This window comes from Pipra filicauda, unplaced genomic scaffold (assembly GCF_003945595.2).
Source record: "Pipra filicauda isolate LSUMZ 115617 unplaced genomic scaffold, ASM394559v2 scaffold53_size3534045_pilon, whole genome shotgun sequence".
Lineage (NCBI taxonomy): Eukaryota > Metazoa > Chordata > Aves > Passeriformes > Pipridae > Pipra > Pipra filicauda.
In genome coordinates, this window is record NW_024104687.1 from 1,720,292 (window position 1) to 1,792,174 (window position 71,883).

The following is a 71,883-nucleotide window of genomic DNA, read 5'->3' on the forward strand; positions in this document are numbered from 1 at the left end:
CCGGCCGCATTCCTGTGTCACCTGCTCCAGGCGACCCTGCCTTGGCACGGGGGTCGGACTGGGAGATCTGCGGAGGTGCCTCCCAACCAACCCTAATTATGCTGTGATTCTGTAACCGGGGTGGGCAGGCTGGAACCACACACCCCAGACACCCCAGGCACCCCGCACCCCTCACACCCCTCGCACCCCTCACACCAACACCCCGGCCGGGACAGGGGGCGGTGGCTGCCCCGGAACGGCCGTTCCCGAGCCGCGGGGCCCCGGCGGAGGCCGGAGCGGCGGCGGAGCCGAGGCGGCGCTTCCTGCGGGGCGGTGCCGGGCAGGGGCCGCTCGGCAGCGGCAACCGGGGCTGGGGCCGCCCCGCCGGGCTCCGCTGGGGGCTCGGCGCTGCCGGGGCTCGCCATGCAGCGCTTCACCGTCAACATCAAGCTGCCGGCGCGGACCCTGACGGGCGCCCTCAGCGCGCCCAACCGGGGGGCTGCGGACTGGTGAGGGGCCGCGGGCGGGCGGGAGGGGGGTCCCGGTCCTTCGCCTCAGCCGCGGGTCGGGCTCGGCTCTGCCCCGGCACTGCCCCCGCCCGCTGTCCGCCGGCACAGGGGTGTCCGCGCAGCCCCGCGGCCCCCGCTGGCGGCCGGAGCGCGGGGATAACGATGGATCCCCGGAGAGGCCGCAGGCGGGAGCCCGGGGAGCTGCTGCTGTCCAGCGCTGTGCCAGAACAAAGCCATGGGCGAGCACGGCCCAGGCCTTTCCGGGTTCGGACTGAAAGAGAGGAGGTTTAGATTAGATATTAGGAAGAAATTCTTCCCTTTGAGGGTGGGGAGGCCCTGGCACAGGTTGCCCAGGGAGGTTGTGGATGCCCCATCTCTGGAAGTGTCCAAGGCCGGGGTTTGGAGTAACCTGGGTTAGAGGAAAGTGTCCCTGCCCATGGCAGAGGGTTGGAACGAGATGGTCTTCAAGGTGCCTTGTAACCCAAACCGCTCTGTGATTCCCTTCTCTGGGTGGAGATCTTGCCGGTGCGGTGAGCTCTAGAGATCAGAGCAGCTTCTTCTGGTTTCTCTTCCTGAACTGTGGAGATCAGAGCAGCTTCTGGTTTCTGTTCCTGTTGCCTTCGAGACTTGGTGTACAAAGCCAGTACCTGTACTCTTGTAATGATTTCTCTGAGCAGTGAGTTCTCTCAGCTGGGCTGTAACTCGTTGCCCCAACACTGCTGAACGCCAGGCAGCGACAATGAATGAGCTGGACCAAGGCATGGCTTAAAACTGTAGCGTTTAGGTTGGTCAGCTTGCAAAGCGGTGAACATCAAAGTGCTCAGAAGTGCTTAGTTTGAAACTTTTTCTGCTTTGACTGTTGCCAGTTGCCTGGTGTTCACCAAAGCTCGTAGGTGTCATTGGTTACCTGAAGGGAGCCTGCGGGAGAGCTGGAGAGGGACTTTGTACAAAAGCAGGTAGTGACAGGACAAGGGGGAGTGCCTTTAAACAGAAAGGAAGTAGGATTGGATTAGATATTAGAAGAAATTCTTCCCTGTGTGGTGGGGAGGCCCTGGCACAGGTTGCCCAGAGAAGCTGTGGCTGCCCCATCCCTGGAAGTGTCCAAGGCCAGGTTGGATGTGGCTTGGAGCAACCTGGGATAGAGGAAGGTGTCTGTGGCAAGGGGTGGAATGAGATGGTCTTCAGGGTCCCTTCCAGCCCAAACCATTCTCTGATTCTGTGATAAACTTCTGAAGTCACACAGGCCTCAGCAGATTTTCACTGTTAGTGTAATAAATGTTTACATGCTACTTTTTAGTCTCAGAATAAATGAATAAATAAAAGAAATGCAATTAATTATATGGTGGCAAATATATTTCTTACCTGTGTTCTTACATGTAAAATTTGGGAATGCTCTTCATGAATTCCTGTGCAATGTCTTAAATTTACAGAAGAGGGTTTTTACAGATGAGCACAGAGAAATGCTTTGTGGTGGCTGAGGGTTCTCTCAGCAAGTGGTTCAGCAGACATGCAATGGCATCTTATAGTGCTTTTATGTTAATAAAAGCTGATAAACATCAAATATTGTGTCCAGTAGCATACATTCAACTCGGCAAAAAAAAAGTCTCATACTTGATGTGCAGAGCTTTTGTTGTTTTTTTGCTTGTTGATGATGATTTGTGCTTTTCCAGGGGCTGGCAAGGTTTGATTGCATATGGATGTCATTCCCTTGTGCTGATAGTGGATGCCAATACTGCTCAGACTTTACAGGTTCTGGAAAGACACAAAGCTAGTGTTGTCAAGGTGAGATGTGCCTGTTTTAAGGTATATTACTCGATTCTGTTGAATATGTTATTTTTCTAAATCACTGTAAATACTTGACATGATACTGCACTCGATTTTCAGATAAAATGTGTTGTAAAATACCCATATTTTACAAGATCTCTGTTACAGCTGAGTCAAACCATACATGCTGAAATTTGAGCTGAGGTCGATGCTATATCTTTATAGGATATATAGAGGTCATTGAATATCTAGAAAAATCTCTTAGTGTTACAGAACACAGAAGTGTTTTTAGGAAAGCTTTTAACATGAGAGAATTTCAAATGGACATTACAAAATATCAAATGAAGCTCTTTGTTGATGCCCTTTCTGATCTCCCCTATGGTGGGAAGTGCACCATTTGTCTAGAAAGTTACTTTTTAGCTTTTTCTTCTGTTCCTACCTAGAGAACAGGAACAATAGCAGACAAAACTGAACATTTATTTTAGTGATATAAACTGGCTAAAATTTAAGTTCAAGTATAGGGCACCTGAACTTTCCTTTGAAGGTCCTTGACTTGAAATTGCAGAGTTTGAGTCAAGTGTGGAACAGGATGTATTTCTTTGATACATCATTTCTTTGATTGTGGACAATGACAGATTCAGTTGGGGTTTAGAGGAATGTTTGGCTGGCACATATAATGTTTAACAGTCCTTGGCACAAGTGCTGTTTTAGAAGGCAGTCAGTAATGTATGAAGAATAATAAGTTCTTAGATGGGGGATTTTAGTGGGGTTTTTTTGTAGTAAAAGGTTGAATGTGCCTTCTGCAAATCACACACTATTTTTTCCCACATGGAATTTTCTTTAATATCTATTTCCATATAGATACATTAGTACTATATCAGACATGGCCACTCTGGTATTTTAAAATTAAACACAATTATTTTGTCTTTAGGTTTGATAATTTACTGACTTCTGAGGTATCATGTTATGATGATTTCTTTCTGCACACTAAAGTAATTTAGTGTGCAGAAAAAGATTCGCCAGTTTTTTGGTGAATGGCTTTGAAATTTCAGGATATTCAGTAGTGGATATTGTTTATGTATCTTTATATGGTATAATGTATATTTTTGTGCTACGGAGTTCAGTCAAGTGAGCTTTTGAATAAGAATAAATGGACTGCTCAAATCCTGAGTGAAAATTTTGGGTAGGGCAAAACTGATACAGGTCCATACAAGGTCTTGGCCAAGAGTCATACAGATAATGACACTGTAGCTTTTAAAAATGACTGTAAAGTTCAGGAATTAGTTTTGCTTGATTAGAGAGAATTTTTAACTGACTGGCAAAAAAAGGAAGTTATAAGGGTTAGGTTTCAAAACAGATCCTTTATGTCATTTTTTGAGACTTAGATAATAAATTGCAGCACAGTTAGTTTTTTTTATCTGTGCATCTTAATGTGTTTTGGTTACATTCACTGGCATTGAGGAGTAACATCATTTCAGTAGGAAACCAAATGCTGAAGTCCATTAATTTTTAAGATAATTTTTCAAAACCGCTTCCTGAAGCTCTAGGAACAGAAACATGCTGTAAGAAAATGGCTAATTCATGAGGTGCAAGAATGAAAAGAAATTCCCTTCTACTTTAAGAAACAGGCATTATATAGGAAATTATTATGAGGTCATGATCACTGCAGATACCTTTACACCTGTAAGAAATTTTCTTCAATTCCTAATTTTTTTTAAGAGTTTATAAGTGCTAAGAGTGTGAATAAGCTGGAGTGGATCTGACAGAAGTCTGCAGTGTATGTCTGACAAACTCTTTGTAGCAGAGGCTCACACCAGCAAACTCAGTGTTCCAGGGATCTTCTCCTCAAGAACCTGTGCTTCAGTGCTGAAAAATGTCAAAACACAGCACATCTGTGATTTAAAAAGCAAAGAATAAACCAATTGGTTCATAATCCTTCTGCAGTGCATTTTACTGGTTTCCTTTAAATACTTCCTGGCTTTTGGTTGTCATAACTGTGTCTGGAATAGGTAATGGATTCACTGAGGGTTGATCTGTGTTAGTTGCCCATCTGTACAAAAGGTGTTTGTAGGAGACTGATGGCCTTGTACAGAGTGGATTATATCTGATTTTACCTTTAGAAAGAGCACTTGAAAGCGTGCTTCTGCAGAGGAAAATCTAATTACAAGAGAAAGGTTTTGATCTGTCACTAGAATGAGAGGATTGACATTACATTTGTATCCTTTTTGATGTATTAATAAACAGAGATAATAAGGCATTATAAATGAGATGAGGTAGACTGTGAACATTAAAAAAAGTCACCTCTGGTTCTTGTTTCTGACTAGATGCTGCTGTATTTTGAAGTCAGGGTAGACAGGCAGTGACCAATATCATAAGAAAATAATTTCTTTTAGCAGAGGGTCAGGTCCTGTGTTGGACCTTGTTGGAGCAGTGTGACTGCAGAGAGAAAAGAGATTTATGTTGTGAGAGCACCATGTGGGCTCTGGTTAGTAAAGATCTCCTTTTTGTTGCTCATAACTTGGTGACAACTCCTCCCTTGAGAAATAATGTCTTCCAGACTTGGAATTTGCTTTGAAGTAATAAATCTTTAACTGAGGAATAAATGGCTTTGTAGATTTTTACAATTACAGTAATTGCAGATATCCTCATGGGTGATTCCTTTTTGAACAGCAGGGAAGCAGGAATTGCAAAAATGAAATTTGTAGGTAGAGTCTCTCTAGAATTCTTTGTGTTTCAGGTAGAAACATGCTTTGAGTTTATAACTAGAAAAGTTCTGTGTTTGGCCTCCCCCTTTCACTGTCAGGTGATGTGACAGCACACAGGCAGCTGTAGTGGAATTTTTGGAGCAGGTAAGTTCCCATTAGCTTTGCATTAAGGTTTCTTTATTCTGTCAGTGTCTTCAGTCTCTCCTAGGGACAGAAGTTCACCTTAAAAGCAGGTAGCAAAACAACTCCATATTAAAAAGATAAGGGAGAAATCAGTGTTGCCTATGCCCTTTTAACCTGGGAAGACTTGTAGACAAAATATTTCAGATTTCAAGACACGGAGTTTTCACAGGTGTTGCCAACTTGCAAGCCCATGAAGCTTGAAATCCCAAACCAGAAAGTGGTGTGTGGAAATCAGTGGGCTGAAAAGGACTGAAGAGTTAGCAAATGTCAATAATAGCTTCTTTATTTATTTAGCTATGAGACAACACAGAGATGAAAGACTTAACCTTCCTTCCTCCCCAGTACCATAATATACCTATATTTGTCAGATTACAAAAATGACATGTTTTAGGGCGTATATAAAAATTGGATGATAATTTTTCCACTTCCATTTGTTTGGAAATCAGCGGGTACAGGTTTGTGGATGCCCACAGAACCATAAATATTGCCACTTAGTTTCCTCTAAATATTTGAGTAAACTGTTTATATACATAAGGTGTATGTTTGGGTTGCTGTAGTTACCTTCAGGAACAGGGATTGTTGATTTATGTAGTTGGAGAATATCAGCCATGCAGTCATGCAGCAAAGTTGGGACCTACCTTAAATTTGCATAAGTGCAGGAGGCTTAAAGGTATTTTACACAGGTGCTGTTGACATTAACCATTACAATGCTTTTTATTGAGCTCATTATTCTTTGCTTATCCATCTGAAAAATATGAAGTGTGTGTGTTGTATGGGTTTGTCTCCTTTGACCACTTTCCCTCCGTGTGTTCAGGTTAAGTGGGCTAAAGAAAATTACCATCACAACGTTGGCTCCCCGTATTCCTTACGTTTGGCTTCTGCTGATGCCACAGGGAAAATCATTGTGTGGGATGTGGCAACAGGAACAGCTCGCTGTGAAATACAGGAACATTCCAAACCAATTCAAGGTAACGAGAGTGGATGGGTTTTCTATGGAAGGTATTTTATGGAGCATTTTGTGTACAAATCCATCACCTGTGTTTTATAAACTGTTCTCTGTTCTGACAGTGAATTCTGCTGTTGGCATTGCCAGCCTTCTGTGTATTTGCTTGCTGTTTTTATGAGGAAATGTAAGATTTACTGTCTCTCAGAGGAATGCCGTGAGATTTAATTCATTATGGTGATGTTTTCCAAGACAAAAAGTTAGCATCCACTTTTATGGATGTTATTGATTGCAGTAATAACATTTACAGTGTCAAGTACATCTTCCTGCTTTTCAACTGGGGTTGTGGTGCAGTTTGAATTGCACCTGAGTGCTGCTGCCATCTGAGGGGGTGCAGTGCTTTAACAGCATTGCATTTATAGAAATTAAAGGTTTTGATTGGGCACATATATTTTGACAGTTATTTAGATAGCTCATTATGTAGCTACTTCTGAACAAATATATTAGTATGATAACACACATTTGCAATGTAAGCAGAGAGAGAAGGTTTTTTTGAGCCTTTCAACTATTTCAAAAACTTGTGATGATGCTTATGTGATACCTGGTGGTTTTTTTAAACTCCTATTATATGAAAGCCTGCTTATGAAAATAAGTTGTTTGGTTTTTGTTATTCTGGTTTTATAAATCCTGTGAAAGAAGATATAACATTGTAAGTCTGATAGTGAGTCACTGAAAATTTTTTCTATTGACTGCAGTTAATTTTATTAGTTTTATTACTTTTTTGTTTGTGTGTGCATTATGAGTTGGGTTTTATTTACTCCTGACACCGATTCACTGAATATTTGGTGGAGTTTGGGTGGAGAAATTTGGAGATTTGTCCATTTTTTCAAACCCAGTGAAGGCTTTCCAAGCTTCTGGGCAAGGAAAAAGGCTAATAAGCAACAGAATTAAAATTCTGGTTTGTCCTCAGTCACTGATTTGATTCAGCAATAACCTCTAACAAAAGCAGCTTCTTTTCCCTTCCTTTCCATGTGTTTCTGGGGCCTCTGACTTTCTCCAAGCTGTAGAAAGTGGTGCAAATACAGAGATTGAGCAGCAGAGTGATCTGGTTCTCTGGGTTATCTGCAAGAACTTTGTGGGATGACAGCTGGAGCCTCAGGAAAAAAGCCTCACGCTTTTCTCCTCACTGTCTCAGGGAGGTGAAAAGTGGTGCACAGTGTAATGCACTCTCCTTTTATTTGATGCAAACTTTGCATTCAGCTGAGAAGGAGTCAAACCTTTTGTTAACTTCCAGTGTAACACATTTGGACACACGTGGCTGCTTTTTTTTCCTCTTTTCTTCTCTGTGAAACCCAGGGAAAAGCACTTACCACTCTGAAAAAGTGTTTGAAGTGGAGAAGACATTTGTTTCCAGGTCCAATACTGATACCATCTCAAATATTAATTTTAGGTGGTGTTATGGCTCATGGTGTCTTCCCAGATATTAATTAGGATGGTGTATGGTTCTTTTAATTTGGACTCTGCAGTGGTTCTGTACAGTACAATGGGTTGTTTCAGATAGAAATTCAGTGGCTGGAAACATGTGACTTCTTCAGGTAGGACATGGATTTGTGCATGTGTGTAGACATGTGCAACCCAGTTTGTTGCTGATTGTTAAAAACATAAAGTCAGACTATAATTGGAACTTAGGTTTTAGAATTGTGAAACAGAAACATCTTGTTGCTAACAAGCCACTATTAATTCCATTAAAGATGAGGCATAGAAGAAGAGTAGTTTTAAAATAGAACAACTTTATTTTTTAAATGAATTTCACTGTTGTTCCTTCTTTTCTTTTGACAGACATGCAGTGGCTGTGGAATCAAGATGCTTCTAGAGATTTGCTGCTTGCAGTTCACCCTCCTAACTATATTGTACTGTGGAATGCAGACACAGGCACCAAACTTTGGAAGAAAAGTTATGCTGAAAACATCCTGTCTTTCTCATTTGACCCCTTTGATCCATCACACTTAGCTTGTAAGTTGATCTATATAAAATGGTGTGACCTGGTTACGTGTGACCAGGAAAAATGTTAAGCTAGAATGTTGATATTGAGATTAAATGTAGTGGATTGGAGAGAATAATGTCATAAATGCCATGAAGGAGTCTCAAAGCAAAGACAGGGAAGTCTTTGGCCAATGTGAAATGTAAAAAGTACAAAAGGATGGCTGCTGAGGGAGACTCCAATAAGTAGACCAAGAATAAATGTTATTTTCAACAGAAAGGATTTTTTTTTTAAGGAATACAGTGTGAGCATCAGCTTCAGAAGCAATTCAGATATCAGGGGGGATGGAGGGAAGATTTATTCATTTTAGCAGAAAGAAACTGAGAGAAATAAAAGAGTCACCATTGTCTTCTGAAATTCAGCTCCATCAGTCCTGATCTCTAATGAGACAGCAGGGTTTGAGGCTTTGTAATTTTGGGGGGGGTTTATCTGCAATACCATTCAGCCTTCTGTAGACATCTTAGTTATGCAACTGAGCCAAAACTTTATTCTGCAGCATAAATAACATGAGTTAATAATTCTTTGAGCCGTGCTCTGCATGAGAACAAAAAATGGTGTTACAGCCAATGTGCACACAACTCTTCTATTTACATTGTGAAGCTTAAAGAAAAACACTTTATGGGAGAGAATAACTGGGTTTCTGCCAGTAATACAGTATTTTTTTAATATAAACTTAATTTTGAAAGGTGAGTTTTGTGGATATTAATTAATTGTACTGTGCCATCTGCTGCTTTTTCAGTAGAACGTACTGGTGGTCTAGAATGATGAGTTTTCTCCCTGATAGAGTATTATTAAAGTTATTAGCATTTCTCCTCACTGAGATGTCATTAAACTGGAATGCCCCAATCAAATTGCACATTGAATTTTACTTTTTTATTTTTTTCTTGGTGCAGTGCTCACCAGTGAAGGAATAGTGTTCATCTCTGACTTCTCTCCTTCCAAAGCTCCTGCCAGCTCAGGGAAGAAAGTTTACATCTCTAGTCCCCATTCCAGTCCTTCTCACAACAAGCTGGCTGCTGCTACAGGGGCCAAAAAGGCCCTTGATAAAGTAAAAATCTTAATCAGTAATGAAAAACCCAGGTAGGTTGCAAATATTTCTTCTCAGATAATGTTTTGTGTACCTGCACATCTTATAGATATAATAGCCTATAAGGTAATTAGTTTAAAAATAGAAGATTCACTGGGGTAGGCAGATGTGAAGGTAATATTTAGGAATATAACACTGACATCCAGTTCAGCTCATAAAAACCACCATATTATCTCAGCATATTTTGTATAACTCAGATGACATAATTTTCTCCTTTTGCCGACAGACTTTTATGCAGGTGTAAATTCAGAAACAGCTTTCTTAGTGGAAAAAAAAAAGATGAAAATGAACTCCCATAATTCATTTTGATTGTGGATTGAGGAGTGATATAGCTAGAGAATAAAAATTATGCAGATACCTAAGAAGAGTTGTCATTCTAATGTTGTACATGATACTGCAGCAGGAGGCGTTTTCTGAATGATTAGTGCATAAATAAAAGTAGAATTTTATGATTTCATTCCTATTTGTGTATTTTCTGCCCTTCTAAAACTTAAGTTGTTGCATTTTGAGATTATATTTTTTTATTAGAAATTCTCTAGGCCACTTTCTTCCTTTTCTATTTTCTATTTGAGCATTAAAAATATTTCTCAAACCTCTGGCAAATGTGAGAACCCACTAATCAGGCTGTATCAGTTAGCAACTTATACTCTGTTATAATAGGGATTTTAAATTGCAAACTGAGGAGAAGACTTGACTGAGGAAGATTTTTATATGAAGTTAATGGGCATGATCTTGTCATTTTGTGTTCTATGATGCCTGATTTGCAAATATTGAGGCAATACATAGGCTGCTGCAGCCTTATTTGTGCTCTACATTAGCAGCAAACTAACAGATGCTTTCTCTTGATTGCATTTTAATTTAAATATGAATACTGGCAAAGGTATGACCAGCTTCTCTTTTCTCCCTCCTTTTCAATCCAAAATAGAAAGACTAGAATGAGAAAAAAAAAAAAGGAAGAAAAATTGCAGCAGCAATGATTTGTGGGGTTTTATATGAGTTTAAGGAAACTGAGGAAAGAGGAGCAGGAGATTGTCAGGAAAGTGCAGACAAAAGGGGACTCCGAGCCCCAAAGCAAGGAATGAGGTGCAGGAAGTGTGTGAAGAAGTTTAGTGTGTGGTGGAATGAGATTAAAAACAAACAAAACCCCTCAAAGGGATCATCCATTAAATGAGTTCAGAGGCTTTGAAAACTGAGCACAGGATGAGGATGATTTTCTTCACCATGACCCAAGTTCCTTGGATTCCACGTCCCTAAGGAACCCCTTTATCTTGCAGCTAATCTCCTGATCACCTTTCATAAAATGATGAACTTTCCTCTCTTTGCTACTTTCTCTGAATTTTGAACACTGGGATTCTTGCTACATTGGTTCAGTTCATTTCCAAATAAAGTAGTATGCATAACAATATAAAAATTGGAGTAAGCAATATGTTTAAGGGTAATTTCCCATGAATGTCAGTAAATGTCAGGGCAGCCAGCACTGTTCTTAAGTGAATTGCTTTGTATGTGAGGTGTGCAAGAATTACACTTGTTCCATTTGAATGAAATGCTATTTTTAAAATTACTCTCTAATCTTATTTAGACAAAAGCCAACAGGGTGTGTTTTTGGAGCTCAGTGATGCTCTGCACTGCTGTAACAGTTCAATGGAAACCTGCAGTTGCCTCGTGATCAAAACAGGGGTTACTTGAAACAAATGCAGCTGCAGGAGAAATCCTGCTGTTAATTTTATTTTGACACAACCTGATAAATGTTTGTGTCTGACATTTTACAGTGCTGAGTCTGTGACACTCAATGACTGTCTCCAGTTGTCATATTTGCCTTCCAAGAGAAACTACATGCTGTTATTGTACCCCAGAGAAATTCTGATTCTTGACCTGGAAGTGAATCAGACAGTGGGTGTGATTGCAATTGAGAGAACAGGCGTGCCTTTCATACAGGTAATGAAGATTTGATGGGGTTTTAATCATTGAAATAATTTATTAAGATCATAGATAAGTTGGTGATCCACTGAGAGTTGTTTGGTTAGTTCTAGAGAATGAAAATAAGTTAGTTCATGGGGGGAAAAACGTCCTCTGAACCAGCAAACAATTCAAACAAAACCTTACAATTAATTTTTCACATTAATTGACTTCCTCAGTCACAAGTCCTGTACCTAAAAAAAAAAATCATGGAAATGTTGCATTAATGGTAACATTTTTTATGACTCGCTCATACATCAGCAGTCAGTGTGTTGTATTTGCAAGTGCCCTTTGCAAAGGTTGAAATTTTGATAATGTGATATAATGTCTGTCTCTCTGTGTAGGTAATTCCTTGTTTCCAGAGGGATGGGTTGTTTTGCCTCCATGAAAATGGTTGCATAACTCTGAGGGTTCGCAGATCCAACTGCAGCATAACTGGAACTCCAAGTGAAGAGCCAGGTAAGTTTTGTGTCAAAAACGTCCTGAAATGCCTTTTAATGTCCTTTGACACCTTTTAATTAATAATTTAACACCAGTATTAACCATCATGCCTCATATGGTGAATTACAGCCCTTCTAGTGTTTTTCTCCCTGTGCATTGAATTTAAATTTAAATTTGTGCTGCTTTTTCCCAAAGTGGTTTTTGACTTCTCTGATGTTAAGTGCAAAATAGATTATATTAATATCCTGAAAATCCTTTTAGCACTAAATAATACTTTAATTATAAACTGGCTTAGCAGTCACAGATACAAGAATGTTATACATAAAAGATGAGTAGTGTGTTCTTTTTATCTTTAAGAATGGACATATTTTTCAGGCAAACACAAGGTTTTGGAAGTCATTTGATCAATTGGAAGAATTGATTTTAGAATTAAGATATGGGTTTTAGATTAATATCTAAATTATTAAACTTCTGTCTCTTTTATGAGATGTTACTAAGAACGGTCTTTTAAATATAATGAAGATTGGAAAAAAAGGGAAAATGTAGTTCTGTAAATGTAAATAAGTGATTTTTTTTGTGGTTGTTTTGGTTTGGGCAGTTTGCTAATTTCTAGTGAGCTACAATACTGGCTTCCAGGTCTGCCGGAAAAACCTGGAATTTTGGATTGTGGAGAGCAGATGCACTTTGTGCCCAGCTATTAAACAGTTATTTTTCAGGTTTGGCAAGATTCATTTGGAATAAGATATTTTAAAGACAAAGTTACATTTTGGAGAACTTTCCAGATCTGTGTTGTGTACAGCAAGATCAGTAGTTTTTGATTGCTTTTCCCAAACATGGATTTCAGTCAGAGAATTTCAAATGTGCCTCTGGTGATGGATCCCATCACATGTTTTTCACTCTGATTGTTTGTCCTCTGTGGGCCCATTGATGTTACAGATCCAGAGCCAGTTCAGGAGCTGGTTTATGATTTAAGAAGTCAGTGTGATGCCATCAGGGTGACCAAAACAGTGCGACCCTTCAGCATGGTGTGCTGCCCAGTGAATGAGAACTCTGCAGCTCTCATAGTCAGTGATGGCAGGGTGATGATCTGGGAATTAAAATCCAGTGTTTCTGGCAGAAATATTCGGAACAGGTAACGGGGTTTATTTTTTCTTACCGTGGTTTCAATCTGTTACATTTACTGTGATGTCCTTCAGTGGGTTTTTTTGGTATTGTGACACGTGGGAATGAAAGGAAGAGGAACAAAATGTGTCATCCAAAAAGATTAGTTCCCTTTCCTTGGGGAAGTGAAGGAACTGTATTTCCTCTTTTTCTTTAAGAGATAATTCCGTCCTAAGTGGTTGGAGTAAGAAAACAAAAGATAGAATGAATGTTCACATTATTTTAGGGGGACATCACCTGAGTCTTTAAAGAACTACATTTCCAGGAGGGGAAGGGTTTTCTGCTTTATTTGTGTGAATTTGACACTGAACAATATGAAGCTGCCCAGCAGGTGACTGGAATATGGCGGTATAAACAATGTTTTTGTGTACAAAGCCTCTAGAATTTTAGATTTTGAGCAGTCTCTACAAATACTGTGTGAAGGAATGTAGTTCTCTGAACATTCAATGTGTTAAGGTCGTTCTGCTGCAATAACCCTTGAAAGTACTGTTGAATATACATAAATAAATAAATAACTAAAATAAATAACTAACTGCCGTAAAATAAATAAATTTCTTAGTGCACTTTCAAATGTCAGTAGTACCAGATTTTCAACTTAGACCCTTTTGTTGCTCATCAGTGATTTAATATTTCTATTCTTGGTGTTCTCAAAAATACTGCTGGTTGGATTCCTTGTGCTGCATATCCAGGAAAGGTGTTTAGAATTCATATGTTCCTGGGTTTTACTTCCTGTGTCCTTAAGAGTAATTTCCAAAACATTGATCTTTGTCATAATTATATAACCCCCAAAAAATGTAATAACATTATGAGAGCCACTGAGCCTTGAGGATTGTGGATATAAAGCATATTTGTAATTGGCACAGAGTCTTTAATGCATTTTGAAGGAGTCTTCCTTCATTAGCTCTTGATCCTGCTGGATTTGATGGTCATCATGAAAATGTGAACACAAAGTATTTTGCAGTGAGATTTTAAAGAAAAACATTTTGGTTTCGTTCCTTTTACAGCAGTTCAAGTGCATCACCTTTGTATTCCCCAGTCTCCTTCTGTGGAATTCCTGTAGCACCATTCCAAAATAAACTTCCAGACCTCTCATTAGACAACATGATTGGTAAGAATTGCTCTCATTTATATGACAGGATTTTTTAAATGGTTGTGCATTTTAGCTTGAGAACTGCATTTGTTAGAAGTGTTTTCTGGGCAATTTAAATAGTAACTCTGAAATTAAAGAATTCCTGTTTGCTAAAGAAGTTATCAAATGAATCCATTTGAGGACCAATGCTTCAAGTTCATTTTCTCTGAGGAAAAGGAAAAGTGTTTTAAAATGGAATTTGGCCAAAACACTTTCATTTTTTTGATGTTAATCTCAAACGGATGAAGCCAATTTATGTGACACATCCCAGGTATTTGAAATCTACTTCAATATTGAGAAATTTCCCATTAAGATGCTTAGGTTTATGTTTTAAAACTAATTTCTGCTGGAAAAGTGACTCATGCTGCTCAGAGATACAAAGGTGCAGCTTTGGAGCTGCATTTGCTGAGAGGTGTCTGGATGAGCTGGTGTAGGTACCTTAACGCATTTTCACTTTATCTCATGTGTTTAAAGATGCCATTTAGGGCATGAATTTTTAAGTCCAGCCTGGAAAAGGCTCTGAGCAACCTGGTCTGGTGGAAGGTGTCTCTGTCCATGGCAGGGAGCTGGAATGAGATGAGCTTTGAAGTCCCTTCCAACCCAAACCATCCTGTGATTCCATGAATTTTTCTTGTACCTGCATTTCCTGTAGTCATTGACATCCCAGCTAACGTTGGTTTTGTTCCTTACAACATTTGGAGTTGTTCAGCTGACTGCAGAAGGTGCACAGCACTGGAATTACATCTTTTTTGGGCCTGTCTTTATTGCTGTGCCCGAGACAATTCACTGTATTTTGGGAGGTAGATTGCACTTTACTGTCTGGGCTTGAATTCTGGAAGAAGACTGGAATTATTGCACTTGCTTTCTTTTCTTACTTTTCTTTTATATCCTTCTTAGTGTTCGGAGAGAAAGTTAGTACTGGAGAATTAGTAGAAGTGCAGTCTTCCAAAAAGTTTCCTCACACAGAGCTAAACAGGAAGGAACGTGTTTGTGCCTTATTTGTAATATTTAATGATATAAATTTCTGTGTCTGATAACTTTCCATAACATCTCTGATTAAAACAATCCTAACAAGAGCTTTAATTTTTAAGCAGGGCAAGGTGCAGGTGCTGGAGAAGAGCAGTTAAGGAGCTCATTTCTGCAAGAAGTGCACCTGAAGTTCCTGCTGACTGGCCTCCTCTCAGGGCTCCCTCTGCCTCCGTTTGCCATCCGCATGTGCCCACCCCTTACAACAAAGAACATCAAACAGTATGAGCCAATCCTGGCTGTTGGTAAGTCCTTGAATAGCTTATTCATTGCTCTGAAGAGTAGATATTAAATGCAAATACAGTTGCTAATACAGAAGAGAAAAATCTGTCTTTTGATCCTTTGTAAGTAATTAAAGATATCGACCCTTTTTCAGCTGTGATAGTCCTTGGATTCTTCTTGCCTGCCTTGAGTTTCAGCAATGCTACCTGAAAAATTGCAATACAGTAGCAAGTTTGTATTTATCCTTTCATTTACTATGCTGCTGGTCTGTTGATACACTCAGCATTTTATATGCTGCTCTCACTTCGTTCTAAACTTCAAGAAATACGGATTTCTGCAGTCCCGCATTCCTGGAATAAGGAAATGAACTTTACAGAGACTTTATTTTTGTTCTGATTTGAATATCTAAAAATACACTTGAAGCATATTATTCTGTCTTATTCCAAATGTAGTTAAACTCACCTGGGTATTAGAATAGTTGCCAGTGAGCACCTGATTTATTAACTCTGAGTTGTCCCTGTTTAAATCTGATTTTTCTGGTGTGCTCTTTCAGACCATATCAGGGATCTCACAGTGCAGCCATGCAGGCTGCTGCCTCTGCTGTCAGCAGGCTGGAAGAGCAGACACAGAGATGCTGGAATGTAAAGATTGTAGTGCACTGTAGAATTAGACCTTGGGATTTGGGTTCTTCCAACATACTCTTAGAATATCTAAATATCAGTCCAAATCTGTGTCTGTCATAAGTCAGACTTGGGAGAGTCTTGTTATTCCTGATGTTGCCTGTGCTGTAGAGCCTTCCTAGATTCCTGGATAGGGTGGGGGAATTATTACAAAGATGAATGTTGGGCAGGAGCTTGCAAAGAGGATCTCACTCCAGTAATGAAAACACCATAACAATACATGTTTGTGTGTGTGCAATTCTCATAATACTGGTATTACTGAGCTAAAATACCACCTAGAATTGTGCTCTAAAACAGAGACAGGCTCTCATGACATGATGTGATGCTGCTAAAATTGGGTTTTTATAAGCTGTAATTCTTAAAACAAGTGAAATACAAAGATTAGGAAACAGGTAGCTATAAAGTGCATTTATAGCAAGGTCTTTCTTGACTCAAGGTACCTGAATTGCTGTTTAGGTATCCATTGTTGTATTTTGTGAAGTGATCTGAGTATAAAGAAGTGCCTAATAGAAAATTGTAACTTTCAGTGTTTCTGAAGGTTTTTAATGTAGTTGAAGCTAATAGCTACCAAGTTATTGATTTCTGATTTGGAAGAGGTCATTATTTCAGGAATGAGAAAGCAGAATTGCTGTAATGATTCAATAAAATCTGCCCATGATTCTCCCCTGGCATTATTGGTGGATAACAATTAATAAAATTCCTTGAGGCATTTACTCATCTCCAGGAATCAAAACAAACAGAAACACTCCTTTCCTCTGCAGCTGGGTGGGTATGTTGTGAAAATGCAAAAAGAGTGAGCAGATTTTCTCCAGGCTCTATAAATAGGTTCAAGAAAAGCCTTGATCCAAGTGGATATCACTGGATGGCTTTAATATTTGGGATTTTAGTGCTAGAAATCAAAGTGCCTTTTCTAAAATTGTAAAATGTAGTAGTTACAGGAATTTTTAAAAAAAGAGAGAGAGAAATAGCTGTAAACCCTGCATTTTCACTAAAGTATAGAAGAGAAGAATAAAATGTATATCTGTATTTTTTAAATCACTTTTTATAGGTACAAGTAATGGCTCTGTCCTGGTGTTTCACCTTACAAGTGGAGTCTTACACAAGGAGTTAAGCATCCACTCCTGTGAAGTCAAGTAAGATTTTCATTTTAATTCCTACTATAATCCTTCTAGGAAACAAATCCTAAACTCTCTGACTGGTGTTCCAGCAGCAGTGTGGGTGTCCTGCCTGGCTGTTCATGACACTCAAGGAAATCTCCTGTCCAGTCTTTACCCCAACAGTGTCTTTGCTGTGTATAAGCTGCAAAACACTGACAAAATTGGAATAAAAATGACATTGAAACAAGTACATGCTGCTGATCTAGGATGCATATCAGCTCCTTCCAGCCTCTTTAGTCACTGGAGTACAAAGAAGTCTTTTTAGGACGAGAAACCTTTTTTCAGTGTAACAGTCAGGACTCATGGATTGTGTCCTTTGAAATAATTCTGATTTGTGTCTCAGGGTTTATTTGCTTTGTCCCCCTGGGGCTGAAATAGCTGTTGAGACAGATCTAGTCCTGACTGAAGTCAAAATAATTGTACTGTTGAAAGATTTTAAAGACTGAATAGAGGAATCAGTATTTATCCATCCTAAGAAGGAACAGAGTAAGTTTTAAGGCTGTTGTACTGTGTGTTTGTGTACACGTTGTGCACACCATGGCAGAAGTTTCTGGATAACTAATGGCAAAGATATTAAAAATAGTGCTTACTGGATACATATTTCCCCAACAGGATACATATTTCCAGACAGAATTAAGCATGAAAAATGAAATATTTCTAGTACTGATATTAGTAAAAATTTATCTTAGAATTGTGTTATCTGGTTAAGGGCTGCATTTTACTGTGTACTCTCCAAAAGGTAAGAAAAATAGAGGTAACTGAGAATAGTTACTGAGAGTTCCTTAAGGAAACCTGCTTGGAATCTGCCACAAAAATTAGGTAAGTTTATTTATGTTTGTGGTGTGATTAGCTGGCACTGTAAGAAAAGAATTCCCCTTTCTGTTCTGAACCATTTGAATCTTTATGGTTTCATCCCATCAACTACTTATGAAAATATTTTCATTTTATTTTCTGTTCTGCAACACAGGAGGATAGTCCTTTCTTTATTAAAGTGATTATAGAATTCAAAATAAAAACTGCTACTGACATTTCACAGATTGAAAAAATTAAGATAGAGAGGAGGAAATAAATACACTTCTGAAAAAAAAAGCTTTGTGTATTATTAGAAGTATTGTTAGTTTGGGCCTTTCAATTTGTCAGAAGTTTGCAGTTTTTGAGAAACTTCAGGACCACATTGTCTTTCTAGCAACTGTCTTCAACAAGTGGTATTTTTAGAAGTAAAATAAAATGTTTGTGAATTCTATTTAACCATAAGCTGGTATCTGGGTAAGTCTTCTAAATATTTGTTCTAATTTCCTCAATCCCAGCCTTAATAGTCTGAATGACTTTCCACAGAATTTTTACAAGTTTAAGGGAATGCTTCAAGCAATGTAGTCTGAGGCACAGGGATTCTTTCTGATTTTAATTAATTTTCATGGAGTGCAACAGTTTTTCTTCCAGTGGGAATTCTTACTTTACCTGTAAAATGCAGATAGATTGGATAATGCCTCTGTATCTGAAAATATACCTTCAGGGAACATCATTATTTTAGTATGTAATTGAGAATACCCTGGAATTGTAACTCCAGGCCAGCAGAGTTTTCAGTGCTCTGTAGTTTGAGAATGTAATAAAAATAAGGCAATTGTCCTTTACAAACCAAGTGTGCTAAAGTAATGAGTTGTTTGGGTGTTAGCAATTAGAATTTTTTTGAGATTAAAGTGTTCTTTTGTAGAAGCTACATAGGTATTCACAGGCTGATTTTTTTGTTTTTATTTAAACTTTGAAATTCTGTGTTGTGATTAGGAGGAGGAAGAATTGTCTTTCTGTCCTTTAAAGATAGTTCATAGTTAGGAGTAACCTTGAATATTTATTTTATCCATGGTTATTGCTTGACTGTTTCACTGTTTATTTAGAGCTATGTAAGTAAATACTAGAGAGAATTCCAATAATTCTTATTATTGAAGGGAATTAGAAGAACCATGAAATACCAAAGTCTGATCCCCGTTCTCCATGGACCAGTCTAAGCTATTGTGGCAAAACAGGAGATGATAATCCATCTTCAATGCAGAGAATATATTTGGGACATGGAAATAAAATGCCTCCAGTGTTCTTCTGGTCCAGTGGCACATTTGCACCTCTCAGTGCTGCTTTTCCTTGTCCTGATAGAGAGATTGCTGTGACTGGAGCAGTGCTGCTCATTCTTTTGCACTGAAGCTCAGCAAGTTCAAGGCTGCAACAGCTTTTATTTTTAAATTTAAAATCTCACTGATTGTAACAGGGATGTTTATGGCCTGCAGGCAAAATGTGGGAAATATGGCATTACATCTAAGTTTTAGCAGTTGAATTGAAGTTGCTTCAACATTTGGATTTAAGCTGAGTGCCCTTTGGTAAACTGCTTTGCAAACATTCTACACCTCCTTAAAAAAAACTTTCCTTGAATAGAGAAATTAGAATGAAAAATATCTACTGTCACTTTGGTCCCATATATGGTTTTATTTCCAATTTTATCTTGCTCTTTTTCTTATAATCCTTAGATTTAAGTAGCAGCTGCCATGTCATAAAGTCACAGCAATCCATTCCCAACTAGAAAAATAATTTGTGTTTTTATCCCCTTCAGTACCCTCTGTAATTTGTTTGCATTGGAAACATTAATCAGAACAACTGAGTCCCACTTCTGAAGTAACTGAGACAAGCTGAATGTACAGAATCCCTGAATTTTATAATTTTAAAGAGTGGATTCAGTCTGAGCAACAGTTGACAGCTGTATGTAACCCTTAATTCTGGAGGGCAGAGATGTCTTTTTTGGGGAAATGGAGCTGTTTCAATAGGGAAGGCATTACTGGTGTCCTTCATTAGAGTTTAAACCACTGTCTTCACATTCTCAGTTTGCCTGTCTGACAGTGACAAAGATGATATTGTTTCAGGTGTGCAAACAGTTAGCCAAGCTAAGGTTTCCTCTTGCTGATGGGTGTCTGGGGTTTCTGTAGGTTTTTATTAGTACTGACAGATGGCCAGGCAGCAGCAGAGAAAAAGGATTTGCCCCGTTAAACCCAAGCTGATGAAAACTATAGAAAATGCTTCAGGTCTTTGAAGGAGAAGGGTGAATAACTACCAGCAGTAACAAGGCATTAGGAGTTCCTGGGCTTTTTCCAAAAAACATAGTGGAGCAGCAGATAAAAAATGGAAAGGTGTCAGAATTCCCATTTCTTCCATTTCAGAAAGCTTCCTGTATTTTTGACCCTTTGGAGACTTGCAATGTCACACGTTACCACAGTTGTAGATTCCTGTTCAGTCATTCCTGTAATGTTTCAATTAATCATCGAGTACTTCTCGTTTGGATTGAAATTATTGGTTGAACTTTCATAGGTCCTGCTGGGAAAAAGGCTGGGTCTTAAATTTTTAATTTTTCTTGAGGTCTTAGGGATAAAGCTTCCCATATTTTTAAAGCTTGGACTAAAATAATGAATACGGCCATAAATTATGTGTGCAAAATATTGTGGGAGTGCTTTTTGTTTCCACCCCTCTACACTACATTTGGGGAACTTCTACTTAATACAATGTGAATTGGATTTACTGGCATTAAATCATAAATACTGGTATTTATCTCCTTCATATTTCACATATATTCTTGCAAAGCACACCATGATTTTACAATTGAAGTAACAGAAGACTTGGTTGTCCTGGAAACATTTCTTAAATGATCTGTGTTTGAAGGATTTGAGGAAAACCTAAATCCTTTTATCCATGTTAAAATTAAGTTGGGCATATGTATGTGTTAAGAACAGTCTCAATTTTCTTTTAGATTAGTTCCTTGATTTATGTCAATATAATGTCAAGATGATAAAGCACTCAGCAGTTTTTGCAGGCACAAGGTGTGTGAGTGAAATGGGGATGGAGGATGATCTCCTTTTGGAACAGTACCACCTAGTGCCACTTTCTGTCCTCTTTGCTCTGGGCTATTATTCTAAGATATTGTGGATTCCGCAGTGTAACTTCACATCCTTGCAGCACTCTGAGGTAATTTTGTTGGGAGCTGCCTTGGAGTGAGCAAAAAGAATAAAAAAAATCACCAGGTTTTCGTTTTTTTAATGATAGCCTTTAAAATCTCTTCAGGGCCTTTCTATTTTTTATTATCTTTGTCTCTCCTCTCAGTGGACTGAAGGAATGAAGTCCTCCTGCCCTGCTATCCATATAAATATTTCTCTGTATGTTGGCCAATTTGAGTTGTCTGATAGTAACCACTGACTTAATCAGAGCAGTGCTTTTAGTCCCCTCTAGGGTTGACTCTGTGTGAGGGATTTCTGCAAAAGTTGACAGTGCTTTTAGCTGAAATTTTTGCTTTAACCAAAGAAGAACTAGTGTGGTCTGAAAAGAAAGCTGCTCTTTAATTTAATTCAGTAACTTTATATTTCCATCATACTTGTAAAACTCATACCTTATTATTATTATTATACTTAAATAGAATGTTTCCACAAAGTGCAGAAAATCACTTCTGTGCTGTTTGCTATGAAGAATATGCACGAAAAAAAAGATTAATTGTACTTCAGGTTATTTTCTGGCCATTGAAATATTTTGGCTGACGTGCTCCATGTACTCCCTTCTGATCCCAGGGGGATTGAGTGGATAAGCTTGACTGGATTCATTTCCTTTGCCACATCAACACCCAACAATCTGGGCCTGGTCAGGAATGAGCTGCAGCTGGTGGACCTCCCAACAGGTGAGGTGTTTCCTTTTTTTATTCTTCCTGTTGTCATGAAAAAATGAAACAGTAAAGAAGAGTTTTAACTGGTTTTGCTCTTCTGTCCTTGTGTTTTGTCTGGTGCTCCACAGACAGACCTGAACCAGCACGTTTGCAGAAACATCTGTGCCTTGGACTGATTAAAAAAAAATATGAATAAGTGTGTCAGGGGGTTTAGAAGGAGTCACAGAGCACCAGTGGTAGTGGTGGATTTTGTTCACAAAATGCATGTATTTCCAAATGTGTACTGTCAGAGTGTGCACCCACTGCTTCACGTGCACCTGAAATAGTGTTGAGCCATTTATTGTGCTTCCTGTTGGCAACAGATAATTTTTCCAGGTAGGTCAGGCCCATGGCCAGAATTTGACTGTGTGAATGTGTGTAAAATAAGTATTTCAGTGATAAAATCTGATACTTTCAGAAAGAACTGGTAAGGTTAAAAATAAATAACTTTTTAAAAGATACTGTTGATAGCAAAATGAACAGGTTGTGTGTGTTTTTCAACTATTCTGGCCTCATAATAGGTGACAAACATATTTGTGATTGAACTCAGTATTTGCACAATACTAGGAGGTGTAACTGGGGAAATTAGCCCAAAATAGGAAGCACTTCAATAATTTTAAGTTATTTTTGAATGTGAAAACCTGGAGCCACTTAATTTCTAATTGAAGAGCCTGAATCTTGTAATACATGGCTAATTCTGAATTACTTTATGTAGAATAAAGCAATTTTTTTTTTAGTGGGGTTTTTTAAGCTGATGGAGAAAACTCAATTGTTATATTTCCAGGATGCTGCACAAAGAGTTTATTCTTGTAACATGACATTATTTTAATTTTTTTTCCATATAATGTCTTTTGTTCATCTGTTTAAAACCAAACCCAAAAAGATACACATATTGTGATATTAATCTCATGTAAAATGGGATTTTGCCTGGGCACTCAGCTTGTAAATCAGTATTGAACATTTATAAACAGAAGTGAGACCTTAGCATGTGGTTTGCTTAAAAATGTTACATTTCTTCTTTAAAGCTTTCAAGGAAGGCATAGCAGTTTAACTGTTTGCTTGTTGCTTCTTTTATCACTTGTGTGGCCAGCCTTCTATTTTAGGGCTAAGAAAACTGTGCTGATTTGTGTTTACTTTACAAACACTAAGACAAAATTCACATTTACATTTCTGAACCAAAAAAATGAAAGAAAATTCCTCAAGTGCTTCATCACTAATGAGAAGGAGCTGAAAGATTTTCTGTAGCCTGGCCTCTGACATGAGAGCTCTAACCAGCATTCTTGATAACTAGATTTATTCATTATAATTAGTATATAGATTTATTCATTTAAATTAGTATAAATGACTTAGCTACAGGCAACCACAAGAGTAGCTAAAGTTGAAAAGCTTGAATTTTCCTTGAAAGCTGAGGAGAATGAAACCTGCAGAGGAGATGCTCTGGTACCCCTGTGTTTGTAGGTCATTATTCCTTTTAATGATATGTGTAACATCTGTAATTCTGCAACACTTTGTGCAAGTGGGTGAAGATTTTTTTGGGAGTAAGATTATAAATTCTTATGGGGATAAGATTATAAATTCTTAGGGTTTGTTCTTTTAGCTGGAAAGAAAGAGAAGGAAAACGTCGACAACGACAAGAACAATGTAAGAGACGTCAGGTTACTTGGGGATGTTCTGGCTTGGTTTATAAACTACTTCTGTTTGCAAACAGAATTGTTGATGAACTATTTCCATGTTTATATCTAGTTTGGTAACTGTTTCTCTTTTCCCTCTGCTGTGTTTGTGTTCCAGGCAGGAGCGTTGCCTTTCGTGGGGAGCGAGGCAATGACGAGCCGGCCATCGAAATGATAAAGGTGTCTCATCTGAAGTGAGTGCAGCAGCCCTGGGAGGTTTATATTTTTTATTCTGCTCCATGAGGATCCTCATGACACCATAGAGATTCTAGGAAAAAAAAGCACTTCAGGGTGAATAGAAAAATGTGCAACAGCATCAAGAGAAAAATACTTCACAATATTAATTCCGAGTGCAAAAGCTGTGAGTGTTTCTGTGGTTGACTCTGTAACTTCAGGATCCAATCACACTGCCAGATCAGTCTTTAATATTTTATTTCTTATAAAAATTGTGTTGACTAAACAGGCATTTTGATAATATTAGGGAGAATAAAAGTGCTGAACACTTTTTGTCGACTTTGATTTTGTTATGAGTTAATTCTCTTTTCTGTAACTTAAGCCTAACTTAAAACTAGGAAGTTTGGTATTAAAAATTGGATGATTTTTCAGGTTTATTAGTTTTTCTGATTATTTCACACCTTTATAATAATTGTTTACTGGAAAACCAGATGTGAGATATAGTTGTTTGAAAAGTCAGCTGATAAATGACCAAATTGTTTACTATCGAGTCCTCATTATTTTTAGCTCAGGCCTGTAACAGGAGACCCTGGTCTTCATAGTATCAAAAATAATAATAGTAGTACTCTGGGAGATTACTTCCCTTTCCTGTCTAAATGAAATTAAAGTGGTGTTGAATTTAATAAGGTGTTGTTTCTAAATCTTAGAAGTTTTTTTTTTTCTTTACAGTGGAGGAAAAAAATTAATGTCCTCTAGCTTGCATAGGAATATTTTCAGAAGTATGTGTACATTTCAGAGAATTTGGAAGAGTTCAAACACGTAATGGTCTTATTAACACATTAAAAATTAAGAGCAGTCACGGGCTTAGATGAAGAGAGCAGAGAGTGCTGAGTGAGAACAAGAAAGAATAGAGATAATTCATTTGAATAGAGGTAATTGCAGTGGCAGAAAGTACATATTCTGCACAGCCTCTCTATTTTCAAGTTAAATGTGAAAAGTGGTAGATTAAAGGTGTTATACTTGTGTAACTCCACAGATGAACAGTCTGAAGACATAACTGACAAGTGGAAGGTGGTTTAATGTTCATTTATTCCTGGATTAGGAAGAGGCCTCATGGCCGAATCAGAGGTGCTGCTGCTTTCTCTGAACTGCTTCCCTGGTCTCCTTCACAGTAACTGAGCAGAACCACCTGACAGAAATTTGTGTATTAGCTTTGAGGAGGACTCTTTTTCAGACATTCTTTAACTCTTCAGTAGCTCAAGGGAATCACAAGCTTCAGAGGGGGATTTGAGCTGAATTAGTTTACTCTGTTTCCTCTTGGTTTTTGAGGGTTTCCAGAGTGCTGATATGAACAATACGTGTGCAGTAAAGTGCTCAAACTAAAATGGAATGATTACTTTTGCTGTAGTAAATTCTCATTTGTTTTAGGCAGTATCTGGCTGTGGTATTTAAAGACAAACCACTGGAGATCTGGGATGTCAGAACCTGCACTCTGCTCCGAGAAATGTCTAAAAACTTCCCCACAGCAACTGCTTTGGTAAGGAATAAATTCTGTTACTGCTTATCAAGTGTGGTAAGTTGAGATAGTATAAAAATCTTTGAAAAATTTTGTGGCAAAATGTTACTGTATCTGTATCATATATATATATAAAGTGCTTTACCATTTCATCTGTCACCATTTTCATCTCTCATCATAAAGAGGCAAAAGGGAGGCACTGGTGAAAAACCTGGTCTGTCCCTCGGGTGGTGGAGGGAGGGATCATAGAAAACAAATTGTTATAAATCTGCAGTAAGTTCAGGGAATAAACATTTGTCTTTTCTGTTTTCCTGGACAATTTTTCACAGGAATGGTCACCTTCCCATAACCTAAAAAGCCTGAGGAAGAAGCAGTTGGCAGCCCGGGAGGCCATGGCCCGACAGACGGTGGCATCAGACACCGAAGTGACCAGCGTGGAATCCTCTGTCATCAGGTCTCTCTCTCTCTGATCTGATGCTCTTCTACAGCACTGGTTGTTTTTCCACCCTGAGAAAAACTGTTTCTGTTCCCTGGGCCAGGGAACAGAATATTTTTGAACTGATTCTTGAGTATGTAACAGGCAAAACAACTTTTTGGTCCTCCCTTCAGATTTTAGATGTGGGACTTTGATGTGCTTTGAAGTTGCTCTCAGGTGTGTCTGTAGCCCCTTGGTTACCTGGTTCTTGAAGTAAAACTGTTATTTGACTCCAGACATTTTCACTCTTGCTTCTAGATAATTTGCTTTAAGGGATATATGGGATTTTTTTGTGCTGCCTGTCTGCACTAAATAGAATTTGCCTTGCAATTCTCATCTCGAGAAAGAAATAATTATGTCTCATTGTGTTCCTTTTAAAGCTTGTTGCAGGAAGCTGAAAGTAAATCGGAGCTGAGCCAGAACATTTCTGCCAGAGAGCACTTTGTGTTTACAGGTGCTGATGGGCAGGTTTATCACCTCACAGTAGAAGGGAACTCAGTAAAAGACAGTGCAAGAATTCCTCCTGATGTGAGTCCAAATTTTCTGTATCATTGATGCTTTAATTTTTTTCTTAGCTATGAGTGCTCGAAAAAAAAATCAAGGATATGCCTTGTAGCAGCAAGTGATCACTAATGCAGTAATTTGAAATCTGAAATACAAATTCCAACTTCAAAACTGTAACAATTCTGTTTTCACAATCCTATCATTTTTTTGTTGAAAATATTATTGAAATAAATGATTTTTTTTTTTTTTTTACAAGTTGAAATCTTCACAGGTCCTGACTTGCTTTCTGAATAAATTACTTACTGAATATATTTTTAAGAATTTTAGTAAAACATGTACAAAATGTTGAATAACAGAGGCAGTTATTGAAACATGATTCTGTTCTGTTAAGGGATTTTGTTTCATAAGGAGGACTTAAAACTGTGAGTTTTAAGTTTGTTCTTTTCCCAGTTACTCTGAAGAATTCTTTCTCTTTTAAATTGTTCTGGAAGGCTTTGATGCTTAGAAATAGGTGTTCTGTTATTTTTGTTTCCTTCTTTAATATATGCTACTGTTGTGATTTATGAGGTGCTTCCTTGCAACAAGAGACAGAGAAGTGATTTCTGTTGCTCTAATCCCAAAATTTTTTACAAGGAAATCTCTTTTGAAGCATTTTGAAGCAAATATGACTGACTTGATAAATGTTTATATTTGATAGAACTGTTTCTGTTTTAACTGAGTAGAATTTGGACTTTTGTGTCATATATTTTTATTTAAATGCTGAAACCAATGTTGAAGTGTTTATTCATATGTCTGTCTCTATTAACCACAAGATTTTGTTCTGCTTCTTAAATATTTTCAGGGAAGTATGGGTAGCATTACATGTATTGCTTGGAAAGGGGATATACTGGTTCTTGGAGATGTTGATGGAAACTTAAACTTCTGGGATTTGAAAGCCAGAGTGTCCAGGTATGAATGCAAATCAAGTCTGTCAAACATGATGTAATGAGTGTTAGAATTTGGGCTTCTTTCATCCTTCCTCATTTTTGTTCTTCACTGCAGGAGGTGTTTGAGGGGAAAATTTCAAGCATTTTGAAATAAAAATTCAGAAAATTCCCACTGTGTTACAGTTCTCTGCATTCCAGCTTTTGTGTTTTCAGAAGAAGTAACATTTAATGAAAGTTTTAAAACCAGCTAGGTATCTTTTTTTACATTAAGTATTGTAGTATTTATTTCAAACATTTAATCATCTTAGTTTTAATAATCTGTGTAGCTATTTGTGTGTGCACATACAGGTAGAGAGGTTGTTCTCCTCCTCAGCCTGTGCAATATCAGGACCTGCAGAGTTCATGGGAAGGATTTAGTTGCCCACAATATGAGGTGGAGAGTGATTGATGCTAATATTACACTTCCCTTTTCTCAGGGGGATCCCCACACACAGGAGTTGGGTGAAGAAAATCCGATTTGCCCCAGGGAAAGGAAATCAAAAACTTCTTGCCATGTACAACGATGGGGCAGAAATTTGGGATTCCAAAGAGGTGGGTGCCTGGGGGTTTGATTTGCACTTATTTTCAAAGCACACCTCTTACTTCTGAAAATCAGGGATTAAGTTTTACAGAGTCATGATTTCTTGCTGACAGTTGTATGATGAAGTCCTACAGCTTTTCTCAGAAGACTTTTACTTCCTATAAAACATTTTTAAGCTGCCATCAATGAAAAGTACCTTTCACTCATAAAGCTGACAATGTGTCTGAGTTCCTCTTTGTCACTCTCTTGGAATGGGTTTGAGGCAGACCTTGAAAATTTAATGGGGAGTCCCCAGTTTTAGAATTTAATCTGTGGACAAGTGGTTACTTTTACTACAGGTCTCTTAAATTCTGTGCATAGGCAAGAATAGATTTAATTTGTTAGGGAATACCAGAAAACCAGACATTTTGTTCATTGACATTGTCTAGCTTCTCACCTTACTCTGAAATTCTGTAGTTATGTTCCCAAATCTTTTGGGGTTTGCTTCATAGGTCTTTCAGGGGATGATAGTACCATGGGGAAGGAAAGATAATTGTAGTGTTTTAAGTGAGCCCCCTGGACTAAGTTCAGGTTATGAGGATGTGAAACAGGAATTTTATTTTTTTTTCTTCTTGCTATGTGATGAGCACCAGCTGCAAACTCAGGTACTTAATTAGTGCAGTGTAGAAATCTGTTGGTGATAAGAGTTGGACAGCAGATATGAACAACTGCTGTGAATTACCTAAGCAGAGTAGAATATTATCCCATGAGTCTCTCCTTGAAGCACATTTGAATAGTTTTTTTGCCATAAGATATTTCTCCCTCTTTTTTTTCTAGGCCAAACGAGTTTCCTACATGAAAGCATTTTAAACTAAAATCACGTTTTCAACTGATTTCAACTGAAAACCTTTCAGAAATCTGTAGTACTATTTTATGATCTCAGTCCTATTATAGATGTAATCATCTCCTTAGGACTTCAGCTTTTGCCTACAACCAGTCCTAATTCTCTCACTCATGAAAATAATGGTGTCCTAGAGCTGTTGTACCTTACATCTCTCTAACTCCTTGCTTTGCTCTACAACAGGTGAAAGGAAACAGCAGAATGTTGATTGCAGTGGAATTCTTGCTACTGTTTCCTTACATTAACAATTGTCATGTCCTGTGATGCTACAGAAGGGTTACAAAATGTCCAACTACTGACCAGTTAAAAGCACAATTTAATTTTTGTTTTCTTCTTTTGTTTGTGGACAATGAACCATCCCATTCCCATAAAGTTCTGTTAATACTGTGTCTAAATGTATTTCTAGACAGGTTCAGCATTTACCAAAAAGTTGTATGTTAATGAAGAGCGTGAGTTAATTAATGAGAACCTCACTCTGGCCTTGATGCACATGTGCTGGATCAGGGGGCTGGAATTAAAGAGGGAATGTAGATTCCCACCAGTTCACCATGGAAATTTTAGGTCAGAAAAGATAACAAAAAGGCAGCTGTACAGCTGTGCTCAAAAGGATCTTTTCTCTCACCTCTAAATTGGGAAAAGTATTGTTTCAGGGCAACCACGTGACCTACTGCAAGGTTTCTAAATTCCCTGCTCTCCAGAAAGGGCCGTTATTAAAATGATTTACAACTAACTTCACCTTTTAATGTGAATTTTGAGCTGTGCCTCGTGGGTGTGTGACACAGCCTTAGACTGGGTGATGGAGAGCCTACTAAAAATGACAAATAACTTCCCCAGGTACAAATGGTGAGCAGTTTAAGGAGTGGAAGGAACGTGAATTTCCGGATCCTGGATGTGGACTGGTGCACGTCTGACAAGGTGGTCCTGGCATCAGATGATGGATGTATCCGAGTCCTGGACTTGTCCATGAAACCCTCCTGCTTCAGGATGGATGAACAGGACCTCATAGGTATGGTGATTTCATTTTGCTCTCAGCTGGTAGGTAAAATGCACTTGTAATTTGTAATAAAAACGTTCAGCATTTCTGTTAGAACAAAAAATTATCACATGTAGAGATTTTGATGCCTCTCTAGTGGTTTTCGAAGATACAGATAAATGTTTTAGGCTTAGGTCATGTGAGTTGTTTAAAAAAACATCCATACTTTTGACTATCTGAATTAGAATGAATAATAAAAGCTTTTTGTGCAGAAAATCTGGAAAGGTGACTTAAAAAACATTGGTACATCACTTAATTATCAGTACCTACATCACTGACATTCATGACATGATTCTGAAACGTTTGTAATGTGTGAAAATGTCTTTTCTGAATTTTTTTCAGGTATCAAAGGCAGTTTGTAGACTGAGTCATTGCATTTCTCACATTGCTCTTTTACTTTTTTGCCATATATTTAAGAAGGGAAATTAAATATTTAACTAGTTAACTAAGCTACATTTTTTTTTTATTACTAATGTTCCAAATAACTGCTTTTGTTGTTGTCCTTTGAGTCGATCCTACCTTTACTCATAGAATTTCCTTAAAACATTAGATTCCCTTAATGTAGATTCTAAGACATATTTGGAAAATTGTGATGTGGGGAGCTGTGGTGTGGAATGCTTGAGAGAACATGTAATTTATCACAGCTATTTTTGCTATCAAATGAATGTCCTGTAATATTAAGTTGTAAAGATTAATGTTGTAAAACCAAGCACACTTCAGTTAGGATGTGGCAGCTGTAAGGTTGCCTGTGATTTAGCTGTCCTGCCTCTACACTCTGGTGATCTTTTAATTACAGAATCACATTTACTGGATTCCTACACCATTCAGTGCATACAAAGTGCAGAGAATTTCTGAATATTTAATAATGTAGCTGGTTGGTGCTTGTTTTACTCCTCAGTCAAACTCCTTACCCAAACCTTGTACTGAATACAGAGTTACTGACTTTTAAATTTGTGCGACAGCAGTTAATCCTATAATTTTCATCTTATTTCTCTGCTAAGACAGACAGGTATTAAACTTCCCAACATCCTTAGAAACCAGAGGGGCAAAGCAAAACTAACCATGCATTTGGGTACAGCTTTCCTTGTTTTCCAGCTTGCCCCTGTAATAGCAATAATCATTGTATACAACTCTACTTCATGCCACTGTAATGTATTCCAGGAGTCTGTGGCTAAATCCAATATGGAATGTCCTGAAATTCTCATTAGAGGACGGTTGATAACCCTGTTCTTTCTATGAAATGTTTTTGCCTGAGTGTAGAGATAAGCTTTTGTATCTAGTAACCTGGGCTATGAAAAGACTGTTATTTATGATTTTCTTCTGCTGGCAAACAAGGTGGGACATTTTCTGTTTCCCGAACACAGTGTTATTGCACATTAACCACTCCAAAATGAATCTTTTCCTTTTGTTTCAGAACCTGCCTGGTGTCCCTATCTGCTTGTTCCAAGGGCTTCATTAGCTTTAAAAGCATTCCTGTTGCATCAGCCATGGGATGAGAAATATTCTCTGGATATAATGGATGTGTAAGAAGAAATACTTGTCTTATTATTTTTTAAATCCTACATACTTTATTGGTCTTTCTGTGCAAATAACTGTCAGGTATATAAGTTTTCTCAATCTTCAGGACAGTCAAAAAGATAATAGGTTCAATATTTATTGCTAAAAGTAATAAATAGAAAAGGCTTTAAGGTCAATTATTTTATTTATTTTGGCTTTCAGTAGCACTTGAAAACTGCCTCAGTAGCTATAGAAAACTGCTCTCTGCTTTAAGGTACTGGCAATATTTTTAGGTCATTTACAGGTTATTTTAATACTGGTGTGTTCTCTTTGTTCTAGAAGTTAATATAGTGGTCAGAGTTGGTTCCTGAAGTGTAACTGGAATTGATACTCTGATAATCTGATAGACCTGTCTGTACATCTTCACAGGAACACATTTTGTATCCTGTATTGTGTTTGGGTACTGCTTGTGGGCACAGAATGGTGCTCCAGGCAATGTCATTTTCATTAATTTTAAGGTTAATGAATAAAAAAAAAATGGGAAAAGAAAGATTGGCACTGGCTCTGAGATTGAGAGAAAGCAAAACCAGTCTTGCATTACTGTTTTGGAACTAGGAACCAAAGAATCTTTCATGAGTGGCTTACCATAAAAATGTGAAAGATTGTTTCCTTATATGTTCTTGTGTTTTTTCTACTACTTCCATTTCAGATAATTCTGTCATTTTGGTAATATAAGAAACCTTTTTCTTTTTTTTTACTTTGTTTTTTAATCCAGAGATTATCCAGAGAATGAAAATATTAAAAACCTTCTTCAAGAGCAGTTGAATTCATTGTCCAAGTAAGAATTTTCCTATTATTACTTGAGTAATGTCCAGAATTCTGAAAAGGCAAAAAACCTGAAGTTTGTGGCAATTCACAGCTTTAAGAAGAAAGAATGCTTTTTGCCTCTCTAAAGATGAGCTTGAGTCATGACAGCTTTTATTTTAAACAAAGTTAATTTTTATATAACTCTTAAAATTGGTGCTTTAAAGATGCTGATTAGTGTCAATATATATTTGGAACTGACCAGTGAGGATTTGGAATTTTTTAAACAGTACTTCCCAGGGATTGTGTGGTTCTTTGATGTTGGTCCAGGCACTGCTACTTAAATACTTCAGGGTTTGTTAGGATATTTAATTCTTCTCTGAGGAAGAAAAGACAAACAATTCTAAAAATCCTTTATTGAAGATATATTTCAGAATAATGTTCATGCACATTGCTCTACTTGCACAGCAAACAGATTTTGACATTCCATTTAAACCATGAAAATTGTAGTTAAAGCTTCCTTTAGTAGGAGAGAAAAGGTAACAGCATATTTCTACCCAGTCTGAAACATATGTAGGAAACCTAAATTCATGCATATGTATCCTTTATGAATTATTAGTAATTGAATTAATACTGGAATTGGTAGAATTACTGCAGACTAATTTATAGCTTTTTATACATCCTTGTGGTGTTTCCCTTTATTGCAAGGACAGGGAGTTCCTCATGGACTCACTGGACTTTGCTCCTTGACATCAGTTGTATCTCAAATTATATATAACTGTTTTCATAGATTTTAATTCAGAAAGGAAGTTGAGGTTTGATTTTTTTCAGTTTGTATGTGATATAACCTGTTTGTGTTGAAACCAACCAGCCAAAAAAACTTGCACAGCATTTTATTGATTATTTATGGCCTTCTCTTTTGCAGTGACATAAAGAAACTTCTGCTTGATCCAGATTTCACTCTCTTGCAAAGATGTCTCCTGGTTGCCAGGTAGTAGAGATTCAGATAATTTTACCAAATGTTTCCTGGTAAAATCTTGATGCTCTTAATGCATATGAATGAGCTAAATTTTAGATACTCAACCAGTTCTTTAACTCCTAAACTGCTTTGTCACCCATGGATTAGAGTGTTTTTAGGACCAAGAATGGAGATTTTACCTTTCTGAAACATAATTTTAATTGCTTAATGGATACAGAGAACTTCCCTCAGTCTTGGTACTTTTACAAATGGAGTTTTGCCAACTGTGTTACATTTAGTTGTGGAAAGCCCAAAAATGTCAATCAGAACTTTCACAATAGATTATATGCAAACAGAGGAAGGCCTGGTTTTTATTTCAAATGTGTTTGTTCCCTGTGGTTCTTCTGCCTAAACTGAACTAATTTTAGTCTGTCTGTATTCAAAGATGTTTTTCAAACTTAGTAACTTTTGGTTGAAAGAGGATACTGGTGATTAGGTATAAAATAATAATAAATATCAATTTCCACATATTTCTGTGCTGAACATTCCCTGAGTTTAATTGCTGTTCTGACTTTCCTTATTCTTCTCTTGTAGTTTGTCCCATTAATGCAAAGTACTTGTGATCTCCACAAGAATGCATTGGTTTTGTAAAAAATTAGATGTGTCGTATTTTTATGTGACATATGAAAAAATACAAACCTATTTGACATCCTGATTTGTGTCTTCTCAGGCTGTATGGGGATGAATCTGAGCTGCATTTCTGGACTATTGCTGCCCACTATTTGCACAGCCTGTGCCAGGGAAAACCTGAGAAACCAAGAGACACAGCAGTCCCTCAGGAACAGCTGGTTAATCCTTTGGATATCTGCTATGACATACTGTGTGAAAATTCCTACTTCCAGGTATTTCAAAGAGTTCAAAAACAAATTTATTAAGAATGTCATCAGCACAATAAACACTCAGCGTTGTAACCCTCTTATCCTAGAGCATTTCCTGGACGTATTTCAGTTTTTTTAGTGACATACCACTCTAGATTAAGTCATTCCCTGTTACTTAAAACCAGGAGGTGTTCCAAAAACTCTCAAAATACTTACATGTCTTTTAAATGCTTTTTTTATTTCTTACAGTAGACTTACATTTAAAATATTTTTCCTCCTTCATCCAGAAATTCCAACTGGAAAGAGTAAATCTCCAGGAAGTGAAGAGATCAACGTATGATCATACCAGGAAATGTGCTGATCAACTTCTCCTCTTGGGCCAGGTTTGTGGGTAATATTTGAATTTTTTCTTCTTCTTCTTCTTCCCCTATCTGTTTAAATGTTCCTCTTCCTTTTATAACTCTACAAAAGTAAACAAGGAAATAAATGGCTATAAATAAAAATTAATTCCAAATATTAATTTACAGTATATTCATGATGGGTTTTAAGTGCTACCCTTACTGTGGATGCTTTATTGAAATAGAATCTTAATTATTGCTACACCAGTAGATATTTTTATAGCCTGGTTTAGAATAACTTTCATTTGCTCCAATGTCTTAAAAAGGATAAAAATCAAAAGACTTTTAAACAGAAGTGAATATGTTGTGGTCAAAGTTCTATTTTTTCTCTTGCCAGACTGACAGAGCAGTGCAACTGTTGTTAGAAACCAGTTCAGAGAATGCACATTATTACTGTGATTCACTCAAAGCTTGTTTGGTCACAACTGTCACCTCATCAGGTCCCTCTCAAAGCACCATTAAACTGGTAGCTACCAACATGATAGCCAATGGAAAGCTTGCAGGTAAGATATCACTTTCTATTTGCTTATAAACTAGTAATTCTGATCATTATTAAGGTTGCCAATAGAAACAGGGGAGCAGAGAATCTTATTGTAGTAGATCTATATGCTGCATATGTTACAGCTTGTGCTACCTTTTTGAGTTAACACAAGTTAACCCCAAAATAATCAGTAACTCAGTTATAAAGTTCAACTGGTTTTGATTCATTTTCATTGGAAAAGTTACTTCTGGGGTAAATCTTGTGGCAGTTGTTTGCAGAAAAGAGGCTGAGCACATCAAGGTGTGTATTTTCCACTTTTCCAGTTAAAGCATTGATTAAAATTTGGTGTCCTGTTACAAAGATGAAATATGGACTTGATTTCCTTTTTGGTTCAGACCTTGTTTCAAAACAAGAGTTGTTCACCATATAACAATTGACTGAAGTGCTCAAAGACATGCAGAGAAAGTACAAATGTCTGTACTTGTCTGGAAAAATACTTTCCACTCAGTAGACAAGTAACACTTCACTGTCAGTATTGTGGACAACATTGTAAATTAAGTAAATGCATTTCATGGCTAATCCTTTATTTTAATTTAAAGACCGTTATCTCTTTATGATGAGAAATCCTGTGAACCCCTTGTGATTTTTATTTAGAGCAAATATAAATGAGAGCTTTGCGTGGGAAAAGATCTGATAGCTGACACCCAGAAATTAGGAGTTTTCAACATCTTTGTGTGCTGAGAAGGAAACAGAGATGCTTTTTTTAGGGGGATGAATGACCTGATCACACTTTTTTTCCTCTAACTTACTCTCTGGAGTGGTTTTTGTTCTCCAGAGGGTGTCCAGCTGCTGTGTCTCATCGACAAGGCTGCTGACGCCTGTCGCTACCTGCAGACCTACGGCGAGTGGAATCGTGCAGCTTGGCTGGCAAAGGTGTGTCATTCCCCAGCTTCCAGTTTGCCAAACTACCTCCTCAGCATATGGATGAAGGCTGATGAGGGTGCTGAAGTGCTCCAGAGTTAAATAACTGAAAAGTTAAATCGGTTTGAAATATCATCATCAGTTCTTCCCATGTCTTAAGCGCCAACAAGCCAATCCATTGAATCAGCTTTGGCAGGTTCTTCAGCTTTTGACTCCACAAAAAGGACCTAAAAAGGTCCTAAAAAGGGTTGGAATACTCAATTTTCTAATTTTTGAGCAATGGTTTCTGAAGTTGCACATAGCTGCAGCAGTACAAAGTTTGTAATGATCTACAAATCCACCTCTGGAAGTCAGTAACTAGGCAGTGGATTTGTGCTGAGCTCCATGTGATGTGTGCTCATTTCAAACTTAGCACACTCATCAATTTGCATCACCACCTGTTTTGTTTTGCAGACATAATTACAGTAAGACTGCCTAGACACAGCATTACCTCCCCACGTTATAATGGGCAGGAGTCAGTAAGGATTTTTCATTGTCTCTGATGAAGTTTCTGTTATGTTTCCTGAAGAAAGCGTGGCAAATTTTGAAGAAAGCGTTCAGATTTTCTAAATGAGTGAATCCTGCTTTTAAGAAAAATAAAGGTGTTTTGTCCTTAAGTCTGCAATAAGGGGTGAAGATTTCTAACTTCTTCATACTTGGGACTTTAAAAAGCTTGGGGTAAAAATAATGTTAATCACATGTAAAAATTCAGTGACTCGAGGGGAGTACTTTTATACCTAGATATTTCTCAACTTCCTTTATGTTGTATTAATTCAAGGGATAGGTGTACTTTTTATTAATAACTGATAGTTTCAGCAGCTTTTCCTTCTGACACCTTGGCTTTCCCATCTCCCCAAGGTGCGTTTGAACTCAGAGGAATGTGCCGACGTGCTGAAGCGGTGGGTGGATCACCTTTGCTCTCCACAAGTCAACCAGAAGTCCAAGGCCATTCTTGTCCTCCTGTCCCTTGGATGCTTTACCAGAGTGGCAGAGATGTTGCACAGGTAAAGATGACACAGCACAACCTGTATTTAATTTTGTCCAGAATCAGACAAGATGTAGTGACTCAGACGTCAAGGGGGGCTCTGCAGTTCCTGACATTTGTTTCTCCTTCAGCATGATTTTCTGGAATTAACTTCAACCTCTACAGTGCATCATTTCTGTAGGCTGCAACTGATACATTTTTAAATTTACTGCTTTAAGATTGCAAGCACCCACTGACCAAGCAGCAAGGATTTGTAGTAACTGTGATTTTTTCTGAGTAACTTGAGCCTTGATCTTTCAAACTGCATCAAGTGCAAGTTATTTGAGTGCAAGGGAAGATGTAAGAAAGTTGCACTCTGTGCAAGTGTTTTGGTGCAATGTCCTGGAATACTTTCCTGGTTTGTATCCTAACAAATGATTCTCTCTTTTTTTTCCCATTTCTCAGCATGAGGTACTTTGACAGAGCAGCTTTATTTGTAGAAGCTTGTCTGAAGTACGGGGCATTTGAAGTTAATGATGATACAAATATCCTTTATTTGAAATCCTGTCTGCATCTGTGTGGTCATATACAGTGAGTATGTGTGAGCCAATGTTAGATGAACTAGTCTACCCAGAAATAGGAGTTCCAGCTTTTATTTTCCAGGTTGTGCAGCTTGAGGGAAGTATAAAGAAACAAGTAAAAAGGTGTAATTTCCATTATTACCTTGTCTGATGGTCTGTGGGGTCTGAGGTCTGGAATACAAACTAAAACTGAAAAAAATACAGTGATAGGAGAGGAAAGAGGGGATGATAAAATGTTCTTGGAAATAATTGCTGCAGCCTGTATAGTGCAATCAGTGGTTCGGTTACCTTTTCAACATTTTATGTCAGGAAAAAAAAAACCCTTTACTGAAACCCTTTGTACACCATCATATTGTTTCAGTGATTGACATCCTTTCTGAAGGAGTCAGTTCTGAGACAGTGCAAACAAAGAAATTAAAGGTCACTATCAATGAGCTGAAAATGCAATAAGTATCATAAAAGGTGTCTGAAGAACTGCTCACTAAAATCTGCACATCTGACCTGGTGTTCTGGAAACACTGAGCAGTGTCTGAAATTTTTGTCTGTGTGCAATAAATAATAATGCATAATAATATTACATATGTGAGACCTGATCCTGGTTTGTGGAGTCATCACTGATGTCAGCTTGTAAATAAAAAAAACCACTAATAAGTCATGTAGATAACTCAGAGTCTAATTAACAAAGAAATCCTATAATCTGACCTTAATTTACTTTTTAGTTTCTATTCTAAGTTATGCCATTGTGTCATGGTAGGTATTTATGCATATCTGAAATGTATCTGTTGTAGTTTATATCACTCTACACATTGCTTGATAATCATTCAACAGTAGGATTTAAAGCAACTTTGTTCTCTTTATTTGTGCTGAAAAATATTGGATTAACAGAATTGACAGGCATTTCACACCGGGAGAGCAAAGGAGTAAGAAGGAAGAAAAAGGATTCTGAGTTTTTTCATTGTGCTGTTAATTTGTGTTTTCCTTAATGCTTCATTTACATAAATTGATCCATGCTGTGTATGCAGATTATGCCAGAAGCTTGAAGCTGCTGGGCTTCAAACAGGGAGCTGTTCTCTTTGCCTCCAAAGCAGGAGAAGCTGGGAAAGAGTTACTGACTGAACTCAAACAACCCAAGGAGGAGGTGACACAGGAGTAAGAATTTCATGTTTATCAGCTGATCTGGGTTGTCACACTGAGTTTCCACTGTGTGAAAATACATCTTTCTCTTGGATCACTCTAACAGCTGATTTGTGTGATTTGAGCCAATACTGTTAAATGTGTTCGAAGTCAGAATTAAGAACTGTGGTATTGTTTCTTTTTGATAGAATTGTCTCCACTTTCACAAGAGGGGAAAGAAGCCTGTGATAAAATTATACAAGAATATTTCAACTTTTTCAACTGTAGCAGGAATCAGATTTTAAAGTGTGCTGAAAGAGTTGCATACCTGTGTAAAAGTCCAGTCCATTTACTTCTAAAAATCAAACCTTTATAGTACTTCAGTACTGTTGTATTTATATGTATAAATGATTGAGCCTGTATAATATAAAATTATAAATATATTTAAAAATAAACACAGATCACAAAGCACACAGTTCTTCCCTGGAACATTGTGTTTTCTCAGTCCAGTTTTTCAGTTTAAAATTCCTGTTATTTTAGATCAGTTCACTGTAATGTCATTTCATAACTGTCTGGAGTGGAATCTGTAACAGGTTCACTTACAAATGTTACTCTCCTGACATTCCAAAAATCCATGAAATGTCCTTTTTTTCAATTAAGGTGTTCTGTTTCATGTCATTTTTAAGTGTGCACTCCCTGCACAGCTTGGGAACTAAATTCTGCCTTGTGTTGCCTGGCTCATGGGATCAAAGGCTGGGAGAAATATCCCAGGAGCAGCAGGGTGGGCTCCTGCAGGACAGGCAGGACACTGCTGCTGCTGGCCCAGTCACTGTTTTGTTTGTTATTTGAATGTGTGATGAACAATATAGTCCAAAAAGCCAAAATTCTGGCTTTTTCATTAGATCCTTCTAACCCTAAGGATGCCACCAAAATCATATTCTCCCATTTGTGTGCCAGCATTTCAGTATTTAAGTACTTGCTTGCATGATTGTTTCTTGTGTCAGATGTATCTTTTCTGTGTGTTACTGATGAGGAATTTTACAGCTGGGGAGCTGTAAAAGTGACATTGCCCTTGCAAATTGAAGACTGTGGCGTGGGAAAAATAGTCTGGGCTAAAAAATTAAGTTCTTCCTTTTCCCACCTTTTTGGAGCTACTGAAGTTTAATATGTTGTAGTGAAAAAAATCCTGTAAAATGTCTCTCCTTTGAATGTAATTGGTGGCTTGTCTACTTATCTAATCCAAACTACTTTGGATTCTCCTTATGTTTGAGTATTTGTGGATATGTGCTCTACACTTCTTCCTGGAGGAGCTTCAGCTTTGGGACATCTCTAACTGCACAAACTTTTTGGTTCAAATCTAAAATAACGTTTCCAATAAAACTGGAAAGGTTGGACTTGTCAATAATCTTGTGGAATATAAATTGAAAATGTGAGTTTCATCATTCTGAGTAGAAAAGTGAGAGTTATAATTGCAATGTATCTTCTTTTTTCCTGCCACATCCTTACATAGATTATAAAATTCTTTGTTCAGTGTATGGTGAACTGTGTTATATAGTTACTGTAGCTTGGGAAAATAAGTACACAAGAAAATTTGCCTTAAGTATTAACTGGTGAGAAACAGAATTAAGTAAAATTTGACTGTCATTACCAGTGGCCTAAATTCTGTCTCACATTGACTACTCCAACACTCCTCAATCCTTGCTCTTATTTTTCCCAGCAGTACTCATGGACAGGGTTACTCCAGAGTTACTGTGAGCACACACAGGCTTGTTCTGTGACAGATCACGTTCAATTGTTTGTCAGTGAGTCTCTGGAATAAATCTGCTTTAATATACACTTGGATTTGTAATTAATGTTTTTAAAGAAACACATTTCAAAGGCCTTTTAACACTGATTGTTGCTATAAAGTGTGCAGGCTGCAGAATACTGTGTGACATCCCCTTGATGATGAAAATGGAGTGTAAAAGTGATTGAAAAGTTTATTTAGATAATGTTGCAGTCTCACTACAATAATAAAAAGATTTTTAAAATCTCTGTGTGTCTTGATTTAACACAACACCATCATCTGCTGCCCTGGGATTGAATGTTGATTGTGTAACTGTTGTCATTGTGCCTTCAGGACAGGAACAATGCTCAGGGCTGGGTTTAACAGGGGAAGTGATTATCCTTTGTACAACTGAGTCACATTTTCCATATTAGTACTAATGAAACATTGTGTTTGTGTAGTATTAATTCCCAAACTTAACTAGCAAACATTAACTTTGTGTGGGTTAAATTAGAGCAGGACGTGGGCTGCACATCCTGATTTTTGAAAAGCACGGAAATAAGTGAAAGAAAACCCCTCCCTTTCTGTTTTTATGCTGCCCCATAAAGAGTCTTAGAAAGGAAGGCAAGTTGAGGTTTTATTTCAGTCTTGAAAATCTTAGGTGAGTGATTATGATTATGTGATATTAGCTTTATTTCCATGCTATTTGTTGAAATTGTTGGTCCCCTTTCATAGGTTAAAATTCCCCTTCCACATTTCTGTTTTCTCCTTCCCTGTGACTGCACCAGCAGAACGTGGGATCCAGGATGATGGGAGAGGAGCAGCACCTGAGCAGGGAAAGCCAGGGTTGTCTGTCAGACAAACTCAGCAGATGGTAAAGGCAAAGTTGTCAAATACTTATTTATTGGCCCAACTTAATGGTTTTCTTTTTGAGAATCACATCCCCAAGTTGAAAATACCTTTTTTTCCCGTGTCATTGTCACCGCTACTTCATTGAGCAAATGCTCCTGCAGGTCAGTGCAGTTCCCACTGACAAACTCCCTTTCAGTGGCTGCTTTCCAGAGGGTTATGGAGTGATAATATTCTGCATTGTTCAAACCAGATGCCAACAGGTGTTTTTAAAAAAGAAAGGCAGTGTTATTACTTTTCACCCCCGTGTGGCAGGAGATTAATAGAGTTATATTACACTTGCCTGGCTCCTATTTCACTTGCTGTAACTAATAAAAAGCTATAGGCAACAAATCTCAGTTGCAAGAAGAAGAAGAAGGTCATCTTTGTGCTTTTTTTTTTGTGAGTGGTCACTTTTTTCAAACACTTGTTTCGTATTATGGCCCTCGTGAGTCAGTCTTTTTTTTACTCTGAGCCTGCTTTTTGAATCCAACCACAGATTCATGAATAATAGTGTATTTAGGTGACCCTTTGGAAATTATCACAGCCCCTGGTTTGGATGATCCTCTCAGACACAGGGTGTGACTCTTGGGGATGATGCTGTGCAGGGCCAGGAGTTGGACTTGATGATCCTTGTGAGTCCTTTCCAACCTGGCACATTCTGTGATTCTGGGATATTTTTTCCAGCATTGTTTGTGAATGATTTTTTACAACAGCTTGTGAGAGTCAGAGACTGTTACTCAGAAAAAAACCCATGCCCAGTGTAATTGTTCGCAGGTCAGAGTTCCTTGGTGGTCTGATATAAAATATTCATAATTCCCTCTTGGTGAATCATAGTATTATTTAGGTTGGGAAAGCCCTCTAAGACCATCGAGTCCAACTGTTCCCCCAGCACTGCCAAGGCCACCCCTAACCCCTGTCCCCAAGTGCCACATCCACACAGGTTTTAAATCCCTCCAGGGATGGGGACTCCACCACTGCCCTGGGCAGCTGTGCCAGGGCTGGACAACCCTTTCACTGAAGAAATATTCCCTACTATCCAAGCTAAACCTCTCCTATCCCAGTTTGAGGCCATTTCCTCTCATCCTGGGAGAAGACCCTGACCCCACCTGGCTACATCCTCCTGTCAGGGAGTCTCTGAGCCCTCTCAGCTACATCAGAGTTTTGTACAACTGAGACAGATTTATATTTTTTTAATCTGCCAGATAATAGCAATCATCAAATACTCATGTTCTCCTTCTCAAAGTTTCTACACCTGCCACTTTTATACACACATTTCTTTTCCTCTTTTTGGTTTCTGTCTCTGGTGATACTTTATACCAGCACTAAATTCACCTGGTGTTTTATGTACCTTGTAGAACTGGCATGTATTCTTTATATCCAAGCTATGTCAGAAAGTTTTGGTGATAGTTTCCATAGAATGCATCTTCTCCAGGCTCTGTATCCCATCTGGATTTACTATGCAATTCTCTTCTATTGCTTCAGCTCTAGCACTTTCTTGTGTTAGGGAAAACTAGCAAGATTGCTGCTGCAGGTGTCATTTTCCAAGACCAGCTTTTGTTCTTCTTGTCTCCTAAATGAATTTTTCCTGATGTTTGGTAACCAGCTCCTCTTATTTTTGCAGAATAGAATTGCCTTGGGACCAAGGGAACATGTATTGAAGCAATGGACCCAATGTTTGGAGAACAACTGGAGATCCTTGGGGTGGAAAATATGGTAATAATAATAATAATAATAATAATAATAATAATAATAATAATAATAATAATTGTCCTCTTTAATAGAATTTCATTTGCCTTAGAAAGTCCTTGCAAAGTAGCTATTCCAAATGAATTTCTGGGGGATAAGAGCATCCTGGGCACTAGTATACAGCCATTAATACAACAGTTTGGATTCTTGTTGCACAAGAATTCCACTTCTTTTCCTGCCAGATAAAGTGTCTTTGTAACCAGAGAATCATGAGTGTTGAAAGCCATATGAACATAAGCTCATATTTTAAGAATAATTTGATCTTTCTTCATAATCAGAAGGACTTCTGAGTTATTTTTGGCCTGTGTTGACTGAGAACAAAATCAGAAAGCCTTTTCTTTGCCTCTCAGGAGGACCAGGCAGGGGTTTTCTAATTAAAGAGGTCCTGGCTGGAGAGGTTTGTGGCTGGAGAGAGGAGACTTGGCTGGACTGTTCTGGCTGGAAGGGTTTCCACCTGCAGCCAAAGCCACGTGCTGAAGGAAGGTTTCTCTGAGCCAAGATCATCCCTGTCATTACTCTGCAGCTTCTTCTAAACAAGTTAAGGTAAGCCAGTTCTCCTCTCAGATATCAGCAGTATTAGTTATTTTTTACCCTTGACTCATAGGAGAATTCCCCCAAATGCCTTTTCTGCTCTTAATTCTTCGAATTACCTGGCACATTTTGCAGCTTTTTTGCTGTCCCTAATGTCTTTTTTTGAATAAGGGAGTGTGTACTGTCCACCTCTCAGCTAGGACCTCTGTAGTTGCACAGGCACAGGGCTCCTCCAGCCCCTCTGGAGCTTGATCCATGTGGGATGTGCTCTCCTGCCCTCCTTCACCTCCCTCACACCCACACTCCTCTCCAACATCCCCACTCACGTGGTGCTGGTGCCTGTGTGGCAGAGTCATCAGCAGCAGGAAATCAATAAAAGGGAAAAGACAATCCCAAAACACACACACACAAAACCCAAACCAAAATCCAACCCAACCAACCAAACAACAGCACCAACAAAAATACCCAAAGTGCAAATTGCAAATATCTGAGTCTTTTCTATCCTGCCATGTTCTAGTTCAGTAATTTCTTGCCCCTGAAATTTTAACTGGTACCTCCAAGTCATGGCAGTATTGTATCTTCATATCTGCTTGCTTGCATGCCATCCTTCCCTGGCACAACTGATTGGTTTGGAGTACTTGTTTGCTTGTTTCTTAGTTCCTGACAGACCAGAAATTCTCTTTCCACAGTCTGAGAGGATTGATTTGCAAATTATCAGTGTCGGGTTTTTTTGCTTTTTCTCTGTTGCACAACAAAATATTGCAAAATACTATACAAATAACACCTGCAAAATACTATACAAATAATACCTGCAAAATACTATACAAATAATGCCTGCAAAATACTATACAAACCAGCTACATTTGGGAAAAGAAGGCAAGCATAGCCATTTTTCCAAACTGAAACAAAGTGGAGTATTTTCTTTCTCCTTTACCCCTAGAAAAATAGTTCTGAAATGCTTATCAAGGCACAGAGACTTTTCTTTCTGACTGTTTCTTCCAGTTCTACTCTGTGGTTTACCTCAGCATCTGCTTTCTTTTTCCACTGCAAAGCTAAGCCTGGCTTTGATTAAAAGGCAGCTGAAAGGCAGATTAATGCATTGCAAGGAAAAGCAGCTTTGCTAATAGGAAAAGAGAGCAGGAAGGTAATTTGTCAGAGATCACCTGGTCCTGGATGTGATGTTTTCTGGTAGCAGCTTTTTCTCCCTGTAGGACTAAGCCAACGTGTGGGGAGTTTATTATTATTCTATGCCACAACCATCTCATCAAAAAGCCAAGACACATTCTTTGAACTGAACTGAAATCATCTGTTTATCCTTTCTGACTGCTTTGCAGGCAAATTCCTCAGCCACAAGAGTGTTTGCAAAGTGTGTTTTTCCCGTTCCACTACATTTTCATGTTTGATGGGCTTTTGAAGTGTTTGTGTTTCTGTGAAATTCCAGTGCTTTGTGGGGATATCTGGTGTGACTTCAGGAACATAAGTCCTGTGAGGAGCAGCTGAGGGAGCTGAGGTTGTTCTGTCTGGAGAAAAGAAGGCTCAGGGGAGACCTTGTGACCCTCTGCAACTCCCTGAGAGGGGGTTGTGGCCAAGTGGGGTTTGGGCTCTTCTCCCAGGTAACAAGTGATAGGACAAGGGAAAACAGCCTCACGTTGCACCAGGGAAGGTACAGGTTGGATAGCAGGAAAAATTTCTTCACTGGAAGAGTCTCCTCAGTGAAGTGGTGGAGTCACCATCCCTGGAAGGCTTCAAAAAAACAAGTGGATGTGGCCCTTCACAATATGGTTTAGTGGGCATGGTGGTGTCAGGTCGAAGGGTGGACTTGATCTTGGAAGTATTTTCTCAACCTTAATGATTCCATGATTATTTAATTTATTACCATTATTATTATTATTATTGATATAATTATTATTGTTATTAATGTTATTGTTTTATCATTATTTCCCCCTTACTGCCCTCAGTAATCTGTCACGAGCAGCTTCCCTCTACAGCTTCAGCTTTCCCTTATCCTAAGACTGCTTCCCCATCCCCTCTGGCTTTAAACTCACCATTAACAGCCCTAATAACGTGTTATTCCATTAAAATCCTGGAAGGAGAGTTTCCAGCTCCTGCAGGAGAGGGCAGCAGAGATCAGCAAATGGAGAGGTTTGGGGCCACTTGCACAGGGAAACAAACTGAACCAAGGGCTCGAGTTTTTCCTTTCCTTCTATTCAGTCCTTAAGGAGTGGAAGCTTCCAGGCTCCAGCCAAGCAGAAACAAGCAGATATAGATTTTAGTGGCAGCTGTAAATAGCTGCAGACTGTTGGGAGAGGAAAGAAGGGCATTGAGGTTGTCCAGTTTTCTTATAAGTACTAGTTCAGGTCATTATTAAACACAACCACTTGAAATCTGTTCTGATTTAGCAAGTAAGAAATGCTTGAAAATGCATTAATAAGTATGAGTTAAAACATTATTTTGCATCTAATGCCTGAAGGGTAGGGTTTGCTTTTTTTTACTTGGTGGCTTGTTGTGGTCAAGTCTTGTTCAGTTTATTTTTATGCTGAAGGATTTCCTCTTAATTATTTACAGTAAAGGGGAGATTTTCTTCCTAGAAAGTACTGAGAGAAGATTTAATGCACACACAGAAATTTCAAAGTGTGTCCTATGTTCAAGCAGCAGAAGTGAACTGTTCCTGCAGTTACCTGGAGGATCAGAGGATGGTTGTGCCCATAATCCCCAGTAACTTGCTGGCAGCTTTTCAGTGATCACAGGACCTTGTTCTTTGTGTTTATGTGTAGGAAGAAGAAATGAGCAGAGAAAATTTATGACAGGAGTAGATCTCTCTGATGGTTTTCAAACACACATCCCTCAGCACTTGCTGGTATGGCTGTTCCTGGTGAGCAGCAAATTGTTTGTGAATTTTAGTATGATTTTAGCGTATTTAAGTAAACTAAAAAGCGCTGGGAGCACAACTGGCCAGAGGCACTGGTGTTGGGACAACAGATATGCTGGAATAATCTTTTATTATTGTTATTAAAGCTTCTAACTCTTGATTGACACATGAAACTCTCCTATCAGCTTCACAGCATCCCCTCTGAGGGGATACCAAACTGAACAATTTCTTTTTCAGTGTATATTTGTCATGGTGCTTAAAGCCCTACTTGAGATAATTCTGAGCCCAGAGCAGTTTCAGTTTAGCAGGAAGAAATCTCTGCATTTTCAGCTGGAAAACAAACACAGAAAAAGGTTGTTTGATGTTTAAGGTCCCTTCTAACCCAAACCATTTTATGATTCTGTGATCCTCCCACCTCTCCTGAACTTCCTAATTTCCTTACTCTTTCTGTATTGCAGGCTCATGAATTATATGGGTTTGTGGACCAGGAAGGTATGTTTGTACCTTGAACATCACTGACATCATTTCTCAAAAAAAGAGCACAGCTTGTCAGGAAGAAGATGCACCAAAAAACCCCTGAGGACACACATTGTGCAGTATCTTTACAAAAGAAGGGTTTGTGACAAACAGGAAGGTGAATATTGGCTGATGCTTTCTTCAGATACAGGTGATGTATTTTATGAAGCAAATAATTTTATTTTAAAGCACAGGCCTGCTCATGCTCACAGCCTGAATCTAGGGATTTAATAAGTGATTATATATATAAGGAGATCATAGTCCTTATTGAATTGGCCCCCTCCCAGTTTGTATTTGGCTCTGGGCTCCTGTTTGGTGTCTGCCCCAGGGCTGGGGGGTGGCAGGGGGCAGTGCTGGGAGTTCTGGGCTTCTGTGGCTGTTGGCTGGAGCTGCCCCAAAAGGTGCCCCCGTGCCCATGGGTTTGGGGGCTGCTTTGTCTCAGCTCCTGGGGGCTGTTCTCACTTTGGGCTTGTTTTCCCAGGAGTCTGAGCAGGTAGAAAGGTGCTCTGGGTGATGAGGGTTACTGAGCCTTGAAGGCAGCTCAGCCTGACAGCAGCTGCACCCCAGGACAGGGATAAATTGCTTACATAAATAAAGATGATGCAAGCACTGGCAATGCCAGGGGAGCTCCCTCCCAAAAGCAATTCTGGGTTCACTAATGCAGCCTTTGCTCAGCTCTCCTGTTCCAAGAGGTCTGAGAGGTGATTTTCCCTCTCCCAAAAGCAAAGTTGGGCCACAGGGCAGGGCTACACCAGTTTCCCTGCTCTGTGCTTATAGGTCTGGCTTTCTGAGGTTTTGTTGTTTATCCTCATGTGAATCAGGAATATCTGTTCTGAAAGTGTCCATTTAATTTTCTTTTTGAAGTATCTCTCGTGGTTTCCTGCTCTGTTGGTGGGCACTTCTAAAGAGGCCTTTGTGGTAGATTTATTCACAGGTAAGCAAAAATGTCACTGTTCATCCTTGAGTGCTGGAAAGGCCAGAATGCTCATGATTAAAAATCAGTTCCTGACACTTCCACAGAACCAATTAAACCAAACTGGAACACCATATCTAATGCTGGATGCATGGAACTGCTTGAGCACTGTGTCTGATGCATGGACATGCTGGGACAGTGGCAGAGGAACCTGAAGCAATTTTCTCTAAGGCTTTAAGTAACTTTTGTCTGTTTTTCTGCAACCCTCATCTTCATGGATATCCATGGAATCATGGAATCCCAGAATGGATTGGGTTTGGCTTGGGAGGGACCTTAAAGATCATTGAGTTCCAGCCCCCTGCCATGGGCAGGGACACCTTCCCCTATCCCAGATTGCTCCAAGCCCCGTCCAACCTGGCCTTGGACACTTCCAGGGATGGGACATGCTGGTAGTCCAATGTCCTGTCTCTTTAGGTGGGTTTCAGAAAGGTTCTATGCAGGTAAGATGTGTGAAATTTTTTTGTTACAATGTGCAGTGCAGCTACGTAGTGCTTTGCATTAAAATCAAAGGAATGACTACCAAATTCTGGATTTACCCATATACCTTGGGATCACATTCTGAATACTGAGAATCAGAAAAATGGGGGGGGAGGAATCATCTATATTGTCTATATGGTCGGTATTTTTTTGTCTTAGTATTTTTCAGAGTAACTAAATGTAACTTTCAGAGAACTACCCCTCCGTATATCAAATATTTATGTGACTTCTAAAGTATAAAATTAGACTTGATGACAAAAAAAAAAAAAAAGGAAAAAAACCCACCAAATTTTTTTTATTTCTCTTTTTCAACAGTTACATACAGAGGGGTAGTTCTCTAAAAGTTACATTTAGTTACTCTGAAAAATACTCTACTAAGGCAAGGAAAACCTGACAATATAGATGATTTTTTTCCCCATTTTTCTGACTCTCAGTATTCAGAATGTGTGATTTCAGTTTTAATCACCTTATTGCTGACAAGTGTCTCAACTGCTTTTCGAGATCCACTTGGTTGCTATTGATTTTTTTTTTTTTACTCACTGTTTTCTTATGAATAAGAGGAACTGGCTTTCTCCTGGCAGATCTTCCCCAGCCTTTTCCTCTTTCAGTCCCTTAGAAATGATAACATGTTTTCACAGAGGAATGACTTACACTGAAAGGCTCGATTCCCTCCAAAATCTTTCCTTCTTTTCATGCCTCTGTAGGATTTCAGCCTTGCCAGCTCTTCTCTCAAGTTCCATGCTGCTTATGTATGTCACTGTTGAAGACAGTTTTCTTGTCACTGTCTATGTGGCAGAGGGTTTTTATGGCAGCAATTATCTCAGAATGAATACTTTGTTGGGATTAATGATTTCAATTAATGTCCTTTTGGTTTGGTTTTTTTTTGGGGGGGGTTGTTTGTTTGTTTTAAGTTTCTGTGTGCAAATCGTGGGCTGCTGTTTAATTTTGTCTTCCAAACTTTTAATTATTTGAAGTTTTGCTCTTTTCTCTTCTACTAACAGTGTCACAGGTTCCCTGTGGGAGCCCAGGTCAGGATTCAGTAACAAAACCAAGTGAAGAGTTAATTGCTTGGGCTCTATCCCATCCTATTGTCTGTCCTCTGACCTCATAGTTAAAATCCTTAAAATGACATAGCTGATGGGAACAGTTGCATTCACACGAGGTGAATAATCTCCAAGAGAGCTTTTCAAATTCTCTGTGATGCATCTTTAGGATGTGACTGAGCAGAGCTTTCCAATTGCACACCAGCTGAGGGTCTGCCCAAAGATTCCTTGTGTACCACGCCTTCCCTAAATTCATCCAAGTTATTCAAAGAGAATCAAATGGCAATGGATGTAAAAAAAAAAAAAAAAGTCAGCAAAGAGAAGTCATATTTCCTTTGAAAGTTTGTAGAAAAGGGTTGGATTCTTTTCTGTGAGTTTGGCAGGTTCTGATTCAGCTCTGGCAGGAATTATTCAGGGAAAAAAGATGGATTCTCTGTGAGAGAGAGAGAAAATACACATAATTCCCAGGGAGTCTTGACAGTCTGTGCAATTATCCCGATTTCTGACATCTCTGGACAGTGGGAGAGGATAAAAATGAAGTTCATATTTGATATACATGAATTCTTAAGGCAGAAAAGCCAGCTTGTCTCCCGAGATGCCATGTGATGTGCCCCACGGTCTCTGGTAAGGCAGGAGGTCAGCTCTTAGATGTCCTCTCCAGATTTAGAGCCTCATTTAAAATTTCAACTTCTGCTAAAAATCCATGTGCTGTATTTCCAGACTGAATTGGCCCAAATTCAGCTTTTAGCCACTCGCCATGAAGGCAGGCTGGGGGTGTTCTGTGTGCCAAAGCCAGGGGGGAGCTGCTGGGTGCCAGCCAGGTCCAGCCCCTGGGCCAGGGGGATTGAGTGGGACAGTGCCTGGCACTGCCAGGGTCCCCCAGCTCCCTGGCAGAGGGAGCTCTTTCCCTGCTGCCACATCATGTGGGCACAGCAGGATGGACCCACACCCCAGGGTTGTCACTGCTGTCCCCCCTGCACACACAGTTTAATCATTTTACAATATCAGGCAAGTTACCTGCCCAAAGTAGAAAAAAACCCAGACATGGATATGCTAAAAATATTTCCCATGCTGCTGATGGATAAAGAGTGATCACTAACGTGTCTTTGGCCACACATTTCAGTGGAATTTCTATACAGAAATAGCAGCTTCATCTCTTATTTTTAATGGGTATCAGTGGTTATAATACAGCTCAATTCAGTTGCTGACTCAGTATCTCACAAGAGACCTTTGCAATGTCCGGTTATATATAATATATATATATATGTCATGCAATAGGGCAACCAGGTCACCAGACTGTGAGCTAGCACTGGGCCAGCAGGTTAAGGTAGAGAGCACAAGGCATTGGCCAATACTGCTCTCATCATCTCCAAAAAAGTTCTCTCTCAAGTGGTTTATTCCCGCTCCAAATCGGAGGAAGCCAAAAAGGGAGTGCTGACTTGAGGGCATCCACAGTGTGTATTTATTAAAAAGAAGCTTTCAAGAGAGGAATGTGTGAGCTAATGCAGTCCTAGGGCAACAGTAACTCGTGCTTCAACAAGTTGGGTGCATTTTTGTGTCTGTGGCTGATTACTTGCCCCTACTTGTCAGTGCTAGTGATCTCCTGCTAAATGAATGTTCAGCTCTTAGTGGTCAAGAGACAACAACTGCCAGGCTGTCAGAGAATAGGTTTCCTCACACCTCTGGGCCAGTGAGGTGACGTGTAAACACATTTATTTAGCACAGGGTTGATTGGTGTCCAAGCACGTGACAGAAAAAAATCAAAAATTAGAGCAAAAACAAGACACACTTCAAATAACAAAAGCCCAAGCCATCAGAGCATGTTATAATGTCCTTGTCATTTAACATCTTGAATCAAAAATTGCTAAGAGAGATTTTTGAATCTATATCAGAGATGTTTTATTTTTAAGGAAACTAAGGTACACATGTGCTGGGAACAGCACAGATTGATTGTCCAAGGGCAGAAGGTTAAGTGACTGGCATCTCATGATCTCTTACACTCTGGTTTTATGTCTGCAAAATATATTTTCACTGCCTGCATAAATTACACTCTCCAGTTTATCTTAAGAGACGTTGCCTTTTGAGTTTCAATTGGCATCCAGGTATTCCAGCCACTAACTCCTCCACACAGATCACACATCTGAAGTATTAAAAGCTTTTGTTAAGAGGGGAAAAAAAAGTATGTTCCTGAGCTATTGGAAAGTTGAGGAGGTGACAAAACATTTCCTGCTTCTATAAATGTCACGTTTGAAAATTAAGTGTGTCATCACAATGGTCACTTGGAAGCTGCAGCTGGCAGCTCTCACTTTGGGGAGGAGAATGGTTGTGTCTTTGACAGTAGTGAAGCAGCAGTGGATGTGTGAGATGGCTGGCAGTGTTCATAAAGATGTGATTCTCTCTAAACTGAACTTTTAATTTAGTGTCAACAGCTTTCTGAAGAAAATATTAAGGCACAAATGAAAATATTTCTGGAGAAAGCTTGATTTGGGGGGGGCAGAAGGAGTACAAGGGAGGGAGGGAGAATGGTTTCTTAGCTCTGCAGGGTAATTCTGGCTGGGAGGGACCTTAGTAGAGCTCTAGTCCAACCTTCTGCTCGAGAGGGTCAGCTCTGGGATCACACCAGGTTGTGCAGGGCTTCCTGGTCTGGTCTTGGAAACCTCAAAGGATGGAGACTTGCAGGCTCTTGGGGCAACCTGCTCCACTGGCCCCACGAGGGAAGGATTTCTGCCAGCATGTGAAGCCACTCGAGTCTGGGTATTTGAAATCACGAGACAATGTGACCAGTAGTGGCCTTTGAGACAATTCCCTTCCCGTGAAAAGACAGGAATGTACACCTTTGGTTTTTGGGGGCAGAACTTTGTCAGTAGAGCACACTGTTTTGGGAGAGTATTTATCCCACCTGTCCCAGTGGAGCTACTCCAGCTGATGTGGGAGGTAAAGAAAGCAGGGTTCTGTTGGTTGGACCCCTGTAGGAAGGCAGCAGACAGGAATTCTTGCCAGTGTTTTCCTTTGCAGTGTTTCACGTGGTGTCTCACCTGGGAGGGGGGCTACTGCCTGTTGGATGGAGCCCAGCAGGTAGGGCAGGGACAAAGAGGAGCTGGCTCATGGTGCCAGATGGAGCTTTCACAGTCTGGTCCCTGTCTAGACTCAAGGAGCTTTCTGAGGGGTGTCAGGTGCCTTCAGGACCACAGAGCAGCTGATCAGGGTGTTAGAGGCTCTAAGCCTGGGCTTTCCATGAGCTACCAGCTGGGAGTTTTGGGGCTGGGTCCTGGAGCCCACAGGGCACGACAGAGGAGAGGTTCCCTCTTTGTTTCACCTCCCTGTGCTACAAAGATGCAGCAAAGGATGGAAACTGTGCCCAGGTTTCAACTTTAAACCCTGAGAACAGCTGAAGAGCAGGTCCAGAGGAGAGCAACAAGGCTGATGAAGGGACTGGAGCACAAGTGCTGTGAGGAGAGGCTGAGGGAGCTGGGGGGGCTCAGCCTGGAGAAGAGGAGGCTCAGGGGAGACCTCCTCACTCTCTGCAACTCCCTGACAGGAGGGGGGAGCCGGGGGGGGTTGGTCTCTTTGCCCATCAGCAAGACAAGAGGGCTGGGTCTTCAGCTGTGCCAGGGGAGGGTTAGGTTGGATTTAGGAAGAATTTCTTTGCAGAGAGGGTGCTCAGCCATTGGAATGGGCTGCCCAGGGAGGGGGTGGATTCTCCATCCCTGGAGGTTTTTAGGATGAGACTGGATGTGGCATCAGTGCCATGGGCTGGGAACCACGGCAGGGTTGGATCAAGGGTTGGACTGGATGATCTCGGAGGTCCCTTCCAACCCAGCTGATTCTGTGATTCTATGAAAGTTGTGATCTGGAGCAGCAGCCTGTAGAGCTCAAGTCTTTGGCACACAGGGTGTTCCAGCACCACTCCTCACACACTCCATTTAAGTATCTGTTGAACCATTTGGGTGACCAAAGCCAAGAACTCTGCATATTGTATAACCACATCTCCTGTTGATACCTGTTAAAATACGTGTCTGTGTTATTAATACTGGATATCTGGAAGTAATTTGAGCTGTGTTGATAAGTCCCCTGGGGTTTTCTTTTTTTCCTTTATTTATGCTTCTCTTAGAATTCAGTTTAACAGACTGTATACAAATATCAATGTTTATTTGTCCGTGGGAATGTAGGAGGGAGAAGTTTTGAGTTTATTTACTTGCTGTTACTGACATCTTTGGGGTCTTTAGAAGTAGCATCTATGTATCCAAAATAATATTTTCTTTTTAATACCTAACAGTGATTAGATTTTATGGCTCTCTAATAAATTATTTGAGGAGGTATTCTGAATATAAAGTGTTGCAATGTGATGGCTTATTTTTATGCTCTTCTCTATGCATAGTATATAATGACTTTTATTATTTATTACAAAAAACCTGATTGTTATTATTTATTACACAAAACACGATTTCTTTTTTCAAACACTTTAAGAAAGACTATTGAAAAAGCTAAATATTTACCAGGGGTAAAAGCTGGATTTATGATGGATACTGATGTTTTGAAACCTGTTTTTCATACGAAATGCTATTGTAAATGGAAAATTTTAATTTTAAATCATTAAAGGGAATAACATCAGCCTCTAAAAATGCGTATTCAACTGAGTGGTCTTTGCCTTCACAGACCAGTTAATATGGGTGAGACCTCTCATATGACTGAAGGTTGCAAGACTGGATCCAGAGTAAATACTTGATTTAGTGGGAGAATATTCTGAGTACTTTGAAATGTTATTCAAGATATCCTAAAGTATATTTATAATTTACTGGAAATGTTTGCTGTTCTCAGCTTATTTTTCTTTCTCTACTGGTAGTATTTGAAGCATACTTACCCTAGCTTGTAATAACCCACTGTATAACAGATATTTTCCACTTCCTTTGAACACTGTCAGGTGAAGTAACCATAGGTTAGAGTATATTCTTTAAAAAAAAAAATCAAAACAACCCCCAAATTTTTCAATGTCTTTCATCATCAAGAGAAGGCTAAGGTCTCAAGACAAAATGTAAAATAAAAAATACTGAAGTTTAGTCTGAGCCATGAAATGGCTTCTAATATGTTTCTGACTGTATTTCCAAGAAGTCATTTTGAAGACTCTTGAAGGCAATATTTAGGGGGAAATTTAGATACTTAAAATGGCATATCCCTGAAAATAAGACACCTGTACCAAGAAAGGGATTGGATAGCATGTTCCTGTCTATTGTGCCTTTGCTCAGGTTCTGAAAATTAACTGTCCAGGCTGTCTCCATGGAGCTCTTCCCTCCTCCTGGGATGGCACTGTGTCTCCTAAAGCTGTGGCCAGTGTCACCAACACTCACCTTTTCCATGGCTGACTCATCATCACTGCACCAGGTGAGAGGGAGGTGAGCCAGGCTTTCTTTCATGCACACTTCCATGCTCTCCCAGAATTGTGCAGGTCCCTCCAGGCTCTTGGCTTTTCTGTGCTGAGGTTTCATCCATCTCTCCTGTGGAAGGTGAATTATTGTGCAGCCAGGAACACAAACCTCCTGCAGCTAAAAGGAAAGGGGGAGGCAGTCAGGGCTGTGGCCAAAGAAAATTTGGGGGGAGTTGTTTGGTCCCCATCGTGGTTGTTCCTGTCAGGTGAAATCTTAAAATCACAAAATGGTTTGGGTCGGAAGGGACCTGAAAGACCAACCAGTTCCCCCCCCTGCCATGGGCAGGGACACCTCCCACTAGCCCAGGTTGCTCCAAGCCCCTCCAACCTGGTCTTGGACACTTCAGGGATGGGGCAGCCACAGCTTCTCTGGGCAACCTGTGCCAGGGCCTCACCACCCTCACAGGGAAGGATTTCTCCCTAATATCTAAACTAAATCTACCCTTGTTTTATTTGAAACCGTTGCCCCTTCTCCTGTCCCTCTATGTCCTTGTCCAAAGTCCCTCTCCAGCTCTCTTGGAGCCCCTTTAGGCTCTGGAAGGGGCTCTAAAGTCTCCCCAAAACCTTCTCTTCTCCAGGTTGGACGACCCCAGCTCTCTCAGAGTGTCTTCAGAGCAAAGATGCTTCAGCCCTTTGAGCACCTTTGTGGTCTCCTCTGGACTGGCTCCAGCAGGTCCATGTCCTTCCTGTGCTGGGACTCTTCCAAAAGGTGCAACCATTGTGAGTTAGGTGATTTTGGCAACAACCATTTAGATACAGTATGGAGATCTCTGTTATCTGCAATGATTAACTAAGGACCTCATTTCTGCCCCTAAATGTTGTACTTGCTCTCAGCAGTCCCACTGAAAGGTTTTACTAGTGAGTACAGTGTATGTATTTATATTTTCTAATCACATATTAACACAACCTACTTGGTGCTTGGCTTCCTAAAAAAAATGTTTAAAAAACTCATTCCTTACAAACTCATTTTAGGACACTTCACTGAATTATTTACTTCATTGATAACATTTAAATTTCTATCTAAAGAAGGTCAGTGGTTCTTGAGGGAGCTGGTTAACAACCAGCACCACAGTGCTGGGGCCATGCAGGAATGCAAACATGTGTGTCCAGCCAGCATTTTTTTGGCTATGCATGTGATTGATGTACTTGGGATATTTCTGCTTTAAGCTGGACTGAACCTGAGCTGACATATTTCAAGCAGGCTTATCAAAGCAAAGAGGAGCCTGGTGTGGGGGAGAAGGCACAGGATCAGATCCTTTATCTTCATCTACCTCACAGAAGCCCCCAGAGATTTATTTTATTTTGACTGAGATGGTGAAAACATGCCCTGCTCATGCAGGTTGAGATCTTATCACACAAACCTCAGTGCAAAGCATGTTTTACATTCAAGCTATGAATGCTTGGAAACAGAGGCTTATAAGGACATTGCTGACAATGTTTGGTGTTGCAGTAGAGCTGATGGTTGGTTAAAATGATCTTGGTTTTAAGGTAAAGATTTGAATTTGGTTTTACAGAGTAATGCCCTGAAAAAAAAAAAAAGAGGGAAAACATTACTTAGGATGAGTCATAAAAATGCTTTAAAAATGCTATTAAGATTTAAGGCATAATGTAGATCCTATAAATCTACTTTGCATTCTTGCACTAGGAATGACTGACTTTTATGAAAACTTGGGACTGTAAATCAAGAACCTAAATAAGGGGGGATTTTGACATGTAAATATAGATTGTACATTAGCTGAGCCCAGACTTGACTGCCTCACTGGTTCCATGGGGGCCACACAAAGCAGGCATTTATTCTCCTGAGCAACAGTTTTGCCTTGTAAAAGCTGGTAGGGAAAAATATAATTTGTCATTCCTCTGGGGAGAAACGTTTTTCCTGGCGATTTGGGAAGGGAATTTGCTTGCTCCCTCACTCAACCCTGCTTTTCTGCCTCCCTATTCATCCATTTCTTGTTTAGGGTTGTGTGTGTGTGTTTGAGGAGATGCCATTACTTCTGAAAGCGCTCCTGAAGCTCTCTGGACACAAATGTTAACAGGAAGGATAAACCCCCCACACGCAGGCACACAGCCCTTTTCAGTCTTCAGAGGTGGAGTTTGCTGTTCCTGAAGCTGTTTTAAGAAGCAGCTTCCACTCTAAAGTATCTTTCAAAATCCATTTCAATATGCTTAGGGAATGCCAACAGCCTTCCATGGCATTATCACAAGTATATTTGACCATTTGCATCTCTGGCCTCAGATTAATTTGTCTTCTCCCCATCCGTGTCCCTGCCGTAACTCATCCAGTGGGATCGTGCACATGGAACTCTCCCCATCCCTCCAGCTGCTCATGGGAGCTGAGCACAGACCTGGCACTTGCACAGCAGCCAGATTATTTAACCTTATCTGCTTTGAGCTTCTATATTTAAACAAGGAGGGCTCTTTGTCGCTGAACTAATAGAAAACATAACTTGACTGGATGCCTGGCTTTTAGAGAAAGGGCATCTATCACTTTTATGTGGCATTTCAAAGAAGAAGGGATTTAATAATGCTGGGAGACAAAGGAGGGAGTCTGACTTAATGTACAACTAGCCAGCTAATGATTAACTTCTAATACTTAATAGGTTTATGGTAGGAAAAGAACCCAACAAGCCCAGTGCAATGGTGTGGGGCAGTGCTGTGTGAAGGAGTTTGCTGCACTGTCTAAAGTGATACAAAACCTGTGTGCAGCTGGTGGGCAAGATTAGATGATACACTTCAAAAAATACATGCAAGTAATGCTCAAAAGCTTTTAAAACACGAGGGTGAGGAGAGAAGCAGGGAGCCTTCATGCTGCAGGAATGAGCAGTGAGTGCAGAACATGACTGAAAGAGAGTAATTTTAAATAAGATATTAGGAAGAAATCCTTCCCTGTGAGGGTGGGGAGGCCCTGGAACAGGTTGCCCAGAGAAGCTGTGGCTGCCCCATCCCTGGAAGTGTCCAAGGCCAGGTTGGACAGGGCTTGGAGCAACCTGGGCTAGTGGAAGCTAGGGCATGTCCCTGCCCATGGCAGGGGGTGGAACTGGATTATCTTTCAGGTCCCTTCCAACCCAAACCAGGTCTGTCTTTATGAGAAGAACCTACTGAATATGTTCCCCTCTCAGATTAAAAGAGCGAGAAGCAAACTCTTCATCCTCACTCCTCCTCCAGTGGAAAAATGGCTTCATATGTCCAGTTTCCTTTTATGAAAGCATACTACAAATCAGGAAGAAAAAAACTGTTTTGACTTTCAGTGCATTTCTATACAATGGTATTAAATTATTTCTTGCCAATGCGACCATCTGAGGATGGTTGTTATATGTATTCTCAAATAGAATTATTTAAAAATGAGTTAGTTTTGATAAAAAGTGGACTTGTTGTCAACTGTAAGTTGACAGTAACTTTGTGCCTGCAGCTTGTAACAACAGCAATATGCACCTAGTGATGTAGTCATGATCCTGGGAATTCTGGAGGCACTCCCCTCTCAAACAGAGTGGAAAGCTTGAGTTGAGTGCCCCTGGATAGAGATCCCTCAGTGGTGACCTGAAGGGGTATTTCTTTGGGCACCCTCTGAGATGTGTTTGTGTGGGTCACTCAAAGGGCAGTTTTGACACACTTGCCATGATTTTTCCTGGGAGGGAGTCCCAGCAGTGTGCAGTCCCTGCTGCCATCTGAAGCTGCAGCTTCACTCTGGCCTCTTTACATTTTGGCCTGAAGCTCTTCAGAGGTGTGTGAACTCTTGTGAACCCAGCCTGTGCTCGGGACATGGGGCTCTGATTATTAAACACTTTTTCAATGTCTGTAACAGCTTTCACCCAAAGACCTCAGGACACTTGGCTGCACTGGTGATTAACTGCACACTCCACACTCTGTCCCTGCAGAAAACACCTGGTAAAGCCATGTCAGCTCTGAATACACTTTCCCAACATGAGGACATGGTGGAGAGGGACCTGGACTGAAATCTCATTTACAGTACCTCAGATGACTCGGCAGCTCTGCTTTCCAGCTCTGCATTTTTGGTAGCCCTTGTCTATGCCACGATTCAAAACATGATATAGAACAACCACTTCCAAATTCAGGGAAAATACAGATGCCATGTACATAAATACAGCATACCAAATCTGTTTGATGATTATACAGTGAGATGAAGAGCAGCCACATGTTTAGGGTATTGATGTGATTTCAAGTCCTGGTTTGCAGCATTTTCTTTTCCCATTATGAGGTTTTGGAGGGGGAGATTAAACCAGTTCTGCCTCTCTGTTTCATACACAGTTTTATTGCTTTATTAAGCGTATTGTGCTTGAAACAAAGTAGGTTTCTCATGCAGAAAAATGCACTCAAGAGTGAGCTCTTTAGTCAGGGTCACAGTGGCCAGGTAGGTGGCATGGACAACCCATGTTCAATCACTTCCACTGAACTGAGAGCCAGCACAGGGTGAAGAGTTTGCCTTGGTTCCCTTGCCTTGCTCCATGGACCTCCTGCAACACAGAGAAGTCTTTGCCAACCTTTTGAACCCCCTTTGTATCACCTCCACACAGGTGGTGTTTAGGGGGAATTTGCTTTATTTTCCTTTATCCTTTTTTCAGTTGCATCTGTCCTACAGCCCAGACTGCAGGTGAGTTTGCTGTCTGTGCAACTGGATTTTGTGTCTTTGCCTATCCTTGAAAGCAACTGTCAATGCTGATCTTTAAAAGTCTTCTACCTCCTTTCATTCTTTCAGACACAGTTGAGCATAAAACCACAGGGCTGCACAGCCAAAGGCTTCTGCCAGTTTTCTTACGTGGCTGGGATTTTATAGGATATCACCCTCAGGTGTGACTGACAATTCATAAATCCCCAGAAGTGAGAGGTGGAAAAGACTGTTAGATCACAGGCTCCATTTCCCTGCCAGGGTGGGATATGCTGCAGGTGTTTCAGCTCTAAGATGCACAGAAGTGCTGTGCCAGTGGTGCTTGTCATTAATTCCTGTATTTGTGACCCTAATAACTAAATCCTGGTCGTTTTTAGCACCACCACCTTACAGCAGTGGGAGTCCCAGTCACCCAGTCCTTCCCAAACTTGGGACATCATGGTTTGAAATGTGGTCTCCTGTGATCAGCTGTGTGATCACGCACATGGATGAACTGGGTTATTCACAGAATTTCCACAGCTGGTGAGACTCAGACAGCTTGCTCTACCCACTCAGTGTGATAACTTAATCTGTCCTTGCCTATTTTTAAGTCAGAGAGGATTTTCATTCCACTACAGGGTAGTTCATTCACAGTTAAGTGTGTTCTTTCCCTCCTTAACAGTTTAATACTGTGCAAATCACTAGGGTCTTTTATTATGATATTTTCTGCAGAGCCTGTTTCAAGCTATTCATTACTAGGTAGATATCATAACATTTTTCTTGAAATTGTAGAATTTTTTTTTCAAGTAAGAATGAAATTCTTTTACTATTTCACGAGACTCTGAATGCATCTGACACCAAGAAAATAGAATTAAAGCAAAAAAGTAACTAAGCTTTTACCACGACCCTGTTTGCTCTCTGATTGCACATCAACTGTTGACTTTAACTAGCAGATATGCCACTTCCATGCCAGGGTTTAATTCTTGGACCGTGAGATCAGTCTGACTCTGTGAAAATAAATATTAAAGAAAACATGCTCATTAAAGTGCTCAACTCATAAAAGCCCAGTGCTAAGAAATCTGGGCAGCTGCTGCCACCCCCTTGGAGGCTGTCTCAGCTCACAGCTCTCACCCTCCAGACCTGCATTACAGTTGTATTTTTGCAGGTAACCAACATGATCCCATTGCTGTTTCGAGTTACATGATTTCGGTCTCCCCCCAGCACTGTCTTTGGAATGAGCTCTTCTCTCCATACTCAGCATCAGTTCTTTTACCATTTTCCAGCTGTTTCCGTGTCATGATAACCTGGCACTTCCTTGGCTTGTTTTGTTACAAAGCAGGAGACTTGCTCTTTTTACAGTTGTTTCCTTCTCTTTTTGAGCTTCACCAAGTTCCAGAAATGACCCTCCAGAGAGGTCCAGCCTGCTCCATCCCTACTCTTCCTTCACAGAGTCCTGTGCAGAAGTTAAATGTGGCACATGCTGTCCTGCAGAAGATGTTGGGGCATAAGAAACTCATGAGTTATAGGACAGTGACAGTGTTTCCCTAGAGCTGACACTCTTGGCTGTAGAGTTAAGACCATTTCTGGGTGAGGAAAGTAGAGCTCTGGGTGGGGACAGTGACAGACAAGTTAATTCAGCCTTTGGTTATCACCTTTGAATACGTCTAGTCTTGATGGAGCAATCCCACTATCTGCTGCCTCTTTCTCTTCTCTCAACTCCCCCTCCACAAAGGGGCAGAGAAAGCCAAAAAGTTCCTGAGTAGAGTCCTCTACTGAGTAGAGTTACTCCTCAGAGCACTGAGAAAGTGAGAGGAGTCTGGGTGGTTGCTGAGCACCTCTGCCCCACGGCCGTGCAGGGAACGCCGGATCACGAGTTTTAAATCTTATGTTCCTGTGGCAGCAGGGGGGCCTGGGCAAACAGAAGCTCTGTAACACCATTGTGCCATATGTGTGGGTATCCCCTCCATCCTTTCTTTGGAGATTTTCCAAATGCAGACCTACCCTTCAAGGAGCTTCCCCACAGGCAGACCCCTGTTTGCTGTCAGAGATGCTCTGTGGCTGCCCCATGAACCAGCTCCTTTCAAGACCAGAGTCTCAGTAAAAGCTAGATGAGAACAGGTAAGTGAGTAAATATATAGCATAAAGAAAAAGGAGAGGGAAATCCTCTTCCCCAGGGTTACATTTAAAGCTGAGTAGGGAGTTCTGAGTTGAAAGGTAGAGAGAGAAATTATTTTTGTTTCAGGTGGAGCTCTTGTTGGAGGGAAGTGTTGAAACGAGAGAGCTTTGGGGTTAAGAAAGTTTTTATGCTCAAGTAAGTGGTGGCTGAGAAATTACTTTAAATAATTTCAGTAAAACTAGTGAGCAGGGAAATTAATTTCCTTTCAAAATGATGTGGTGGAAAGGCAAAGCCTTGGGTTACAGCTCAGACAAAAGGAAAAGGTAAATGCTTTCCATTAAATTCCTCGTGCATGTCATACTTCTACAGACATCTTGGAAATTTATGGTGCAGATGCACTGGTTTGAGGTACAAGCTCACCTTGCCTGACCTCCCACATAACACAGGTCTTTGAGTCTGACCCTGTAATTTCTGCATCAGGCACCTCTCCCCCTGTCTGAGCTGCAACATGTCCCTGAGATATCCATCTAGTCTTGACTGGAGGCCTGCAAATAAAGGAAATCCATCACATCCTTAGGTAGCTGTGTTTAAATCACTGAGATAAGCCTGTACATCTAAGGCTTTCCCTGAAGACAAGACAGCAGCAAGAATTTGCTGAGGAGGGCAGTGCTTGTGGGAGGAAAATGCAAAGTGTTGCTCGAGTTCCATCCGATGCAACATAACTGTGACATTGTTCTGCAGAGGATTTGATGTGAAATGAGTTCTTCAAGAAGTTAAAGGGTTTTGAAAGACCAGTGGACTTTGGTTTATTAATTATTTTATTTGTAAAGCTGGCATTGGTTGGGTAACTAGGCAGCAATGCTATAGTGAGAACAAATTAAAAACTCTTTGAGAAAAGGGAGGTGATTCTGTTTGGTTTTGCACTATCTGATTACAAGTCATCTTTTTTCTGTCCCAACTCTTTAAAAAAATTGTTTTGAAAGCTAATAACCTCCAAGTTATGTTACTCTCTAGTAGTGGTAAACATGAACCCAAATTTCAGGTTTTTTGCTCTTTATATCTATCTATATGTATCTATATATCTATGTATCTATTTATATCTATCCATCTATATCTACCTATCTATATTTATCTATATATCCATATATCTATATATCTTTCTATGTATTCACAGTTTCTCAAACTTGACCATGAAGTTTCAGCTGGGCTGATTCCAATGGCATTAGAGAATATAGCTTGTTTCTTCCCCATTCAGCTTTTTCATGCTTTTTGTTTGTTGTTCCACCGGTGAGATCTGTGGAGTTTAGAGCAGAATATTTAAATCCTCAGGCTTCAGAGTGAAGTCACTTCCACCTTCTCTTAGTAAGTTTGATTTTAGCTGGGTTAGCCTTCCCACTGATCATTCTTTAGAGTCTCTGTCTTCTGCTCTTTTTCCAGTTACAGACATCTAAATGACATTTTGAAATACTTCAGATGACTGAGGTAACACCTATTATATTGTTCCAAGTGTTTCTTTGTTCATTTACACCTCTTTAGTATTACGTTTGCTTTTGTGCTGTAGAAAGAGCCTCTCCAGATTTTTAGTGCATCTTGGGCCAGAATGACCAGGATTGTTCATAAATGACTGCACAGGCATTTGAAAGCTGTTCTGGTTAATTTAACTACAAGGGCCTTTCTTAGAATCAGTAGAAGTCTTTCTAAGTTAATAAATTTCCCCTGCATCTCCTCAGAAAACTGGCCAAACAACCACTCTAGTGTGGTTTTTTTCCTCATAGAAGTCTCTTAAAAGTGGAGAGGGTGGTTCATCTCCAGGTCAGGAGCTTTGGGTTATGAACAGCACCTTTCATTTGCTGGAATAGGCCCCAACTGAGCCCTACACACAATTTTTGGTGCAGCCTCATGCCACCAGTTCACCAGTTGTCAGAAGAAGCATCAAGTGTGTGGTTCTGTGCATTATTTCTCCCTGCCCACCCAAAATTTCATTAGCAGGGATACAGAACAACTTTGTTAAGGAAGCAGGACAGGCTGGATTTGTTCAAGGGCAATTATTTCAAATGCAGTCAACCTATGCTTCCTGGGTAAAAGTACATTTTTAAAAAAGAAATCTAAATAAGGGATTAGAACAGTGTATTTGATCATTAAAACACCTACCATGTGTGAAATTAAAAAAAAAATATAGAAGAAAGATGAAAACTGCCTGGGTACCTTTGGTATGAAGACCAAGCTATCTAGGGGAAAAAGATGAAAGAAGGGGATTGGAAAATAGAGAGCTACTAATCTATCACCATATATAATTTCTTTTTGGACTTGAATTACATAGGGTATTATCTAAGGAGACACAAAATACTAAAATGCATAAGAATGTTTACCTTTCAGGTACATAATGTAATTAAGTAAATATATTTAAATTAGTAGCCTAATTTCAGGAATATGGACTAGGCTCACAGGTCTGTGATAGCTGCCTTGACCAATTTAGCATGACTGGAAGGATTTTGTCTGCTTTGAGTTGCTCATATTCAGCTCTTCTGAAACTTCTATTATTACCACTACAATAGTGGAAATCATAAAAGACTTGTGGAATTTAGGGCTCCTGTGCATAACACATCAGTACACCAAAATTCATCGTTCTTAGGTCTCACTGCTGCTCAGAATTAACCCAACTGGAAGCACCTGACATATCACTTTTGCACAGAATACCAGGAACGTGCTCTGCAGAGCATTTGGCCACAAAGATGTACACTTCAAGGAATCTATTGTACCAAAAGCATAAAGAGTTTCCTTCTTTTTTCAGCTGGCAAAGAGGAAAAAAGATGTGCAGGATGTGCAGATTGCTGTCCTGTGGAAACTTTAGAGAATTGCTCAAGGTCAGGAGCACGCTGGTGGAGTTCTGCAGTCACCAGGGCTGGTTTCTGTGCAGAACTTTTCTCTGAAAAAAAACATTTTAAACTTCATAGTAGGGGTAAGATTTCTTGCACTAGCCCCTAGCTGTTTAAAACTTAGGATTCTATACCAAAATGATTGCTTAGTTTAGATAAAGACACCAGGTAGCTTTTCCAATGTGTTTGTAGCTGGATGTCTGATGAGGGGGTGGGTGCTCAAGCCCTCATTAATCCCTCTTCACGCATGAGAAGCAGAGGACCCACCATGTTGTGAGACAGAGCATTGGAAATATGAAGTAAAATGTTTATTTTCCAAAAGCAATTAGGTGTGAGTGAGGTCCTGTCTGTTTTGGGCACTGCTTCTAAAGGAATTGGCTAGAATTTGGCAAGTGCTGACCCACCCAGTGAATGACGATGGTAAAAAATGAAAGTATTCATTTTGTAAGGCAGCATCCACAGAACTCTCAGTGCTTTCTAAACCATGTCTTGAAGAAAAACCCCCAACCTTATGCTGCTACTATAATAAAATCAACAGAATATAATAAAATAAATTAGTACTGTTCAACATAATCCTCTGACTTCCAAAACACTTTGAAAGTTCAACTTAATTGTTAAGGATTCAGAAGAAAACTGTGTACAGCCTCCATCTACGTTAGGCTAGATGTATTTTGGGTCTGTTTTCCTATTTCCTGCTTTGATTGCTTCTTTTATTTTGACTTCTTCGTGGGATATCAGTAATTACTAGGGAAGTGAAATGAAAATAAATCAAAGTTTTTCCAAAAGGTTATAGGAGGTGCGGACTCACGCCCTAGGAAACCTTACCAAATTCAAGCCAATTATACAGCCCGTGGTCACAGAAAAGTGTTTCAGGAAATTTTCTTTCATTTGTCTTAATTTAAGGTATCGGGAGGTGCTTAATAAGATGCTGAAGTGACTTGCTTCTACTTTCACAAGTGGGATTACCTGCAGACAGGCTGGGGTCTGTGCAGTTTTCTGGGGGGATGCTGAGGAGGCAGCAGGTGGTGGAGCAGCCGGTGCCAACCATTACAGCACTGCTGCTGGAGAGAGGAGCCGAGGTGAAAAATGTTACCACATCCCTGGGTCGCCTTTCCCTGCCGAGCCTCCCACTCCAAAGGGAAGCCTGGCTGTTCAAAGCCTCACATTGTACCCTTGGCTTTCTGAACAACATAAAACACGCTCTGGCTCGGCGTGGGTGGGCGGCTAAACCCAAGGCAAACAACCTGCTCGGCCAAGCAATGTTTTCTCAAGCAGCAGGCAAGATGCTTTTCCAAGGGAATTACCACAAAGACATGGGAAACACCTGCAAGCCTTTGTTGCATGGGAGTCTCCACTGGGAGCCCAAAGGCCACCTGCAGCTCCTCTGCAGAGCTGTTGCAACAACATCTGTAAGCCAGGGGAAAAAAATGCACCTATTTATTGGGCATGTTTTGTTTGGGGAAAGGAGCATGAGGGCACACCAGTCACTGGAAATGTGAGGGGAAATTTCCTCCCCATCACTGGAGGGGAAGAAAAATGTCCAAAGGAGGTGTTGTGCCCTCCAGGACAGCCCAGGATGGCACACTCGGGGCTGTGACACAGCACTGGCTGCTCACCTGGAGTGTTTAAAGGCCTCAGTCTCAAGATTTCCTTGCTGACACCCCTGCAGGTTTCGTTTGCTGTCTTGAAAATATCATCACCCTGAGTGGGGGGGGGGGAGACAAACTTGTCCTATAGGAACAAGTAACTTTATAAATAAACAAGTATATAACCATTCATAGATTAAGGCTAGAAGGGAGTATTTGACTTTCTATGTAATACAGGGCAGACTGCACTATTCCACAAAAGGATATATTTTAGAAAGACATCCACTTTTGTTTAAGAATTTTAAGTTATGGGGAAACCATGCATGAGAAGTTCTTGCAGTGACTGACAGCTACCAAGCAAAAGGCATCACCCTTTTTCCACTTTGAATTTATGTAGTTTCAGCTTCCAGTCTTTCAGTTTTACTATGTATTTGTTTTGATTTTTTTTTTAAATGCTCTACTATCAGGTTTGTTTTTTTTTTTTTACATTTCACTCTAGATTGGGGTCGAATTAGTGGCAGATCACCTTTGGAAGTTTAAATAGATCTTGTTTCTAAAATTATTCCCAATTTTCTAGGGGTCATGTTATTCTTTCATCTGCCTTTTGGCCTGTCTCCAGCATTTCAGTAAGAGAAGTAGTACATACATTTCTTCCAGATTAGGTCTTTTAATTTCTTATTCCCTCTGCATTTCTTTATAAACTTGCTTCTTGGTCGTAGCATGGTTGACACCTTCCCAGCTGAGGAGCTGCCATGAGGAGCAGCACACTTGGTGAGGCAGAGAAGCTTCTGCTGCAGCCCCAGGCTCCAGGAGAAATTAAAGGAAAACAGCCCCTTCTCCCTGGGTGTCCTGATCCTCATGAACACAGCCAAGAGCACAGTAAATTAGAATAAATAGGATTGCACTGAGGGAGCCCTGTGCCCACAAAGGGGGTTCAGTGCTGGGGGAAGGTTTGACTTCATTCATCTACATCTGTAACAACTTAGGAAAATGCCAGCACAGTTAATGTCACTGCATCCCTATAAAACCCATCCCAGCAGTGCTCTCACCTCATGGCAGTGGTGCAGCCTGGAGCTGTGGAGGTCTCAGACCACATGGTGTGTTGGTTTTGTCAAAAGGCTTTTCCTGGACTCTGGCTGAAGGATCTTGCCTGTGCTTGAGTCATATTTTACTGGCCCCTCTCTCTCCCTCTGATCCAAGCAAACTGGAGGCTACGTAGCCATGATTGGTGTGGGAGTGATTCCAAGGAAAAAGAAATGCAGAGAGACTGGGATAGATGTGGTATTGGGTTATATTTGCCTACAAACACACCATGTAGTTGTGTCCCCAACAGTAGAAGTTTGTAGGATATACAAAAATACATCATCACTGTCCTGGGTTGGCTGAAGGTAACCTGTGTCTTTATAAGCCTAAAAAACACCTGCTGGAAAGACCTGTTGGATGAGACCCAGTTTGGAGCTCTTGTCAAAAACATCCTGTACAGAATTCACTGTCAGAGACTCTTAGAATTGTCGAAGTTAGAAAATATTTCTGAGACTGTCAAGTCCAACAGCCAAGGCCACCACAAAATCACATCCCCAGTGTCTCATCGCCACATCTTTAAAATCCCTCCAGGAATGGTGACTCCACCATTGCCCTGGGCAGCCTCTTCCAGTGCTTGACAACCCTTCCCATGAAGAAAGTCTTCCCAATATCCCATCTAAGTCTCCCCTGGTACAATCAAGAGACATCTTGATCTTGTTTCCTGTATGTACTTACACTCAGATCTATTTACTTTGGTCTTTAAATAACCTATTGCTGCTCTTTAGGAGACTTTCTCACTCCTGTAGAAGTGGAAGGTAACTGGGGTTCTGGCTCACATACTGTGAGTGAGATTTTTCAGCATTCTTTTTATGAGATCTGTTCAGAGAGCATGACCCAGAAAATATCAGACTTTCCCTTTATTGAGCTCTCAGTGACAGGCAGGAGCAAACTCAGTGCTGAACTGGGTAGACTTGATCAAGAAATAATTGCAAGGTAATAAATAGGTTATGCCAGGATTCAGTTTTTACAAGTGTGCTTTTCACAGAGCACTGTTACACACATCATTAAGCTTCTACTGTTTTACCTCTGTTTTCTCAGAAAAAAACCCATAAATCTCCCTATGATTGAATAATATCAGAAATACAAAATCAGAAAGTCTAAAGAGATGATCTGAGGCTGAGGAGGCATTTAAAAACCATGGAGTTTGTAAAAAATGAAGATCAAATGTCTAAGCATTTGAAGCTTTCTTTGACTTGAGAAAATGGCTTTGTGTAGGTCCATATTGATATTTCATTGTAAGAAAGAAAAGATGGTTTATAGGTCTGTCTCCCATTCTGGGACATGGGTTCAGGTCATCCTTTGTGATTTGTTCAAGTGTTTTCAGTGTCCAACAGGAGTCAGAGAATTTTTCTTTTCAAAGCTGGCTCTCTCAGGTAGCCTTCCCACTTCTGTTATATTGCAGAAAGGTGTGCAATTCTATGCTCTGTGTCCTGTAAACACTATTGAATTTGCAGTCCAAGGACTGATCTCTCAGCTGGCAGAGGCCAATTAAATGCCCAGCATTAACAGGACATTCCTCTTGTCCTGCTGTTGCTCCTGGGATGGGGTGACTATGGGCAACGTTATACACCACAGCAAAGGCAAATCAAAAAAAGAACAGCAATTTTAAAAGCATAATGAAAAAATATATAAGAATATGAAACCATTTCTTTGTCTCTTTGCACTCTGCAAATTGTTCTCAGGTTGACAAGGTAAAGATCCTCTCGGTCAGGGAGCAGAAAATGTTCCAGGGGACGTGCTCTGGGGAAATGCTGCTCTGCTGAAGGAGCACTGATGTATTAACACAGCCCTCAGGGTGTAGTAGCTGCTCTCATGCTTTAAGTGCAGTGGATTTAGCTTGGTTTAGGAGACTATAGAAACTGGCACATTTGTGCTTATTATGCTACTGATGAGCAGGGAAGCTATTTAAAATGTTTTCTAAATTCATTTAGTTGACAGATAAGTGATTACTCTTTTTGGATTAATAGGCCATTACTACAGGACATCCCTGCAGGCTCAGCTTTTGTTCCTTTCCTCCTGGCAAGTTGTAGCATGATACAAATATGCAAGTGCCAAAAGCATCTTTTCCACCTTTTTTGGTGTCACAGGGTCAGGTACTGGAATGCCAAACAAAGAAAACACGTCCCAGAGCAGTCAAAAGCCTGTCATGCAGGTACTGTAATGTGGAATTATGAAAGGAAAGCTCATTTCAATCTTCTTCCACAGAAACCGATGGTTTTGTTATGATTACCAAAGGCATGACAGGACCCTGATCAGTAACTAGGGCTGTGGCACAACACAAAACACTGGAGGTGACAGCAGCTCTGAGGTAAAATAGCCAACTAACTTCCCCCTGGATTTTGAATGCTGTTTGTGGAGGGCCAGTTCTGTATAACCTGTGTTTGGAGCCCTCTGAAGTCGTGCATGGGGACCACTTGCCTTTTCCCCACCAGCAACACTTCTCATTTTTCCAGGGTGCCAGGCCAACAGCATCCCAGGGTGTGCTGAGCTAATGCCAGCAGGATTTCTCCTTGGTGGATCAAATAGCAGGAATTGGAATGAACCTTCCTCAAATTCTCTCTCAGGATCTCCTCCAGGCAAAACTTTGAGGTTTGCATAACTCTGAAAAGTAATCTGACCTGACTTTGGCAACGAAAAAGAAGCCTCTTGTTTGTGCCAAGAAAATATATATTTCTTTTTAGTAGCATTTTTCATTCCTAATATGTCACTTCTATCTTCCCTTTCTCTTTCCTCTCTTTCTCCCCCCCTCTTTTAAGGATATCTTTACATATACTGTTCCAGGCATGCTGAGACAAGAGTAAGATATGTGCAGTAGTTTATCAGAATGCATGAATTTGGTGTGGTCAAAAAAATCCCATTTCAGTTACTGATCTAAATGTGTTCTTGAAAACTGAAGGCTGACATGAGCAAATGGAAAAATCAAATTTTCTTTATGTCTTGGAGTACTCCCAGGAGCTTCAATAGGAAAAGAAAAAGAAAAAGAAAAAGAAAAAGAAAAAGAAAAAGAAAAAGAAAAAGAAAAAGAAAAAGAAAAAGAAAAAGAAAAAGAAAAAGAAAAAAAGAAAAAGAAAGAAAAAAAGAAAAAAAAAAAAAGAAAAAGAGCGACACTTAAAGAAAAAGAAAAACCGAAGAAAAATAAAGTTAGAAAAGAACAGCTTTAACAACACACAGAAAATAAAGTTACAGCTTTAACCACACAGAGGAAAATCCCTAAGCCAGCTTAGAGATCACCAGGCCCAGCTTTCATTGCACCTTTGTCAGCTCAGGGGGGGATGGAGCACAGGTTGTAAGGCCTTGGTGTCAGATATGGTAATTCCCTGTGGAGCTGAAGTTAATAAGAAAGAGAGGGACAAGGGAACTCAGTGTTGAACAAAGGGGGCAGGCTGATGTGATTTATTGGGAAGGCTGAATTTCTCATTACTCTATGATGGAGAAAAGTTTTTAAAGCAGCTGAAGTCTTTGGGCTTTCCATGGCTAGAGATGAGAGCTCTGCAGTAAGATCAGCAAGCAGAGGATGTCCTTGTCTCATGTTGCATAATTATTCTGCAGTAAAAAGCACCTATTCTATTCTGTGTGCTCTCTTCAAGCCTTTACACTCTAATCCTTCTCATAAATTAAGAGACAGTAATCACCTACTGCTTCCCCAAGTTTCCTGTTCCTGTTTGATGTCATTGTGCTTAATTCATCCTTTACACCAGGGTTAAGCCTGGCTTGCTTTTTTTAGTGATGCCTCTATTTAATCTTCTTAATTTATGTGACGTGCTGATATTTGTTTAGAACTCTGAAATAAGTAGTAAAATGGAGACATCCCTGAAACAAAGAGAACCTCTGTTAATAAGGACTGTAAAGTCATCTTCTTTCTGTCTGCTCTAAGGAGATCACATTCATGAAGCAAAATTGTGTGAAGAAGAAATGGTTCATTTTGTGTTAGACTGGTTTTTAAAGAGAAAACGGAAGCCAGAAACAGATTTTTCATCTCTTTTTTTTTGGTATTACGCAACAAATACAAAGAGATGGCCTCATCTAGAATGTCTCTGGGCTATTAAATTTCTCTTTTTTTTATTATTAGAAAGAGTGTGTTTTCAGAAGCAAAAGATGCATCAAGACAAAATGATCTATCAGTTCAAGCTCTCCACCCATAACAACACTGACTGAATTGACCGAATCTATGCTGTTTCTAGACAGACCACAGCCCTGTGTCCCCTCCTCCCTTGTTTTATGCATAGGGACCAGTGCCAGGCAAAAAAAGGGCTGGTCAGGTCCTGGCTCATCCTGGTGTGATCCCCTCAGGGCTGTTGGAAGAAGCCAAAGCTGTGTTGGCTTCACTGATCTCCACCAGGAGCATCTCAGTCACAGCAAACAGCTCTGATTGTTCCCCTGGGCACTGTGTCCCTAACACTGTGTCACACTGACTCCTCAACAGGCTTAAATTAGCATGGCTAGTCTTAAAACTGAGTGTATTTGCATGTCTGGTACCAGGCTGAGTGTACTTATCTCAGGCTAACACGATCACAGTTAATAATCTTGCTGTAATTGAAACCCGCCTTTGACATCACCTCCCGCCTGACTAATTGGATTGTGTCTCCTCAGTCTCTCCTGCTATTTTTTCTTCTGTCTCCCCTGACCTGCCTGAGAGGTAACTCCCCAGCAGTATGACATTAAAACCAAATTGACCTGTCACAGGAACTGAGGTATGAGTTCATTTTTTGCACACAGGGCCTTCCTGAACAAGAAGGTTTGTGCTTTGGTGCAGGGGTGGAGCTCAGTGACTGCTTGTGTCACCCACAGTTTTGGAAGTCAGCTTTGCTCTTGCTTTGCTTTCATCATAATTGTTTCCATCAAGACAGTATGGGGTTTAGGGGCTTTCAAATCCGAAGGTTAAGATCATATTCTCTCACCATGTGTAAACGAACATATGAATCGTGGAATATTAAAATTATGTTCTCGGGGTGGTTTGGAGCATATAAAACACCCTTCATAATGCTATTTATAAACATGGAGAGAGCAGTGAACGTCTCAGTTAAAACAGCCAGCTGACTTTGTGGCTTACAACGTATAAAGTGCTTTCCTCATAATGTTTGCATTTGTGGGAATATTTCTTTTTCCTACACTTTGTCATGCACTGAATTTAAATGACTGATCTCTTGCACGATAACTGATGTGGCTGTGATACAGCTGGCAGGCAGCAAAGCCATTCTTTAATTTTTAAATAAATATGTTAAAATAACAGTGATTGAAACTGTGGCTATATTAAACTTGATATAAATAACGTGACTTACACAAAGATGGCT

At 39.8% G+C, this 71,883-nt stretch overlaps 1 protein-coding gene across 2 annotated transcripts; it reads left to right on the forward strand.

The window, feature by feature from the left end:
• Positions 1–322: 322 nt before the first annotated feature.
• On the forward strand, positions 323–40,129 carry WDR11 (WD repeat domain 11). 2 transcript variants are annotated; one of them, XM_027746488.2, is made up of 29 exons: positions 323–488; positions 2,159–2,270; positions 5,955–6,108; positions 7,923–8,096; positions 9,018–9,204; positions 10,981–11,146; positions 11,512–11,626; positions 12,545–12,740; positions 13,774–13,877; positions 14,990–15,169; positions 16,875–16,959; positions 21,573–21,679; positions 23,492–23,567; positions 24,976–25,084; positions 25,393–25,517; positions 25,919–26,066; positions 26,884–26,990; positions 27,445–27,559; positions 29,263–29,434; positions 30,876–30,984; positions 31,734–31,796; positions 32,688–32,753; positions 33,451–33,622; positions 33,886–33,981; positions 34,334–34,499; positions 35,313–35,410; positions 36,296–36,441; positions 36,867–36,946; positions 37,978–40,129. In XM_027746488.2, exons 1-29 carry the CDS (start codon positions 403–405, stop codon positions 38,133–38,135), a joined length of 3,672 nt encoding a protein of 1,223 aa, XP_027602289.1. In that variant the 5' UTR covers positions 323–402; the 3' UTR covers positions 38,136–40,129. The 2 variants fall into 2 exon arrangements, with proteins under 2 accessions (XP_027602289.1, XP_027602290.1); XM_027746489.2 differs by having other exon boundaries at positions 14,993–15,169.
• Positions 40,130–71,883: the final 31,754 nt, after the last annotated feature.

Coding starts and splice junctions, on each gene's coding strand:
- WDR11 (XM_027746488.2), top strand. CDS start 403: ATGCAGCGCTTCACCGTCAACATCAAGCTGCCGGCGCGGACCCTGACG. Junction 8,097..9,017: donor TGATCCATCACACTTAGCTT/GTAAGTTGATCT, acceptor TTCTTGGTGCAG/TGCTCACCAGTGAAGGAATA. Junction 36,442..36,866: donor GTGGCAGAGATGTTGCACAG/GTAAAGATGACA, acceptor CCCATTTCTCAG/CATGAGGTACTTTGACAGAG.